The following is a 71,255-nucleotide window of genomic DNA, read 5'->3' as shown; positions in this document are numbered from 1 at the left end:
ACAAAGGGACTAGAACAATACCTAGCACACGGGAAGAGCCATAAACATGTTTGGTATTAATATTACTGCCTGACTAAGCATGTGAGTCACCACGAATCCAAAATTAAAACTTGGATCCCCTTGTGCAACGTGTCATTGTTCACTTGAAGATAAGCTGAGGCTAGAATCGTGGGAGTAGCCGAGTCACTCCAGCCCTTCCCACCCTGACCAGCTTTCCCATGTCAGCGCTCATGTGAAAGGAAGTGGCACCTGCACCAGTAAGAGAAGAGGCTTCCGCTGGCTTAGCAAAGGGGTCCATTTTAAGGGCTTCCCACAAGTATCAAGGCTCCAGTTGAACTCGGTCCGGGGGCTAGAACCGTATAGGAAGGTCACCATTTGAGTTTACCACCCTTGGTCTTGGATCTGGAACACAAAATCCACGTACCGGGGAAACTTAAAGTTCTTCTGTGATAACCTGAACCTACTCCCCTGGCTCTGCTCCTATCACTTGGAAACCCCCCACAACCTCTGGTCCCAGCTCCCATTTTCAGTAGTAGAAGGTCACTCAAAGCGCCCCCATCTCCCGAGGAAAAGACACTAGTTCTGAGGTCAGACTTTGAACTGCTGTTGAGTTCAGAGACTAAGAAGCTCCCAAGGATATGGGATCAGCCCGGAGTATTGAACTGAAAGGAAATAACTCTCTCTCTCTCTCTTCTTTTTTTTTTTTTTTTACAATGTCATCTAGCAAGCAGAAAAGGTCAATTTATTTATGAGATATTCTGGGAGAAAAAAAAACAATTTTTTAAGGAGTTCTGAGATTTTTATTTTTTATTTATTTATTTATTTATTTATTTATTTATTTATTTATTTTTTGGTTCTGAGATTTTTAAAGAGAGTTTATCTACAAATGTCCTCTTCCTTCCTTTCTGAGACATCACTTACAATCTGGATTTGGGGTAGAGCCGAAAAGCCTAGCTTTGGGAGGAAAGCACCGTCAAGTTAGGGTGTGTGAGACACGGTTCTCTGAGAAATTATGGTCCACTCTCACTTTCTCAGTCCTTGACAACAGGATCACAGAGTGGAAAAGTGAATTAATCCTTAAAAAAAAAAAAAGCATAGAAGAGGAGGTCAAAAAAGTTAGAAAAGTCGAGTCTCTCTCGGAAACTTTGTGTGGGAATTCCAGCACTTTATCCTTAGGACACGAGGTAATGGTGGTGATGGTGACGACTGTGGTATGATGGTGCACCGGGCCCACATAAAAGCTTTTCATCTGTAGGCTCAAAGTGCCACACAACCACTAATTAATCCTGAAGGCAAGGAAGGCAAATATCATCACCTCCCACTTGCAAACTAGGAAACCAGGCTGGAGGAAACTAAGCCCTTAACCAAGGCCATCTGAGAGGGAAGACTAGAAATGAAGAGTCCCTGCCTCCTTCCTCACCCCTCCCCATCCCCAGCCACCTCAGAGGTGGCTACTGAATGGCCTTCTTTTATTCCACAGACAGAGCTAGCCCCTTGCTGCATCCCACCCTCTTCTTTACAGAGTTCAGCGAGGGCAGCGAAGACAACCGGGGGGAGTGATGTCTCCCCCGCAGAATGATTTTGAGGGCTGCCACACCTCCAGCCATGAAAACAGAAGTGTGGACGGTGTGCACGAGACCTCACAATCAACTTGAAGATGAGAGCTGTGGCTCACGCTTTGCACCACCTCTAGCACCCAGCAGAGAGTCCAATCGCAGGTCTTCACGGTGTGGTTATTTCTTGATGAATAGTACTATTCTTTGGCAGGGAAAAGAGATAAATCCTTTTTTTCTCTAAAGTCTACTGACTTAGTTTAATTTTCTCGTTTCCACAGGGAAGTTAGGGAAAGTGTCAGAGATGGTAGCTGACCACTGAGGAGTTGTCTTCCCTCCTAGGTAGAGTTGTTTTAGGAAAGTAGTTGCCTGATGGGGAACAATCTTTCCCAGCACTTTGCGTCTGGGTGACTAGTTCTGGCCAATGTAACGTGAGAGGAAATGGTGTGTTGTCATTTCCAGGCTGAAGGAGTTAAGCGTCTGATGTGCTTCCCATCTTTCTACCTCTGGTAGCCGCCGTAGGGCCACATGGCGAAGACGGCAGAGCTAAAGAATTTAGTTCCCTGTGTTCCCCACTTGGAAGGGAACCACCAGGTAACATCCATATTAGACCTCAGGTAAGTGAGGAGTCACCCTCTTCTGCTGTATTGAGATCTAGGGTCATTTGTGACCGCAGCTGGCCTACTCTGATACAGGGATAAAGGACATCACTTAGAGATGAAGCAATTAGGGCAAAAGGGAAACAAGGGTAGGGAAATAGGATGAACACAAGAGCAGAGCATGTACAGAGAACGCGTGCCCCAAGGGTGCCGTACAAGGGGTTGGACGTGGGCAAAATATTTGGCTTTGAGTTTCCCAGCATCCAAAGCAAAGAAGGCAATTCTATGAGCTACAAGATTCATGGTGCCCAGAAGAGAAACACACACTAACACTCAGGAGAAACATACGTTTTTCTGGTTCTTTAAGCTGAGAGACAGTTCTCCCACGAGGCAGGAGAAAGGGGATCTGACTTGCTGACTCTAAGGTGAGGAAGTTCCCCTCCCTGACCTGCTCGTTAAGTGGATGGTCCTGGGGTGGCTGTTCTTTCAGTTTCCACATCTCAAGGGCGGATTTGGGAAGGAAGTCAAGGCCGCACCTACTGAGGTCACCCTTGGTTTCCTAAGGTCTACAGGTGTTGAGGAGGAACATCTGGCCAGGAAGCCAGGCTGCTGGGCTCCCCGGAGGGAGGGCTCTCAGCCAGGCCATCAGGAAAGAGGAAGCTCCTCAGTAGCGGTCTGGCCAACGCTCAGACTCTTCAAGTTTGCAGAGTGGTGAACTGCTTCATACATCCGCCCTGGCGAGAGCCTTCCCGAAGGGGGATCACATCCTTCATGAGACTCAGTGCCTGACCCACTGGCAGGGACAACGCATCCCCCTCCGAAAGAGGGGCACCTGGGGGGTCGGTGGTGGAGCGTCTGCCTTGGGCTCAGGCCGTGACCCTGGGGTCCCAGGATCCAGTCCTACATCAGGTTCCCCGCAGGGAGCCTGCTTCTCCCTCTGACTGTGTCTCTGCCTCTCTCTGTGTGTCTCTCACGAATAAATAAGTAAAATCTTAAAAAAAAAAAAAAAGACGCATATGGAAATCGTATATTAACTATAGCCACAGATCATGCGTTTACCAGTGATATTTATTATCAGAGGCTGATGGCAACAGGATACAATGTCTTTTTCCTCTTTTTGAAGCTCTTCATGGATTTTTTTTTTTTTTTAATTTCCTCAACAAACACTTAATGAGCCAGTCCAGGGAACTGGCATAGCAGAGTCAGTTAAAATCATGAGCTTGTGGCTCAGCACATCTAGGTTTGATCCCACTTGCTCTTATTACTTTGGCAAGCCCATCATCTCTCTAAGCTGTGGATTCCTCACGTGATTTTCTATGAGGTTTAGGGGAGATAATGATGCAAAATGGGCTGTCGGAGTAACTGAGGGTGCTGCTCATTAGCATCCTTTCTCTCCAGATTTTATGTGTATTATATAATTATATATAACATTTTATATTAAATATTTTATATGTTATCTTATATTAAATAATTTAAAATTAAAATAATTATTTAAATCATATTAAATTATAATTAAAAATAAAAATTAAATATATTATATTTAAGTACATAAAAATATATATTATACACATACACGCTATACATATATATGTATATATATGAAAAGGTAGTTCAGAAATAGCATATAGTGTGTGTGTATGAGAGAGAGAGAGAGACAGGGAGGGAGGGAAAGAGAGAGAAGAGAAGAGAGAGAGATTCCTGGTCTTTGGTGAATTCAATCCCTTTATAATTTGGAGGGTGGGTTAAGAAACACCCTTCTCTGTCTCCTTCTGAGAATAGTGTAAGACACACATTAATTTTCCTAAATGTGGTAAAATTAAGTTAGTTTTAACTTAAGAGTTTCTTTGAACTTCAGGCTCCCTTTGAGCATCTGGTCTGAAGAAACCACAGGCAGCTGAAAAACACAAAGCACGAATCGGAAGGCTGACCTGAAGCTCTGTGCCATGTCAGGTCTTCGCTATGCATGGCACACTCTGGAGCTCCTTCCTAGGTTTTAATTCCTCTGGAGAGAGGGTGTCTGGGGGTAACATTTTTCCCTCTTCCACTAATTTGAAGCCTCGAAACCCAGGGTCAGCAAACCTCCTTGAGTCTTACCTCCTGGAAGCTGCTGGGCGGGGGGCGGAGGGCGCACAGGTCATTCTGGGCAGGCCCTGGCTGTTGCTGAGGCTTAGGATGTGGGTCTTAACCTCCGGAGTCCCCCCTGGAGACCCCTCTGGCACTTCTGGGGCTGACCCTCTGCTTACGGGGCATGAAGCTAGGCCGGTAGGAAACTCCTGGAACACGCGTGGTCGCCCTCTCTGCCTTTCCTCCCTCGCACCCTCCTGACTTCCAGAACATGTGGGCTACGCCTCCGTTTTCAAGGTGGGCTATGGCTGAGTCGTCCAGTTAACAATAAGCTTTTCTGCAAGCTCCTGGTGTCCCGGTCCTCTTCTTCAGTCCTGGAGTGACGGCGTTGGTTTCTGGGACCCTGAAGCCCCTACCTAATGCACACCCGCTTGATCTGGATCGTAGACCAGAGTGTTTTATTATTATTTATTTTTTGAAAAGATTTTATTTATTTATTCGTGAGAGACACGGGGGGAGAGAGAGAGAGAGAGAGAGGCAGAGACAGAAGCAGGCTCCATGCAGAGAGCTGGACGTGGGACTTGATCCCAGGTCCCCAGGATCATGCCCTGGACTGAAGGTGGGCTAAACCATTGAGCCACCCGGGCTGCCCAACCAGAGTGTTTTCAATGATAGAAGTTCGTTGCTCACAGTTCTGGAGGCTGCAAGTCCAAGATCAGGGTGCAGTGTCTGGTGAGAGCATGCTTCCCAGCTAACAGATGGCCCTCTTCTCACTGTGCTCACACGGTGGAAGGGCAATGAGCTTCCTGGGGTCTCTTTTATAAGGGCCGTGAATCCCGTTCACGAGGGCTTCACCCTCACCACCATATAGGAAAAGTGACATCTCCCAAAGGCCCCACCTCCTCCTAACAGCAGCATCAAGGATTAAAATGTCAATATATGCATTGTGTGTGTGTTTGTATGTGTGTGTGTGTGTGTTGGGGAGGGGGGGCTGGTACATAAATACTCAGCCCGTTGCCCTGGATACCAGGGGCCTGGTGTTGCCATCTGGAAGCAGGAAGCCGGGGGTCTAGTCTGGAGTGAGCCAGGGCCTGGATAAGCCACTTGGCAGTGGGTGGGCGTCATAGTCTAGTCTCCTTGAGAACAGGGAGAAAGGGCACGGCCAGGCCCAGGATACCAGGCGGGGGGGTGGGGGGGGTGGGGGGGGGCGGGGGGGGGGCGGGGGTGCACTTGTGTCTTGTAGGTTCCAAACCAGAGGGAGGGTGTCTTCATGCATGGAGTCCGCTGCCCTCACGGCTCATTTCTCCTCTGCCTGTCCCTCTAGGGCTGCTGTTCACTACACGTGGCCAACCCGCGAGAGCTGCCAGCTGTCTTGTTGGCTTGGGGACACGTGGCCTGAATACGGGCACTGAATCAATCACTCTGCCCTTGGTGTGGTGACGATGGGTCTTTCTGGCAGGTTATTCGGCTCCTAACGCGGTGGGCCGTGTAGTCTCGCAGTCAGGGGGATCCTTAAGCGTCTGTGCTCACACACGTGTGTATAATATGAGCATGTGCACCGCACTGGCATATACAGACGTGTACACGTACATACACATGTACATCCACACCTGCAGACACACACGCACCTAAGTACTTTGGGACGCTCCCAATTTTAGAAAAAAAAAAAAAAATCAAGAGGCCTGGGGGGCGGTGGAAGCAGCCTGTGGCTTGTGTTACATATTTCGTTTGTAATTTTCAGTTCCTCGAAAGCACCAGGTGCCCTGTAACCGGCCCTGTGTTTGGGGGCGCAGTGGAGGCGAAGGGCAGCCGGGGGAAGGGCCGAGGGGTGGCCACGGTCTCCTCTCACACCTGCCCCGGGTCGGGGGTCAGCCAGGCTGCGGAGCCCACGCCCTCCCCTCCCTCCAGCTGCAATTCCTCCTCCCGGAGCACAACCTTTCATTCCAAGTCCAGTTCAGCAGATATTCCCGCGCCCTCCTGGGCGCAACCGGCACCCGCGTGTGACCCCTGGTCCGAGGGCAGCTTTCCCGCAGAGAGAGAAGCCGAGGCCTTTCAGCTGGGGCGGGAGGGGGGCCGCTGCGGGGAGGGGCTGGGGGGGAGAGGCCGGGCAGGGAGAGGCCGCCGCGGGGAGGGGCCGCCACGGGGAGAGGCCGCCAGGGGGAGAGGCCGCCACGGGAGAGGCCGCCAGGGGGAGAGGCCGCCAGGGGAGGGGCCGCCAGGGGAGGGGCCGCCAGGGGAGGGGCCGCCAGGGGAGAGGCCGCCAGGGGGAGAGGCCGCCACGGGAGAGGCCGCCAGGGGGAGAGGCCGCCAGGGGAGGGGCCGCCAGGGGAGGGGCCGCCAGGGGGAGAGGCCGCCAGGGGAGAGGCCGCCAGGGGGAGAGGCCGCCAGGGGAGAGGCCGCCAGGGGGAGAGGCCGCCAGGGGGAGAGGCCGCCAGGGGAAGAGGCCGCCTCGGGAGAGGCCGCCAGGGGGAGAGGCCGCCAGGGGAGAGGCCGCCAGGAGGAGAGGCCGCCAGGGGGAGAGGCCGCCAGGGGGCGAGGCCGCCAGGGGAGGGGCAGCCAGGGGAGAGGCCGCCAGGGGGAGAGGCCGCCACGGGAGAGGCCGCCAGGGGAGGGGCCGCCACGGGAGAGGCCGCCAGGGGGAGAGGCCGCCACGGGAGAGGCCGCCAGGGGGAGAGGCCGCCTCGGGAGAGGCCGCCACGGGAGAGGCTGCCAGGGGAAGAGGCTGCCTGGGGGAGGGGCCGCCACGGGGGAGGGTCAGCCGCGGGGAGGGGGGGGGCGGCGAGGCTGCCACGAGGGTGGGGCGCGGGGAGAGGCCAGCCATGGGGGAGAGGCATCTGCGGGGAGAGGCTGCGCTTGTCAGAAAGGGGACCGCACAGCCTCCGAGGCAGAGGCACAGGTCATCCTTCTTTGAACTCCGTCTCCGCGTCCTCTTTGAGAGAAGCTGTCACCTGCTGACACCTCTCGGCTCCACCCAAATCAAGGATTCTTTGTCTCTGTGTCCGCCCCCCCCCCCCCCCCCCCCCCCCCGCTGTAAATTCAAATTTTCGGCCATCTATTCAAGGCCTGGCAATAATTAACTGACAATAAGGAAATGACAGGACCTTTATTGGAGGAACACATCAGAAAATCGTTGCCTGGAGTCCCCGAGAGAACTTGTAAACAGCTGAAGTCCTATTTGGGTCAACGTGCGTCCTGGTCCAGAGTCCTTCCAAGTGGTAGGTGTGCCCGGCCCTCCCCGCACAGTGGGAGCCGGGGCTCAGGGCCCGGGGAGCACCCCACCAGCCTCCCCGCCCGCGGGGGTTGTCCTGTGGGTACAGCCCGGGCTTCCCTGGACCTGGGACTCGTCTCCCTGTTCTTGCTCCAAACCCTCTGTGAGCGCCCACCTGCGGCTGGGAACTGTGCGACTCCGCAAATACAGAAATTAGTAAAAAGCAAAAACAACAACAAAACAAAATAAAAAACTCCACAAAAAACAAAAACAAAAAACAAACAAACAAAAAAAGCAAAAATAACCCTGTGTGAGCCCCAGAACTCGGACCTGCCACAGAGGCCTTTCACAGTTCCGCGGAGGTCGCGCAGCTACCGAGGCTTGTCACTCTGATTAAGAAGGTCTGAAGGCCCCAGAGGGAGGTTCGCCTACAAAGAGCTGGGAGAAGAGAGCTCCCCCCTTCTTCTTCCAGCCTCACAACCGTTTAGCGATGCTGCCCTCTGCAGAGCACGCCTGGAACCTCAAGGCGCCGGGTGTGCAAAGCTCAGCTCCGTGACTTGGGAGAGGCTCTGAGGGCCCTCAGAGGGAATTCCCATAGAATTCCAACTCCAGGGTCAGAACCCCCAGAACCCCCCAAATACCCCGAACCATTATGTGTCCTCTTGCACATTTTAGAACATTGACATAGGAGTTGCACCCTGCTCTGAGCCGGAGGCGGGTTCCGTCGGGCACACGCTTGACTCGTCACAAGGAGCAGGAGCGGCTGGAGGTTGGTGTTGGCCTTGGCTGAGGAGCGGGGCACCAAGACCCGCCCTCAGGACCTCAAGGGAGACAGAGAAGGAAGCGTCCCCTTCCAGGAGGCCTGATCTTTAGGAAACATGCCAGGGCATGTCGCCGTCGGGTCGCAGGTGACCCTGGGGACAACCGCGCGGCTGTCATCCGGCAAAGGCCAGAGCAAGAGCAGGGGGGTGAGCAGAAGTCCCCGATCCGGCCGTGGTGGGAGTGGCCCCTTCGGGCTCCTGGGGGGCAGAGGTCAGCCCCCAGGCCCTGCAGAGCTGTGTCCCTGGGCCACTCTCCACATCTGCGACTTCTGTGTTCCTAAAACCAGCTGCCCCAGGAAATGGCCTGTGGCGTCTCTGTCCCTGGGCTGCCTCCCACAGCCCCTTCTCCAGCCACCAGCACACATGCACCCCGTACCAGATCCCACGTTTGACCCCCTGCCCCATCCTCGTGCCAGGACATGTCCCCACATCAGCGCTGCGAGGAAACAGAGGAAGAGTTGCAGGAGAGCAAAGCAGGGGGGCTGTGTTCTCTCCTCCCTGAAGGAAATCCTAACAGGCTTCGGGGGGAGGGTGTCTGCCTTGGGGCCCTGAATGGCTGGTAAGGAGTGGGTCCCCACGCACCCTGTGCCTGACTTGCTCTGACCCTTGTCTTGGTCTGTCGAAGTCTTTCAGGCTCACGTACTGTTTCCTGATTATTCCCTAGGACAAGCCTCTCTGCTTTCTCTTCATCCTATAACATCCTGTACTATTTTAGGGCATGTACCATGTTTGGCCTTGTGCTATAGTTATTGAACTTTGCACCTCACGGCTACTGGAAGAAAGAGAGAGAGGCAAATTCATCATTTCCCGGTCGTCTAGTTCAAGATCTGCTATAGGGCGGTTACTCAGAAAGTATTTCAGGTCCCAGCTCCATCCCAGGTTGTGCGAGTTTATAAAATGTACCTTCCAGGTAAATACAGATTCGTGTTCTCTGATCAGGGGATGTCCTTCTTCTCATCACACATCTAATGAATGACAGGTTGAGTTTCGACACTTCGTAGCTCCTGGAGTTCCCACAAATTTTTTTTTTTTTTTTTTTTTTTTGCATCTATGCAAGTGAGGAAATTATGAGTGTGATCAGGAATTTGGTCATGGTTGGTGACACACTTTGGGTGGCCTTTCTACAGCACTTCACAGTGCTTCTAGGTCAGTAGACCTGTACTCGGTGATGACCTGTGGTGCATGAAAGAAAAATGGGAAGCACAGCCTGGGCTTATGCATTTATCCCCCCTCTCTGGTAGGAGATCTTCTGCTCATGACCCAGATTCATTTGTGGATTGAGATAGGCTTTAAAACATGCAAGTTTGGGGATGCTTCCAAATGTTATCAGAGACACAGAAACACGACAAGATAAACAGACTTCACACTTCATGGTAACTCTCTAAGTGTATTGCCTCCCCCCCCCCTTCAATCTGTGGCTAAGTTTTAATTGATGGTCCTACCGTCACTTGATGGAGACAGGATAAATGAGAAATAAGACAAGGGATGAAAATCGCCACCTCAAGCATATCTAAATAGGCAAGGACCAACCTCATTCGGATATTCATAAGCTGCAAATAAACGGAGAGGCTGGCATGGTTCTGCAGTAGAGTAATTTCCCATAACAAATCAACTCAAAAAAAAAAAAAAAAAACAACAAATCAACTCAGATGAACCAAAGATTTGGAAAATGAGGGCCATGTAAATTGTCGTGCATACAATGCATGCAAAGATGTGGAAAAATACTGTGGTTTTATTTGACTGTAATAATGAGAGTCTCAGCTGTCAAGTGCAAGAGAGCAAATTCTGGAATGGAAATGTGTGCCAAGGCTTATGGTGCAGCACAACAGTTTCTTGCCCAGGAACTTCTCATTAGATCCGCTGGTAACCAGCTGAGTGACTTTGCCCAAAGATCTATTTTCATACTTAAAAAAATTGAACAGTGGCCCATGAGTGCAGATAGGACCTGTTAATTAGTCTTCTAGAACGGTTACCCATTCTTTAGGATGGCTAAAGTTTAGAGAATTCCATCTACTACATCTCTTACCCAACATGCTCTTCTTCATTGAGCACCTACTTTAGGCCCTGCACACCTCACACCTGAGTGTTTGGCAGATTGTTGGCATAGAAACCAGTTCTATTCCGGGAGAGTTTTCCAGCCTGGCTGTAAACCCGGGTGAGTGAGGGCAGCCTCCATCCTGCTAAGAAACAATGCCAGCCTTTCATAAGAATGAGAAGCTGGTGCGTTACCACATGTTTTTCCAACATCCTCTATAAAACCCCTTTGTGGTGCTCGCTGGATGACCTCTCACTGCCCTTTCTCTTAAGTCCTAAATGCCATCCTCGTGCCAAGTTTGATGAGAGTTTTTATTCTTTCTGCAATAGTGGGGTTGTCAGATTTCGCAAATAAAGATACAGGAAATCCGGTTAAATTTGAAGTTCAGATTAAAAAACAAAACAAAGGATTTTTTTAATAGGCAACACATGGGACATACTTATACTAAAAATTATTCTTTATCTATTTGAGATCGAATAGAATGGGATATCTCGTTGGCAACCCCATAAAGGGATACGGATGTCCAAATTTTCACATCCATCCATGGTTTCTATGGTTTATCCTTCATATCCGGAAATAATGCAGCACAACCAGGAAGTCCTTTAGTTACCCAAAAAGAACCTGCCCTCTCCTCCCGAAAAGACGAATGACACATAATACATGCACTTTTCATTAATGAGTGTCCTGAGGGCTGTCCATTCTCTTCTCTGATGTGATGACTATTTCCTTTCAGTCTTTGCCTCTCCATTTCCACCTCTGGCACCATTTGTCTCACCTTCTTCAATTAAAAAAAAAAAAAAAAAAAGGAAAAATCCTTTATTTCACCCTAGAATGTGAAGGACAGCAGGTCTCCAATCCTTTAGCGGTATGGTTTCGTGCTCCCTCGAGCTCTGAGTCCAATCATGGCATAGCCACCCTGTACCTACTCTTCCTGTTTCTGAGTAGCGCTTGCACCAAGTAAAGATGACCCTCACATTGCAGTTTAAACACTTGGAAAAAACACTTTGTTTTCTTTTCTTTCCTTTTTCTTCTTTTTGTCTTGATTTTTAAATGAGCACAGTAATCTGGGGGCGGGGGGTAGGGGATGGGGGAAGTGGACTAGGGATCAGCCACAACCAGAATCTTGAAATCTTCACCGCTCACTTCTGGGGGTCTCTGTCCTAACTACTGTGGGGACTTGACACTTCCGTTGGAGGGTTCTCACGTGTGCCTGGCGGCTCCTTGGGGCGGGTGGCCTGGCACTACCGGGGACATAGCCTGAAGGCAAGTCCCTTGACAAACTGTGTTTGGAGACATGGCGTTGAAGCTTCCATCATTGCATAAAGTTAGAGGGCCTGGGGATGAGGGGTCTAAAGCGGGGGAGAAAAAAACTCCTGCACTTTTGTTTACTCATCTCCCTTAACCTTCCTGGGGTGACCAGGGCAGATAAACACTACAATTTCCTCCATTTTTCACATGAAGAATCTGAGGCATTGGAAGCTGAGTCAAGGATTCAAATCTTTTGATTCTGGCTTCTCTGCTCTCATCATTTTTTTTTTTTTTCTTTTTCCCCTCCTGGAGGTTTCCCGTGGCTGTAATTTAATTTCCTTTATGCAGCAGCTGAATATAATAAGGTATTCTCTATAATCCTGTGTGTGTTCAAACAAATACATGCTCTTTGTTTGACAAATATTGCAAAACCCCAGAAGAAAACCAAGTGGAGGTGTCTCCGTCTCTGACTTCTTTTCTATCTCCCTGAGGTCACCACTCATGAACAGCGTGGGGCCCGGTCTCCGTACGTATTGTGGACATGAATTTCTTGGTGCTTTCTGGTCTCTCCTCGACTTCTGCCCCAGGCCTGCCTTTGCTTCACTGGGTGATTTCTTCTCAACTTTCCAGTATGTTGTTCTAGAAGCCCAAAGGGTGTGGGGGGTGGTGTCTCGCCAGCTTGGGTATCCATCCTTGCATGGTCTCTCATTTACTGTGGGAAAAGTCTCTCCTTTACTGAGGACATTTTTCTCTTTTAATCCAGGAGTGTTTCTTGGCTGGGTGGGGGGAGAGGGCGTGGGTATGACGGTGGATGGAAGGGCAGGAAGAGCGGAAGGGAGAATTTACCATGTTGGGATAAATGAGTGGGTCTTCCTACAGAGGAGAATTTCTTCAGGTCATGAGGTTTAGGAGGCCCGTTGGGAGAATTTTCCCGCAGCCCAAATAATTTATTTCTGACACAGTGCACCAGGGTTTAGCTTCCTGGCTTTCACGGACAGATTTGTCAGGGTAGCTTAGTGTTTTCATTAATTAACTTAGAGCTGGGAGTCTATATAAATACAAATTGTCCCCCGCCCCCCAACCTGAGTCCCTCTTAGGCATAGAAATAGATAAGGGCTGAGGAAAAGGAGGTGAGGTGGAATTACTGGCTGGCCAGCCGTCATCTGAGCTTGGTCTCTCAGAGGGTAACCGTCCACCCGGGGTGCAGGTTTGGCCTGTGGCCTCACGATACTGCTGGAATGGGAGCACAGGCCCCATGAGGCAGACCTGTCTCCACGGTTCTGGTCTTTGTAGATACAAGGACCCTGTACCCACCAAGCTCTACGGATGTTCAGACGCTGGCTTCACACTCACTGCCACTGGTGCTTCCTTTCCAGGCAAAGCAGAGTGAGATGCTGCAGGAGGGAGGCCTCAGAGGGAGGCCACAGGAGGGAGGTCTCAGAGGGAGGCTGTAGGGCACCCAGAGCAGGCCACGGGCAGGCAGAAAGAGCGGGCTTGATGGCCCCATGGCCCTGCCACGATGGCTGGGTGGACTCAGTACAACACCCGACCTTGGGGGCCGCTGCCAGGTCATGGAGCTGAGAGGCTTGCCTCCCAGGAAGTGTCCGCACCCCCACCCCCGGGGCCCCGCCACCCACCTGACAAAGACCGGCTAATAGGTGGCTGTACTCGGTCTGGTCTGGGTTTTATCATTGCTTTGCTTTTGGCACTTTTCTCTCAGGACCTGCAGAGAGTGGCACAGCCCTTCGGGGGGTCCCCCCCGCCGCCTTAGGCCTGCAGGCTCGGCTCCAGGCACAGGGCCAGGGGCCCCGGGGCCCGGGCGACACTTCAATTTCTCTTCAAAGCAGAAGAGGAAAAGCCCACGTGTTAATGAGTGTGGAACAGTGAATCCAGCGACGTGATATTCATCTTTATACCAGTGTGGTCATCAGATTAAATGCTTAATTTTTTTTTTGTGTGTGTGGAGGAAGGGACTTTGTTTTTGTTGTTGTTGTTGTTGTTTTTAAAGATTTTATTTATTTATTAGAGAGAGAGAGAGGCAGAGACACAGCCAGAGGGAGAAGCAGGCTCCACGCAGGAAGCCCGACGTGGGACTCAGTCCTGGGTCTCCAGGATCACACCCTGGGCTGCAGGTGGCGCTAAACCGCTGAGCCACCCGGGCTGCCCTGTGGAGGAAGAGACTTTGAAGGCAAAAGAGACTTGAGCCAGCAAATCATGCTGTAAACCTGAAGGTTCTGGAACTTGCTTCAGATTGTGAGTCGGCAGCCGGGAGCTGCCTTTGGCAAACACCAGAAGGGCCGAGCCACCAAAATCCGTTGTCCGTGGGGATTTCGGAGACACCTTTCATCAGCACCCGAAAAGCACAGGCACCTCATTCTGGGGGGAACCTTCACTGCCTGAATACGCAGAATGAATGGCCCCTGTTTCCCCGGGTGGCCCTCCAGGGAGGGGCCTGAAGGGAGGCCTGCGGGTATGACACATTGCACTGAACTCAGTGTTTGGGATGAAGGAGGGGTCACATGGGGACACTTCAAATAGCTAAGCTTGCATCTTCGATCCTGCAGAGGTGTTGCTGATGCCAGGATTTGCAAAGGGCATCTCTTCATGATGCACCACATCCCCTGGCCTTGCCTTTGCAGTGTTGACTTTCATCAGGGGGCTGTCCACGCACAGACACACAAACATTCACACACGCGCGCGCACACAGCCTAATGGTGCTAAAAGATTAAAACTAGTATCAACGGTGCCCTGCTTCACGTTTCTGTCTTCCCACCTCCTGACGTCTGCTCCTTGAAGGCAATCACCTTCGACCCTTCTCAACCCCTTCTATTTTTTCTGGTAGTTCAAACCCCGTATTTCTAAGGAATATAAACGCGCTGCTGTTTCCAGACTCGCCAGTGTCAGACGGTAGCCGTTGTTCTGTCCCGACAGGTGAAGGCGCAGCCGCTGTACATCCCCTGCCTTATTTCCCGTCTCTCCCCCAGCTACCACTATCATGAATTTTTTAAATTCAATTGGCACTGAGAAATTTCATTACTAGCATTATGGAAATATCCACCATGGAGCCAACAGTTAGATCCAGGCCGCGTCCACTCACTGCTCTGTGCTTTTATTAGCATTGTCACCTTGTTCACGCCACCGAACTTCTGCGCCACCAAATCCTTCTCTGTTAAATGACTATCGTATCTGCTGTACCTATGACAGGTGGTTATGATGAGCATCAGATCAAGAGGTACCACGTGTACGAGTGTTGGCATCTCCAGTCACGCAACAAATATTTATTGAGTGCTTGGGATACAGCAGTGAACAAGAAGGACAAGTGTGTCGGCCCTCCTGGAGTGTAGCTTCCAGGAAGAAATGGCTTCTTGAGTGACCATTCACTCCGTAAGGGGTTGGAGTGATGGTGATAAGGGCCAAGGCTGGGCCTCTAGGGACTCACGGTTCATAGGTATGGCTTCCCAATTAGCTTTTCCCATAGGACAGGACTGCTTGATTCGCGGATTCAAATAGCCGGTCCCTTTGGCACCCTAAAAACTCATTGCCTTGTGCTCTCGTGATTTAGGTTAGCTTGAGGTAGTCCTCAACAGTCGCCATCGAGTTGGGTTCCCTGATTCAAACCATTAATGCCTAGACCCTGGAAAGGGCCGGCCCCGTGAAGTTCATAGACACCCCAGGCCTAAACCTCCTTTTGTCACCTCCCTCTCACGTCTTCTTCTCTAACCTCAACGGAAATACTCGTGCGTCACCCGTAAGCATACTACCCGTCGCGGAGCACGTGTAGGGACAGAGGAGAGTGAGTTATTCACCCATCCAGGGCTCTGGTACTTCTGGAGGCCGATCACATAGCAGAGCCTGTTCACAGGCTCTGCTGGGGGGGGGGGGGCTCCCCTGTGGGCAGGGCCGAATTCCAGGCCTGGATCTGCCGGGAAGCTGTGTGAGGGACCTCCGTCCTGGGGCTTCCTCACCCGCCCTGTGGTCAAGAAGCTGGACCAGCTGAGCTCCCGGCTTTTGTGGTGCGGCGTTTCTGTCAGAAAGGTGGGAACTTCTGGAGAGTGTTCTGGAAACACTGGGTAGTTTGGCGGAGACGGGGAGGGGGGCAGGATGCTCTTGCTGCCTCCTCTGGGCCTGGCTGACCACGGGAGTCGGGGGGCAGGGCCGGCCCCCCTTCCGCAGCGGCACCCAGGAGGGAGGGCTGGGCGCCGGGCACCAGGGAGCGCGGGCCCCCACACGCGCCTCTGCCCGCCCCACCAGGCAGGACCGCTCCCGCGGCTGCCCCGAAAGAAGCTTCTCACAGGCAATGGCTGCACCTCAGCCGCGGTGCTCCTCAAGTTCTGTGTTCTCAAAGGAGGTGCAGGGAGGACGGTCTCTATCCTTGAGTCGTAGCCGCCCAACAGGGGCCCTCCTGTCTTCAGGCGCACACACGCACACCTGCACACCACGTACACACTACACACACCTATACCCCCTACCCACGTGCCCTGGACATGCACCCCCTACGCGTGCAGGTGCCCTGCACATATTCACACATGCCCCCCCCATCCTACATACACCCGCACATACCCCATACACTACACACACGTGCCCTGGACACACGTGTGCGCGCGCACACACACACACACACAGAGGCATACACACAGCATTCCTTTAACCACCATGAGAGCAAAACGGTACTTTTTTGCATTTGCTCGTTCAATAATGATTTATCAAGACCCCAGGAAGTACCAGGCCTGTTCTAGATTCTGGACGTTTGGTGGTGAACAAAGGACACCAAGGGGCTTACGTTCTGTGGGGAGAAAGACAACGAACGTACCAACAAATAAATACAGGATAACGTGATATCCAGTTGCGCGCCACGGAATGGGACAGAGCGAGGTTTGGAGACGGGGGACTAGGCCTTGTGGGGGAGGCCACCCAAGGGGGACAAGCAAGGTTAGGAAGACCGCTGACCGCCCCGGCTGATCTGTGCGCAGGGCTCCTTAGGGTTCAGCTCCCCCAATTTCCAAACCGTACCTCGTTTTCAGCGCCAAATAAGCTTTTTCCTAACTTAGCTGTGACTGAAATCACTTTAAATGCGCCGAACGCCTCTGCCTTCTAACGCAGGCACCCAGCATCTTTTCTTTTTACGAGAGGATTCGATTCCTGGGAATACCTGGAGGGCCCTGGGCTAGAACACAGGCCAGCGGTTCTCGGAGTGTGTCCCTGGACCCGCAGCGTCAGGACCTCCCCCCCAGCTTGTTAGAGACCCGCATCCTCAGGTCCCCCCCCCCCCCCGCCCCCTCCCAACCCACTGAGCCTGAAAGTCAACGCGGAGTCGGGCGTTCTGATGCCCAGCGGCCTCATCCTAGCAGGTGCCGGGACCCGGGACACCCCTCCCCACGGGGGGCCGCGCTCTGCAGGAGGGCTCCCTGCTCCCGCCTGTAGGCTCTGTCATCAGGGTTGTCCGTGTTCATTCCTCCCGGCTGGCATCAGGATGTCTCTGTTTAATTTGTATTCCCTCCCAGTTTGCTGCTTCTGATCAGCTCTGTGCTGAGAAACCAGATTACCAGCCTTAACTTCGTTACGCAGAAACTGGGAATAAATTTGAGGGCTGCCTGTTGTCAGTAATTTGATTTTTTGCAGTCATGGCATTGGCATGGTGCAGAGAACCCAGGCCTCTGGAGGCAGATACACCCGGATTTCAGTCCAGAACCTCACCCATGTGGGGCTTTGCCAGCTGCCGTGGGTGCCTATCCCAGTTATGCATTCTGGAAATGGGAAGGAGCCACGGGATGCGCCCGGACCCCACCGGCCCCACCGGGAGGTAAACCTGAACCAAACTGTCGTTGCTCATCTGACCTCTGAAAGCCACTGCCTCGACTGATGGATCTCAGTGACGTTTGGGGCCTACTAGGATCAGTGTCCGTTCAGAGTTAGTGTCCAGTGAGAATTGCCGAGCACCAAAGACATGCTCACTAAGTGCTGGGACATACGAGGGAGGGACTGATCGATGTGTGATTTGTGTGTGTGTGTGTGTCATTGTCTCTCAGAAAAATTTGCTCAATCTTTATCCTTTTTTGAGAAAAAGTCTTAAAAATATTTTTGTGATATAATCACATACCATACCATTCATCCAGTTAGAAGACACCATTTAGGGACACCTGGGGGACTCAGCAGTGGAGCATCTGCCTTCGGCTCAGGTCAGGATCCCGAGGTCCTGGGATCGAGTCCCGCCTTGGGCTCCCCGCAGGAAATCTGCATCTTCCTCTGCCTGTGTCTCTGCCTCTCACTCTGTCTCTCATGAATAAATAAATAAAATCTTGAAAAAACTAAAGTACACCATTTAATAACTTTTAGCGTATTCCCCAAATTGTACATTTTTTATTACCTTAACAAAGAAATGATACATCTTTTAGCCATCACCCTTCCCACTATCCCCTTATTGTCCCCAGCCCTAGGAAACCACTAATCTATTTTCTATTCCTATCGATTTTCCTATTCTGGACATTTCATATTAAATGGTATCTTACAGAATGTGGTCCTTTCTCACCAGCATGTTTTTGAAATCCATCTATGTAGAATAGCATATATTAGTACTTCATTTTTTTTAACTGCCAAATAACATTCCATTGTATGGATATACCACATTTTATTTATTTATAAATTGATGAATTTGGGTAATTTTTTTTTAACCTTTTGGCCATCATGAATGATGCTGCTATCAATATTTGTGTCCAAATTGTTATGTGGATGTACGTTGTTATGGGCTGAATGTTTGTGTTCCTCTACAGTCATATGTTGAGGCCTGAACTCCCAATGTGATGGTGTTAGGGGGTGAGGCCTTTGGGAGGTGATTAGGTTATGAGGGTAGAGCCCTAATGAATGGGAGTAGTGCCCTTATAAGAAGAAGAAACTCCAGTGCAGGCTCTGTCTGTCTGTCTCTCTTTCTCCACATAGTGGAGAGATAACAAGAAAGTGCCAATTGAACACAAGGAAGGAAGTTCTCACTAGAACCCAAACATGCTGGTATCCTGATCTCAGATTTCCAGCCTCTAGAACCATGAGAAATAAACATGTCTGTTGTTTAAGTCATCCAATCAATGGTATTTTTGTTACAGCAGCCCAAACTGACCGTAAGATGTATGTTTTCATGTATCTTGGATATATACCTAGGAATGGAATTGTTAGGTAATTGGTAACTCTCTATTTAAACATTTGAGGAATTGTCAGGCTATTTTCCAAAGCAGCCGCACCACTTTACACCCCATCAGCAGGGTACAAGGGCTCCAATTTCTCCGTATACTTACTAGCACTTATTATCTGACTTGTTGAATATAGCCATCCTAGTGGATGCGAAGTGCTGTCTTATTATGGCTTTGATTTGTATTTCTCTGATAGCTAATGATGTTGAAAATATGTCATGTGTTTACCGGCCATTTGATATCTTCTTTGGAGAAATGCCTATTCGGGTCTCTTTCCTATTTTAAAATTGGCTCATGTATTTTTTTATTTTTGAGTTGTATGGGTTCTTTTTGTATTATACATACAAGTCCCTTATCAGATACATGATCTGTAAATATTTTTTTCTCGTTCTGTAGGCTGTCTTTTTACTTTTACTTGATGTCCTTTGATGCACAAAAGTCTTAATTTTGACTATATCTTGTTTTTTAATCTATTTTTATTTTGTCATGTGTACTTTGGTGTCATATTTAACAAACCACTGCCTAATCCGAGATCACAAAGATTAATCCTATGTTTCCCTCTAAAGCTTTCATAGTTTTAAGGCTTACATTTAGGCCTTTAATCATTTGAGGTAGTTTTTGCTAGTGATGGTGTGAAATAAGGGTCTAACTCCATTTTTCTGCTTATGGGCATCCAGTTGCCCCAGCACAATTGGGTAGAAAGACTTTTCTTTCCCCCATTTAATTCCCTTGGCATCCTTGTAAAAAAAATCAGTTGGTCTACCCATTTTGGCTTGTTTTAAATTTTTGCCCAAAAAACTTTGCTGGTGCAGATTTTGGTACACACACACACACACACACACACACACACAAAAGCAACAAAAAACAAACAAACAGATGAACAAACAGATGCATTGAACAAAAGCAAGCAGTGCAGAGTATTCAGCTATTTCTGGATGGCAGTGGAGTAAAGCCTCAATCCTACATTAAGTCCTTCCACTGTCTGTTTGAGTGCACACTGGCCAGGTTGCCCATGAACTTGCTCCTTGACATTATGTGTTGAGAATATTTTATTCTATCTCAAAGCAAACAAAACAGAGACCTCTGAAGAGATGCTGGTTCTAGACAATTTAGTAGACCTTAACATTTGCAGCAATTCAACAAGCTTTATTTCTGCTGAGACTAAGATTTTGGCCAACCTGGGAGTCCCCTAAAATTTTAATTGTAGAATAAACCTGTGAGGACCTTGCTGCTCTTCTTGTGGAGTCATGGCATCTTTTTCAAGGCTGCCGTTGAAAGAAGTTGCTCAGGCTCAGGATTGCCTTCCCACCAAACCTCCCAATTCAGGGAGACCGCCCATTTATCATAATAGCATAGCAGTGTTAAATGTGTCAGAAATTGTAGGAGCTGAAACTCAAATACTGTGCATTGCAAACAGATTCCTGGTTGATAGAGAAGGGAAGAGGGAGTGTGTGTTCCCTACCACCTTGGGATCAGTTCAAACATGCCAGACTTGCCCAAGCTTTAAGCATTGTCTCCCAAGCCACAGGGGCAGGGAACGGAGGATTCAAGGAGGAAAGCCATCTTAGGTGAGTTTATCATTCAAAACCATCAAATGAGGGCTCCCATCATTCAACCTTGGGTGATCGTCATTGTGTGAATTGAATTCCATTCAGAAAAATTTATAGCAGAGCTCACCAACGGCCCATGAGTCAGCTCCGATTATAGGAGATTTTTCAATCTGGTCTCAGACTTCAATGTCATCCCCATTTGTTCTGCTGAACACCTAGTACATGCAAAGCTCCATATGAGTATTGTGGGGAGGTGGGAGTAAAGATGAATGTAGAAAGGCACAATCTGTACTGTGTTGGAGTTTATAATTCAACAGGAGTTTGCCAGAACTGAATGTCGAAGGACCCATGCACTGTTTAAAAAATTATGGAGTTTTATTAAGCAATGGTTCCTGTGTTTGGTGTGTATTGTAATGAAAGGATACAGATGAAAATCAACAACAGAAAAAAGGCGTTTGGGGTAAAGTCTAGGAGGGACCTAGCACAAGCTTCCGGTTGTCCTATCCCAGTGGGGTGTGCTTACTTCTTCAGGCAGCGATGTGTGGCAATACACACAAAGTATTACCAACAAGGAAAGCTCATTGAGCCTTGGAGTCCAGAGATTTTATTGGGGTTCGATTACATATGCATGGATGACTGAGCATGTTGTTGACCTAACCCAGGCCCTCCAGAGATCAAGGGAATACCATATGGCCCAAGGCCCTCAATAAGTCACATTGTTAGCATAACTGTCTGGTATAGCCCAAGAAACCTAGGTAAACAAAGATAATTTTATTAAGTAGGATATTCCAATGACCTAGAGGTTATCTCCTAGAACTTGAATAAGGGCCAAATATTTTGGGGAAATATACATGTTTAGACAACCCAGATGTGCTGAAATAATCCTTTGCTACACAGAACCCAAATGCATTCTTATTGTTAAAAAATTCAAACATTACAGACAGGTCTAAATCACCCTCTTCTTGGAGGAGCATCTTTACAAATGTAATGTTTGCCTACGTGCTGTTGCTAGAAGCTCTGTTGTAGTGCGCACTGGGACTCTGTCTCAGAACATCTCCAACATCTAGTAAGAAGACAGACGGTGCCAAAGATGCTTAGCATTGGACTAATCTTCCACATATTTCCCAAGAAACTCTCATAAAGATTCAGAGACTACATTCCATCTGACTCCAGATACATTGTGGGAAAGTTAAAATAAAACTTTTCTCTTAGGAAAAGAAGATGACTGAAGAGACACTTGTTCTCAAGCCAGTTACAAGTCTAGAGTGGCTTATGTGAATTCCTTTGGGATCACTAGGGATGGCAATATGGAATTGGAATGCTGCCATCAGAATTGAGCTTGAGTTCCGGCCTTTCCACTTCTCAGTGACTGTAGCAGGTTGACTGGTGTCATCCTCCAAAAGATAGGTCCACGTCCTAAACCCTGGTACCTGCCAATGTGACTTTATGTGGAAATAGGGTTTCTGCAGATGTAATTAAGTTAAAGATCTAGAGATGACATCAGCCCAGACTTAAGGTGGGACACAAACCCAATGACTGGCATCCTAATAAGAGAAAGGAGAGGGAGATTTAACACACAAAAAGCCATGCACAGGAGGAGGCTGTGTGGAGATGGAGGCAGAGATTGGAGCATTTCAGCTTCAAGCCAACAATGTCAGGATGGATGCTGCCACCAGGAGCTAGGAAGGAGCAAGGAAGGAATTTGTTTGCAAAGACCTTATATCCAAATAAGGTCACATTTACAGATACCGATGTTAGGACTTTAATTTCTCTTTTCTGGGGACACAGTTCAACTCCCAAAAGAATCAAGGGTGGAAGCAAGAAGTCCAGCTAAGGAGCAATGGCAGCAACACGGGTAAGAGATATTTTTAGCTTGGATCTAAGTTGTATTAGAAGACTAGTGAGAGGTGGTCTGTCTCGGGATGTATTTTGAAAGCAGAGTGAACATTATTTCTGATCTATTGGAAATCAAAAGGCGAGGCATCAAGGATGTCTCAAGCTTTTTCATATGAGCACTTGGAAGATTACAGATGTCATTAATTGAAGTGGCAAAGGCTGCGGGAAGAGCAGACTTCTGTATGAAGATCAGGTGTTTGATTTTGAGCACGTATAATTTAAGACGTCTTTCAGACATCCAGTAAAAATATTGAGTGGGAAATTGAATAATAAAATCCACGGTAGTTCAGGGAGAGGCCTATGCAGGAGATATAATTGGGAATCACGGGCATCTGGGTGGTGAACTCCTTATCTTGGCCATTCTGTCGACATTGTACTTGGAAAATATTTACATGAAAGCTTTAGCTGGAAACCTGGAGGTTATCCTGAGCTGAAAAAGTCTGTGAAAGAGTAAAGCATTTGCCAGGCTTCTTGGCAAAATCCTCAGTCACTTATCTTTTGTAGGAAAGGGATATGACAAAGAAACTTGGTCACTTACGAAAATAGGTAACACTGAGCTCCAACAACATGCCAGATTTATTTTATAAGTTCTTTCATTCATGACTTAAAATAACCCTTTGAGATTGCTTGGTACCGTTCACAGTTTCTATTACAATGGGGAAAACCTAATTTTAAGGTGGATAGATAGCTCCGAGGTATCCAGCTTCCAAGGGGCACGGTAGAGATTCATACCCACGTTTGCCCGAGAGTGGATTTGGAGATGTTGAGCACCGTGTTAGTTAACCTCACAAGCGTCTGTGCCTTTTGTAGAGCCGTCCAAGGAAAGCACTTCTCTGAAATACATTTCTCAAATTACCTCCAATTTCCTATTCTTAACTTTTGATTACCCCTAATCCCTCATTTCTACTTTTTTTTTTTAATAAGTAAGCTCTATGCCCAACATGAGGCTTGAACTCATGACCCTGATACCGAGAGTTGTATGCTCTACTGACTGAGCCCGTCAGGAGCCCTTCAACCCCTCATTTCTGACAGTGTGTCAGAATTTCCCATGGGTGAGGTGAAATAACTTTGTGCCCAGAAAGGAGTCCTGACAGTTACTAAGCTGTCACACCAAGGCTCATCCCCTTCCAGCTGGAGACGATGATGGCTGCCCAGACCCAGATAACCAGAAAGGGGTGGCAGTCTCCAGCCTGCCCACACTGCCTGCCTGTCCTCTAGGTGTTTCTACAACCTCCTAGCCAATGTGTGAACTGCAGGCCAAGCCAGAGTCTCTTGGCCTAGCGCATGTCTCCGTGTTCTCCGGAGCCAATAAAATGCAGCATGAGAGTTCATCAGGCACCTTCTGGTCTACCCACCCCTGACGCCCTGGTTGTGGGGCAGGCTGGACCTTGTCTTTGCCCTCCATCAACTCCAGGACCTCTGGTGGAGAGGCTAGATAGTGGCCAGTTCCTCCATTCCCTCCATTCCTTCCTACTCCCACTCTGTGCCCCTATACTTTTTAAGGTGATAATAATTATAATTATTATGATAACAACAGCCAAAATTTATTAAGTATTTATGATGTGCCAGACACTGTGCTCAGGGTTTCACACAAGACAATGCTTCGAAGCCTCACGACAATTCAGTGGGGGTATATACAACCTTTTTGTGATAAGGCCATTGAAACACAGAAAAAGTAATTTTCCCATGGTCGTAATGCTAATGGATGGGATTGCTGGCCTTCGAACCTAGGCCCTCTCCTTCCTTCCATCCTCTGTCCTATGTGGTGTCTTCCTTGGAAATAATAAGTATAATGGTAACTAGAATTGTAACCAGAAAATATATCAAGACTTGTGTCAACCACCCCACCAAATTTAGAAAAGGAGGCCCAAGGCAAATGAAATAATATTCTGACTATTGCTATATTTAACTTCTCTTTTCCTTCCTTCTTTTCTTCTTTCCCCCAAGAATAGACTTGGAATAATATGGTGGCTTCCTGAAAGTGGGGAAAGTGAAAGTGGGGTCACAGGGATCATGTCTCACAGTGGACAGAAGGTCAGCTTTGGCATCAGCTCACTGACCAAATGCTGAACAGTAAGAGACTTGACAGTAACAGACCCTGAGGAACACATCTTCAGGGGCCTCTTGATGTTGATTTTATGACTTCATTCCCTTGAAATTTCCTAGGAAAGTTGGTTGTCCTTCTGTTAACATAGTAACTGGAAGAGTCTGCTGGTTGGTTAACCGCAAGGACAGGGCTGATGAAAGGGAAGGGTGTGAGGTACATCTGCACAGATTATGACTCAAGACCAGTGTTTTATCTTTTTTTAGTTTCTATATATAGCCAGTTTATTTAAGAGTCTAAACTCATGTGATTAAAACAGAAAATGTTAAAAAATTTTTTTCTAATAATTTTGTCCAACCAGCCTTGTCAAACTTTACCAATGGGTAGCTTACTCTTTATTGATATCTTTGTAGAATTTTATAATTCTGTTTTTTTTAAGATTTTATTTATTCATGAGAGAAACAGAGAGAGAGAGTCAGAGACACAGGCAGAGGGAGAAGCAGGCTCCTTGCGGGAAGCCCAATGCGGGACTCGATCCCAGGATCCCGGGATCATGATCTGAGCCAAAGGCAGACACTCAACCACTGAGCCACCGATTTTTATAATTCATTAGGCATCTAGTTTTAGAACAGTCTCATTTTGATATTTAAGCTCATTCATATTCATTTCCAAACTTCTACCTCAAAAGTTGTTCTAAGCTTTTTTTCCTTCGTCTTCCTAGTACTAACTAGACCTGTCTTGGTTCTCAGGGCTTATGGGGTTAAATGTGGTTTGTATGAATGTGATTGAGCACAGGTTTGATGCCCCTCACAAGATCAGATTTGATTTAATAGGGAAAATTCCAGACTACGTGGTTTTGTAAATTGTCGTAGCTTCTCCTTCCCCCCATCTCACTGCCCCTGTCCATACCAAAGATGCTCCATCCCATACCTCTTGATCCTGGAGTTATTATCTCCTTCAGGTTAACTATCTTTGATCTGGTATCAGAAATGTGACTCAAATCTAGTTATTTTCACTGGAGTCTGTTTGACCTGTTGGAAACATACACATCTTTGTCTTGTCAAATGGTGTACAAGCTATTCCACTGGCGAGAGCCCTCTCCATCTTGCCATTATCCTGAAGTTTCTCTTCTTCTTGCTCAACTAAAAGAGGCAGAGTAGACCACAATTAGGTAAGTGGATGTTCAACCAGGGAGTAAAATACAATCCTGCCCCTCCTGTAGTCTTCCTTAACCTTTGTAGCTGCTTCTCTTGGAGTCTTATCTTTGGTTTTAGAGAACAGAAGTAAATGGCTTCTTTTCATCAACACGGTATTAGTCAAAAAGCCGAAGACCCCTTTACGTCTTAAACTTTTTCTTATAGTCACTGGGTGTGGGGCGGGGTGGGGCAGCAAAGTATGGTTGGCTCTGAACTGGTGCCTCTCATAGGCCCTGAGGTGGAAAGATAACCCCAACTGATGGCAACTCTCTGAATGAGGGGTGCTTAATGCCTCTGGTTGATTCTAGGACATGGGAAAATTTTTGCTTCCATATAATTGCATGTTTTAATAGTTTAGGGTAGAATTTCCCCAAGTTATTTTTCAGCAACAATAGCCCACCTCATTAAGCTCTGTGTGCTTATTGTGAGGTCCAACATCCATTTTCCCCATCTTCCCTGCTAGCAGAATCATGATTTTGTTCATGAAGTAAGCCTCCTCTTTTTTCTTTCTCTCTCATTATTTTTCTGGATCATTTAAGAATAAGACACATACAAGGTGTCTCTTAATTCTTAAATATTTCAGTGTATATTTTCTCAACTGAAGGAGTTCTCCCACAAAACCACAGGACAATTATCAAAACTAGGAAATTAACATGGATAAAATATTATTATTTAATCTACAAACCTTATAAATATTTTGTCAACTGGCCCAATAATATATACTTCAAAATATCAAAAGAAAATCCAAGGCGTTTTTCACATTTCTTTAGTCTCCCTTTAACCTACAACTGTTCCTGAGTCTGTCTTTGGATTTGGTGACATCGATTTTTTTTTTGGAAGTTGAAGCCAGTGAGTTTGTAGACTGTCCCCAGTTTGAATTTGGCTGATGTTTCCTGGCGATCAGATTCAGGGCTTCAGTTCAGGAGGCACCTGTTAGGCCCATTGGACCAAAAATTCAATTTCTTTCTTTTCTTTTTTTCAAAGATTTATTTATTTATTAGAGAGAGGGAGGAAGGGGGGGAGCAGTGAGAGAGGGAGAGAGAGAATGTCAAGCCGACTCCATGCCAAGCGTGGGGCTCCATGCAGGCTCAATCCCATAACCCTGAGATCATGACCTGAGCTGAAATCAAAAGTCAGTCACTTAACCAACTGAGCCGCCCACACATCCTGAGAATTCAATTTCTAATATAAACATTACTGACTCACTGGCCCCTTATGTCTGTTGCTTTGTTACCACACTCAGAATCTCCCATATTCATGCTTTTGAACTGACTACGCTGACTCCCACTGCCCTTCCTGCAGCAAGCTGTTCATCATCATCAGAGGACCGAGGGGAGGGACTGATGTAGTAAACTAGATCTATTTCTACTCATTTATTTTGGTGGGAAGCTTCCTCCAAATGTGGTGGGTCCTCCCATATACTATTCCTGGTACCCACAGTACTGCTCACGGGTCAGAAGATCACCCAAGATTAGTGTACTTGATAAACCTTGGGCTTCCACGGATTGCTCCAGAATAGTACTCAAAATGGGGTTTTAGTGCCTACTTTTCATTTTTAGGAAGTGAAGGGCTGCAGAGTTGACTGATTTTTATCTTTAAAGAACATAGTCTTCCGACCAGGTGCTGTTTGTTCTCAATCGGGCAAAAATAGACTTTATGAGCGTGTGCTCAGAAGTAGCCATAGGCTTGGCAGGCTAATCTTTGCTCTCCTTCGGGAGGGATTTTGCACTTGGTTTTCCCAGGGGTGGAAGGGGCTCCTATGTGCTGCTGTACTTTCTTCTGAAATTCTCAGTGAAAAGGAGCAGACACCCCAAGCATATGAGGCCTTCTGTGTGGGTGTGAGATGTGGTCTAGCACATTCTCTGCAGAGTAACCCTCTCCCCCTTCAGAGGATCTCCTCGACAGTAGGCAGGTAACTCTGGGGTGTGAGCTGCTGATGGCTTCTTTTGTGGGTTACCACAGCATCCAGGAGAGTGCCTCCCACTCAATGCCTCCTGAAGGACAGACGTGCTACCATGGAGAGGTATCAGCAGCAGGAAGAGAAACCAGAAGTAGCCCGAGCATGCGGCTGAGAGGGTGGCGACAAGAAGAGGATCTGGCTTTGGTGGTTGAGACTGAACTCCTGATGAATGACGGTCTACAGCGCTCCTCCAGGAAGTTGACACATGGGGAGCTTTATTCTATTTTTTATGGCAGCCAGAAGTGTATCATTTCATACTAGCCATCTTTGACCCTGCACATACTAAATGGTGGTTTCTGACATATGGTTTTGAAAGGGGCTACGCCTCCAGGTTCTTAAATAATGGCCAAGTGAGTTTTAAGAACGATAAATCACCTAGAAGCATATTTATATGCCAAAAAGAAAAAAATAAAGAACAGTATTAATATTACTATCCTTATGATTATAAATATAACCCTCACTTAGAGATGTTCTTGCTCACACAGTGCAGGTAATTCAAGGGAGTGGTTGGAATGCTGCATACGCTGCTCCCCTTGAGGCTGCACTCTGCACCACGGCTAGCCCATGAGAACTCACTTCTTGATTGCATTTTCTTTTTTTGCATTAAAAAAAAAGAAGGGGCACCTGGGTGGCTGAGCATCTGCCTTTGGCTCAGGGCGTGACCCCGGGATCCTGGGGATCGAGTTCCACATCGGGCTCTCCTCAGGGAGCCTGCTTCTCCCTCTACCTGTGTCTCTGCATTTCTCTCTGTCTCATGAATAAATTAGATCTTAAGATACATATATATAAATAATTAAAATGTATCATCTATACGCCATAAAGCTCACCACTTAGAAGTACATATAATTCAGTGGCCTTTATTATTTTTTAAAATTTAGATTCAATGAGTCAGCATAAATTCAGAAGCCTTTAGTACGTATGCAAGGTTGTGCAACCATCATCACTAATTCACGTGACCGTCGGTTCTGCTCTGTCCCCCACGCTCCACTTGCCACTTGGGCCAGATCCAGCCAGGAGCTGGGTGCCCCAAAGGCGGAGCCTGCCACCCCACTGCGGAGAACAGGGCTGGGGTGGGCCAGCCCAGGCCCCACTGCCCAGGGCGCCCGGGCCCCTCAGGGCTAAAGGGACCAGGCCAGCGCTCTGGCTCCAAGGTCTTCGGCCGGTGACAGCCTATTTCCAGCTACTCCTCCCCTCCTGACCTTGACCCTGACCGTCCCCTGCCCCCACCACGTCCCCAATATCCTGAAGGCTTGGTGCTCACCGGGGTCATCCTCCTGTCTCTGAATGTCTCTGAAGGGGAGGAGACACACAGGCCCCTGCGACACCAGGCCACTGCCCTGCTGCCACTGGGCCTGGGGTCCAAATGCCTGCACTGGCCAGGCACAGGGGACATCGCGGCGACACCCCCGCTTCTGCTGCTTGGCCCAGAACTGGGGGGAAATTGCTCAAAGGTTCTCTCAGGGAGGCCCCGGGGCGGGGGGGGGGGGCACAGAGCCTGGACCCGGGGTAGGGGGTCGGGAGAGTCCCACCCTCTCCCCCTACATGGGTTCTTAAGGCTCTGGCTTCAGACTCAGGCTGGACCCGGGGAAGGCAAGAACAGAACCTTCCTTAGGGTTTTCTGGTAGCACGTTTGCTATTTTTCTCAAGTCTTCCACCGTCCACCATGTTAAGCCTCGTGTTTACAAAGGCCCCCCCAGACCCCCCCCCCCCGCCTTGTCTGTTCTGCTGTGGCAACTAACCCAGAGTGTCCACCGTGGTCGATCACACTGAATTTGGGAGGAGCTTTACGCATCAGGGGAACAGGCGGAACCCTGAAAGCAGTTTATTCCTCCAACGGTCGTGCCTCCTGTTGACAGACTAGAGCAAAATCACTGAAATATTTATCCCCGGGATCCCCGGGTGGCTCAGCGGTTTGGTGCCTGCCTTGGGCCCAGGGCGTGATCCTGGAGACCCGGGATCGAGTCCCACATCGGGCTCCCTGCATGGAGCCTGCTTCTCCCTCTGCTTGTGTCTCTGCCTCTCTCTCTGTGTCTGTCACGAATAAATAAAATCTTTAAAAAAAAAAATTATCCCCAAGTGGGAACACGTGTTAAGGTGGTCGGGGAGGAGAGCAGGATGCAATTACATCAAAGGAAACAACACTCAGACAAGTGACAGGACAGAAAAATGCTTCGAAGGGAAAGCACTACAATGTTGTCTTTTAGGGGATGGCACTACGATGGATTTGGGGGCCAAGAACCTGAGTTCATGACAGAAATTCCTTGTATTAGTCGTCTGTGTGTCCTCCTTGCCTCCCCATCCACCTGGAGAGGGTCCAGTCGGTTTCTAAGACCTGCAACTACGCAGCCGAGATCGGACCGGAGCAGCCCGTGGCTCTCCCCAGGACTGTCACCTGGCCACCTGCCACTCAGGCCAAGGCGGCAATTAAGAAGGCGCTCACTGCCTGGGCCAAAGCCACGGAGGGCAGGGGGAGAGCGCTGAGATCCAGCTGAAAGTCTCTTCCGTGCATTTTGTTGAGCATCTAATTCTGTGTCCTCTGTTTCAGCGGCTGCACCGTTAGGCCCTGCTTTATCCTAAGTGCCTTGACTGTGTGTTTCCAGTGAAGAGCCCAGGATTCGCAGCAAGGGATTTTAATGGGTCTTGGTGAGGGGTGGCCCGAAAGGGAGAGGAAGGGGTCTGCTGGGGGGTGGAGAGCAGAAATGCAACTTTGGCCTTCTTCTCCACGTGTCTGACCCCTGCCCTTGCCCCGCCGTCCCCCCCCCCCCCCCCCCCAGTAAGCTCAGGCTGGACCCAACTGTAACAGTGGTACCACGGGGAAGGGACCGGCTCCTTCCCAAGGCTGCTGACTGGGCCTCTAAAGTCTAGACCTGGAGTCCCCAGGCTCTCGCTCTCATGCAAATCCCAAATCGTGCAAGGGAGAGGCAGCTCCTGTCGGAAGTCGGGACTCGGCAACAAGCGTCACCAACCATTCACTCACCTTACCAAAAGACCACTTTGCCAAGGGGAAGGGTGAGGGCTGGAGGACGCGGCCACGCGACCCGCTTACAGCCCGCTTCTCCCCATCTCCAGGCCCGCCTCGCCCCCCCAGTGAAACTGGCCTGGGGTGGCCCTTAATACTCCCCCAGCCCCGCTGCCTCTCTGGAGAGCCGTCGCAGCTCGGGAAGCCAAGTCGTTTCTTGGAAGGGAGGATTCAGTACGAGGTTAAAAATCAAAACATTAAAACGGAAGGATTGCTGTGTTAGGAAAAATGAAATAAAATTAATAATCCGCTAGGGATGAGTTAGACCCGTCGGTTGACCCATCACTTGCTCCCTGGGTCGCAGGTCTTCGGGGTCAGGGAAGGTTGGGTGTAGGAGTTCCCGGGGCTGCAGGGACGATTACCAGCTTGGTGGCCTGAAACAACAGAAATCCATCCTCTGGCAGGTGTGGAGACCAGAGGTCCGAAATCAAGGTGCTCCATCGGGGGCTCCGGGGAGGCCCTTCCTGGCCTTTTCCAGCGTTGGGTGGGCTTCAGGGACTCCGGGGCCCGGGCTGCTCCGCTGCCACCACTGGGCGAGGCCGCCTCCTCCGGGTGCCTGTGTCCAGAGTCCTGGGGCCCGCTCTCCCGAACGGGGCTGCGACCTGGTCGTGGCCCCACCTGGGTAACCCAGGAGACTCTCAACGCTCTCGGCCGAGTCACAGTCTGCCCTAGACGGCAAGGTTTGGTCACCCCTCCAGGCACGCAGAGGCCCCTGCCGAGGGGAAGCACTTCAACGGTCAAGTGCGCCTTGTAGGTGGTCTTCTAGGTTGTAAACCTTGAAACCTGGGTGCTGGGGAGCAGGCCGGTCATCATCAGGGGGCGCGAGGGGAAGCTAGTGAGGTTCTTCTTCGTCCCCCAACAAGCAATGCCTGCACAGTGGCGGCTCTGAAGGAAGAAGGCCCTAGAGGGGAGGCGAGGTGCAGGGGACTCGTCCCCCGCCAGCTGCCGGCCGGATCCCCCCACCTTCCTCCAGGCCCCAGGAAGCCAAGCCGGCTTTGCCTTCTGTGTACTTAGGCCTTGTTCATCCGTGTGCGCGTGGAGTAAGCGGCAGGACTGCTGAACTGTGTCAACATCTATCCAAGGATGATGATTTGTAAGCAGTTGAGCCACTGTGAACCCAATTTACTCTGATCCAGGATACTTGGGGATTAGGATACATATTGGGGCACGGGGTTGGGGGGCTCAGGGGTTGGGCACCTGCCTTTGGCTCAGGGTGTGACCCCGGGGTCCTGGGATCGATTCCTGCCTCTGGTCCCTGCAGGGAGCCTGCTTCTCCCTCTGCCTGTGTCTCTGCCTCTCTCTGTGTGTCTCTCACGAATAAATAAATAAAATCTTTTTTTTTTTAAAAAGGATGTGGACAATTTCTGGTGCCCCCAGTCAGCCCACTACACTGGGTAATTTTTTTTTTATCTGTCCTACCATAGAATGGGCCTTCCCATAAACTCTGTGGCTCTCTAAATCCCCCAAGGTTTCGAGCCCCCCCCCCCCCCCCCCCCCCCCCCCGTTAGTGACCTGAATGCAGGCCTGCTCCCTCGGGGTTTAATCTCACCTTAGGAAAATAAGCTACTTTCTCTGACATCCTCGCATCATAGCTGACTTTTTTTTTTAATTTAAATTATAATTATTTATTTCCAATGCTGTGAGTCTTTCAAGAAGAAATCCTATTTGCAATTTTTTTTATTTTTTATTTTTTATTGGAGCTCAATTTGCCAACATAAGCATAACACCCAGTGCTCATCCCATCAAGTAGCTGACTTTTGAGGAATCCCAGGTTTGTGTTTACAGAACGTACCTGTCAGATTCGAGCTTGGGGCCTGAAAAGCTCGAAGTAAAAGCTTCTGTGACCGACCCGTTGGTGTGACCGCAGGGAACCGACCCTGATTTTCCCTAATTCACTGTTCCCGGGACCAACGGAGCAGGGGTTCCGGAGAAACCCTCTGCGTGCTGAATAAAGCTTGGTGCACACCGCACAGGCTGACTTCTGCTGTCGTTGTTTCTCAGGGTTGTCAGGAACAAGACATTAGAAAAAAATGTGTTCATCTATTTCTCGGCTCTCTCAGGGTTTTATTTTTCTGCTTGAAGCCATAAATCTTTTCTGCCTCCACGCTAAACAAATGGCTTCGTTGGCCATCCTGGAAATCTCCTATTACAGGGAGGCTTCCTGTCTTTGTTATCATGCAGAGCGGTACAAAGATAGACTTTCTTTCTTTTTTATTTATTTTTATTTTTTATACACACACATAATATTTATTTATGAATTAATGAGATAATCCATATTAAGCATAGTGCCAGGCAAGTGCCCAATAGATATGAGCAAATTATTAGTATATATATTCATAGAGAAGCAAGCATGGACTATGCAGGAAGGCCCATTATAGGCAGAACAAGAGCAAATGTGCATGTTGGAGGAGTTAATTGGGAGCAGCTAGCTCTTTTTGGTGCCTGGAGCTTTACCCCAAGCCTTCTTTTTATTTTATTTTTTTAAAATCTAGTTAATCTGGGACTCCTGGATGGCTCAGAGGTTGAACATCTGCCTTCAGCCCAGGGCGTGTTCCTGGAGTCCCAGGATCAAGTCCCACATCAGGCTCCCTGCATGGAGCCTGCTTCTCCCTCTGCCTGTGTCTCTGCCTTTCATGAATAAGTAAATTTTTTTAAAAAATTAAAAAAAATAAAATCTAGTTAATTCATTAACATCTAGTGTATTATTGGTTCCCAAGGTAGAGGGCAGTGACTCTTCAGTCTTACCTAACACCCAGGGCTCCCTCCATCCATTACCTGCTCTCCTTCACGCCCGGCACCCGGTGACCCCGTCCCCCACCTCCTCCCCTCCAGCGACCCTCAGCTCCTTCCCTAGACTTCAGAGTCTCTCGTGGTTGGTCTTTCTCACCGTCCCTTTGCAGTGAAGTGACTGCCTGCCTTTGGAATTCTTAGAAATTCTTAGAAATAAAAGAAAGTCTTGATGAAATTTTTTGCCTGTACCAGAGGTTTATAGATTCAGAGGTAAAGGGGGAAAAAAGAGGTGTTTCCCTCCTCAATCTTTCTAACCATGGAGGAGCGTCTTATTCTGTTCCTTGCAAACCTGATATGGAAGCATTAGTTCTGGGCATGAGGGGTTAAATTTTTTTCACTGTTTTTATTTTAATGAGCTGGACATAAGTCTGTTTGTTAGATTTAGGGGGGGAGGCAAATGGAAAGCTGTATGATTGCTTGTAGACTTTGTTTCTCAAACTCTTTTTTTCCCCTGAAGAATAGTAATTTATTCTGAGCATAGTAATGTAATATTTGTATACTGTTAATATCCACACGGGTCAAATATTAGAAGCAGAGTCGCAGGCCTGGGAAAAAATCTTGTTCTCGGGGCAGAGCCACGGCTCCACAAAGAAGCAGCACGGATAAGGCCCCACACTCACTCCTGGTTCTGTGGTATGAAGGTCCCATCACTACGCCGTCCGGTCCACAGTGTTGCTGGAGAGCTGTGGGACATTCATACAGTGGTTCTAGAAGCCTCTTTCCTCTTCATCTTCACAGCGGCAGCAGACCAGAGCTTTTGAGGAAGACCTTTTTTTTCTTTCCCTCCAAGTTTCAAGATTTTGTCACCTATGGGACCTACGGTTGGGTTGAGGAAGGACTTGCCATTCCAGCTCCTATCACTAGGCCAGGGTCAATGCTGGGAGGGGTGGGGAAGGGTGCTAGAATCAGTGGTTTCCAGGGTTGGAGGAGACCCAGGGTGAGGGTACATCCAGAGCCAGCATGTCTCTCCTGTGGCCTTTGGGTTGGAGTAGGGTCAGATGGGCAGGCCCTGGGTGCTGTTAGCAGCTTTTCAGGCCTCTGCCCCGTTTCTGGGCCTGCTGTATGTAGCACTAGCTCTGTGCCAGGACTCAGTTCCTTAGCAAGTCCGAGCCTCTGCTTCTTCAGAATAATCATGATTTATAAGGTCAGTTACGGATCTAGCAAAAAACTATAAACATGTGAAATAAACTAAGCCTTCCTTGTTTATTTTCAAGGAACCATTTGCTGTTTTCTGTCCAACAAAACCAAATTCCTTATCATTTCTGTGCTACTCTCAGGTCCTAAAATAGTGCTTTTTATTTCGGGATTTAAACAAACAGTTCAGTTTGGCACACGGGAAGAGAGCAAGAGAGTCACGAACAGGAAATGTGACCTGAAAGGGAGGCTGGTGCGGGTCCGTGAAGGCAAAGCACTCATTCATGGGCACGAGGAGCCACTGCCCTGGTGCCAGGCTTTGGGGGACCCTCTCTGGTCCTCCTCCAGCCCTTCCTGTCCTGAGGGCACTGGGAGTCCATAGACCTAAACTCCTCTTACACTGCTGCCTAGACTGTGCTCAGGGGACTTGAGGATTCAGCAGCCGGATGTCCCCAGAGGCTGTGGGACCACTTCCCCAGAAGTGTCAGAGCATAGAGTTTGTGGTGCCGTCCTGTCCTAGTGGTGGCCAAGGGCAACGGGTGGCAGGGGCAGGAATATGGACCAGAAAGGTGGAGCGTCCACAACCCTAAGTGAGGAGCTCCTGGTAATGTGCAAGGGAGCCAAGGGTGGGCCCAGGACACGGGCAGCTGCAGACACCTGAGATGGCCAGAACCCCAGGAGCCAGAGAAGTCTACACAAACAGGGGGGTTCAACAATTTACAGAGATACGATATTAAAGAAGTAGTGATGGTGACGAGCACTACAAAATGAAGTAAAGCAGATGAAGACGGGGTAGAGCATGTGGGGGGAGCTCTTTCAGAAAGGGAGACCGGGGTGGTGGCATTGAAGCAGAGACCCAAATGACATGAGGACTTTGGGGCAGGGACATTGTGGTGCAGGTGCCTGGAACAGAAGCAGGAAAGTCCTCAGGGATAGAGAAGAAGTCATAGCGATATGCAGGACAGGCTGATAGGTCAGGCCCTTGTCAACTCTAAGGAATATTTTTCTTGTTGATTGCAAGGATTTTTATTGAGACTGTTGGGAAGTCATTTCAGAGTTCTGAGCAGGAGACTGACATGATTTGGTTTCCTCTTAAAAAAAACTTGACAGTAGAATGACAAGAGTAGAAATGGGAAGACAATCAAGTAGGATGTTATACAGCACACATTTTTTTAAAGACTTTTCCAATTTATTTAAAAAAATTAAATTTATTTTTAAAAAGTGTGGTAAAATATGCATAATGTAAAATTTACCATTTTTCAGGGTACGGTTCAGTGGCATCAAGTACATTCGGACTGTTGCACAATCACGATCCATCTCCAAAACTTTTTTCATCTTGTAAGACTGAAACTCCATATCCGTTAAAGAGCTCCTCGTTCTCCCTTCCTTTAGCCTCTGGCAACACTTCTACTTTCTGCCGCTATGAATTTGACTACTTTTTTTTTTAATTAAAATTTTTTAAGAATACAGTTTTTTTTTTTTTGTTTTCATTCAATGATGCAAAACACAGATGCTGATTTGACGTACATTCACATATAACTTTTTCTCTCACATTTACAACACAACAGATTGGTGAGTCCGAAGGAACTCTAATCATGCTAAGGAGCAAATAGCATTAGTATTTCAATAGCTTATTCCAACTCAGTTCATCTTTAATACTCTATAATATCTTCATTATGTCATTTGATGAGATAGATCTGCCAGAAGATGGAGGTGACCAAGGTCAATCCAGCTCTTAGCCACAGGTGGGTCATGTGGTGACTTCTGAATGCAGAACCTTGATCATGCTGAAGAGCCACTTGGGAGCCCAGTCAGAGCTGCCAGCCTGGAGGAGGTATGCAACAATGCAAATGGTGTCATCTTGCTGGGCCGGGCTCCTGAATTTGACTACTTTAGATACCTCAATATAAGTGCAATCATACAGTTTTTATCTTTTTGTGATGGTCTTATTTCACTTAGTATAATGTCTTCAAGGTTGATCCATGTTGTAGCATGGATCAGAATTCCCTTCCTTTATAAGGCTGAATAATATTCCATCGTACGTACATAGTATATTTTGTTTATCCATTTATCCATTCACCCATCAATGGACACTTGGGTTGCTTCCACCTTTTGGTTACTGTGAATAATGCTACTAAGAACATGACTGTACAAATAGCTCTTCAACTGTACCTGGGTATGCTATGGGTGCTTTCAGTTCTTTGGGGTATATACTCAGAAGTGGAATTGCCAGATCATATGGAGTATAATTCTATTTTTATTTATTTTTTGAGAAACTACACACATCCTACCAGCAATGCCCAAGAGTCCAATTATCTTCACATCTTTGTCAACACTTTTTTTTTTTTTTCTCTTTTGGCAGTGGTCGTCCTAATGCATAGGAAGTGGTATCTTATGTGGTTTGCATTTCTGTAACGATATATAACTTTGCATTTTTTCATGTGCTTCTTGGCCATTTATATATTCTCTTTGGAGAAATATCTTGTCAAGTCTTTGCCTATTTTTCAATTGAGTTGTTAGTTTTTGTTGTTGTTGAGTTGTAGGAGTTCTATTTTTATTCTGGATATTAACCCCTTATCAGATGTGTGATTTGCAAATATTTTCATCATTTGGTGGATTGCCTTTTTACTCTGTTTATGTGCCCTTTAATATACAAAAGTTTATAATTTTGATAAAGTCAGATGTGTCTGTTATTTTTTCTTTTAAAGGCTGTGTGATATACAGGAAATTATTGCAAAATCCATGAAGCTTTCCCTTATATTTTCTTCTAGAGTTTTATACTTTTAGCACTTATGTTTAGGTCTTTGATCCATTTTGAATTCATTTTTGCGTATGGTATTAAGTAAGGGTCCAGCTTCATTCTTTTGCATGTGAATATCCAGTTTTCCCAGAACTATTTGTTGAAAACATTGTCTTTTCTCATAAATGGTCTTGTCATCCTTATTAAAAGTTTTTAGACCATATATGTGAGAGTTTATTTCTGGGGTCTCTATTCTACTTCATTAGGCTAAATATCTCTTTGTGCCAAGACTACACTGTTTTGATTACTGTGGTGTTGTAGTAAGTTTTGAAATCAGGAAATATCAGTCCTCCAACTTTGTTCTTTTTCAAGATCATTTTGGCTATTTGGAAGTCCCTTTAGATTCCATATGAATTTTAGAATAGATTTTTCTATGTCTTAGAAAAATATCATTAGGATTTTGATAGGGATTGTATTTTAATATTTTAATTTTAATATTTAATAATATTAAATCTTCCCATCCATGAACATAGGATGTCTTTCCATTTATTTATGTCTTCTTTAATCTCTCAGCAGTATTTTGTAATTTTCAGTGTACAAGTCGTTCATCTCCTTAGCTAATTCCTAATTATTGTATTTATATATTCTTTTTGATGTTATAATTAGAATTTTTAAAATTTTCCTTTTGAATTGTCCATTGTTAGTGTATAGAAATGTATTTTGTGCTGGTGGTTTAAATGACAGGTTTCTTTGTTGTAGTACCTGGACTGAGTTCTAGTTACAGGACTTTCTGTGTGCCTGGGGGTGGGGAAGGACATTGGCTGCCAAGGGGCTTGATGGAAGTTTTGGGAGTGATGCAACTTATACGACTGGTGATGGTTCCAAGACTGTATGCACTTCTCAGACTCATCCAATTGTATTCTATTGTATGTAAATTATACTTTAATAAATCTGACATTTACAAAGCTAAAAAAAATGGAAAAAAATTTTGTGTTAATTTTGCATCCTGCAATTTTGATGAATTTATTAGTTCCAATAACTTTTTTGTGTGGAATCTTTAGGGTTTTCTACATATAAGATTACATCACCTGCAAACAGACATGGCTTTACTTCTTTCTTACCAATTTGGATGTCTTTTAGTTCTAGCCAAATGTTACTCCAGCATTCTATCCAAGAAATGATGAAGATTTTAATGGGAGTAGGGGAAGTGAAAAATGCTTGGGTTTAGGACAAATTTTGCAGGTAGAAGAAACAGAATTGGTTGCCTTGGATTTTGGTTGTGGGAGAAAGAGAGGAGTTAAGAATGACTTCTAAGCTTAGAGATAGAATAACTGGCTGAATCATTGTGGTGCCATTTGATTAGATGGGGTAGATGGGTGAGTACATGCTTGGGAGGGGCCATATTAAATATGGTAATGGATGTGGACAATTTATATAAAAGCAAGAGAATATGGTAGCAAGAAGTCAGAAGACCGACCTCTGGGGCAAACTCACATTTAGAAAAAGGAGTAGAAGAAAAGGCACCAGAAAAGAGGACGAGAAGCAACCCAAGGGGTAGAAAACGAACGAGGAGAGCCGGAGAAACAAAACGAAGACAGTTTAAAGAAAGTGGCATTGGTTAATAGTGCAATGAATTGGGGAAGGAAGATGAGGACTGAGCAAGGACCTTTTATGTGAGCAATGAGGTGGTCACAGGTGACCTCCAGCAGAGCACTTGCAGCAGAATGGGGAAGGACTCTGCCCATGCGCAAGTAAGTTGGAAAAGCAAGTGGGTGATGGGAAGTGCTCTAAACAGCTCTAAAATGCCATACCTATAAAGCGAAGGCAGCATGGCTGTTACTGTTGTCATGGAAACAAAACCCATTTAGGAGAACTAATAGTCACTTAATACCCCCCTGAGTCTAGCCCATCACATTTCCAGGATCTGTTGTGAAAGATGCTGATAAAAACAGTTGTTAGAGGGACAGGGTTAATCAGGCTTCTTCCTTTTAGATGTGGTCCCTAGCTGAAATAATTCTCCCTTGAGAAGGAAGCCAGACCAACACCCACACCAAGTTCTATAAAGCACAGACAGACCAGCTGACCAAAGTTCCTTATTCTCTTGCTGTTAGCTGAAACTCTTCATAAAACAAATTTGCTGTTTCACTTTTCTTTTAAATAAGCAAGCTGAATTACTTGGAAGAGGAAGGCAGGAGGAATAGAGGAGACAGAAACCAAGCAGCCGAAGCCCAGAAACATTCTCTGGTGAGCGTTTGTTTTTATCTTTGTTTTGTTAATTTGTTATTGAGGATCAGACCTTGCTGATTACTTCATGGTCGGAAGAACGCCTTCTGAAAAGCAAGTTAATTTTGTTCTACTATAAATTTTTTTCCTACCAGATACGTGGACATTTGAAAGATATTGAGAAAGTACAAAAAAAAGTAGAAGAAAGCAAAAACCACTACTGAGCTAGTGTCTATTGACATATTTGGGGGGTAGTTCTTTCCATTCTTTTTTGCATGTCTGCTTATAATTTAGTTTGATTTCCACACGTGTGTCCATACAGTACGATTACTTGATGTGCATTGTTTCCATTAGAGCATAAACTGTACATTGCTATAAATTCTTCATAATTATCATTGTAAATTGCTGGATACTGTGGCATTGAGGAGATTTACCAGACCTCACTCAAGCATTCCTCTGGTTTTGACCATATAGCATCTTTCCTATCTTTCACAGACCGGGTCATTTTATTATGTAAAATGTATTTTTTTTTTCCCATTCAGGGGAGAGAAGGTTTTGGTGGGGGGGAGAGGAGGTTAAATTTGAGAATGTAGGTGTCAGTGGTTTTACTCGGAGATGAAATGAGAGGGAGAGAGTGTGTGATATGTACACATCTGTTTATTACCCCTTTTGGGACCCAAATCGGTGGTTTAGCTGTATATTCAGCCAGGATTACCTGATTCTGAGGAAACCAAAAAGTATCCCTAGAATAACTGAAGCTTAGCTTTTGGAGATGAGCCAGTCAACTGTAGTAGTTTTTGTTTTGTTCAAAAAATTGTCCAGGTTGTTCCAACCGGTGGCCAGCATAATAATAGCTGACCTAAGTCACCTGAAATATTTTCCTGTCTCTGACACATACCTGAGATTAATACATATTAAGGGAAGGACAGGTACCATTTCAGGCAAGCCACCCAAATCTCCCTTTGAATACTGTAGAAGTAATTTGTGGGAAGTATAAAATGAACAAAACCTCTAGGAATTTCTGTCATCCACCGTAACCACAGAAACTCTTGTGTTGAGAACCTACCTACCAATTTCAATTTACGAATGCTTTGAAGAGATGGACTTGTTTCCAGTGCATTGGTTAGAAGTTTAGAGAGGTTGAGGCTCCAGAATGTTCCAAATGAATCAAAATTATGCCCAGCATCTGTTAATATTCTCCCTTCCTGTCGGCCTGAGGTCATAAGGGGTCCAACAGCACACAAACAACACCTGTTCTGGAAGAAAAATAGCATCTTTTTGCAATGTGTTCATGGCTATGTGTCAGGATCACATCGGGCATTTTTTTTTAAAAGATGTATGTATTTATTCATGAGAGACAGACTGAGAGAGAGGCAGAGACACAGGCAGAGGGAGAAGCAGGCTCCATGCTTCTGGAGCTGGATGCGAGACTCCATCCCAGGACTCCAGGATCACAACCTGAGCCAAAGGGAGGCGCTGAGCCAACCAGGTGTCCCAACATTGGGCATTCTTAGTACCCTATGTGTTTTCCAGACTGAGGAACTCCCATTTTTCAAGTGTGTCTTACACAGTAGACACCTGAGGCACACTAGTCCTCCAAGACTAAGCCTAGAAGATAAAAGCCTAACAAGGGCTTGTACCGTTACCAGTAGGCTCGGCTTAGTGCAGCAGCCAAGCTGGATAGTGCAGAGAAAGGCCAGCATTTGTCTGTGTTGCTCTGCTTTGCTTTGCTATAGCGCCTTGTCAAATTTATGTGAGAACCTCCAGCACTGCATCCGTGATTTTTCTCAGGGCACTGACCACTGCCTTCTTCGTACTGGAGTTACTCAGGTGCACATCTCCACCCTTCTACAGACCAAGATGCCTGAGGATGGAGTCCTTGCAGAAACCCTAGTCCAAGATGCCTGAGGATGGAGTCCTTGCAGAAACCCTAGTCCATGGGCTCCATTAAGAATAGATGGAAAAGTAGAAATAAATTAATTTATCAATGAATGTGGAATTTAGTTAATGGCTCATGTTTATCTCTGTTGAATCAACTAACGTTAAAAAAAAATTACTCATGAGAGACACAGAGAGAGGCAGAGACACAGGCAGAGGGAGAAGCGGGCTCCCTGCGGGGAGACGCTCAACCACTGAGCCGCCCAGGTGTCCCTGCACCTATTAACTTCTTTATATTAACTCATCCACGGAGCAAATGGTACAACGTCTGACAGTATTTAGAGGAAAACTCCATCGGATCCATCACCTGGCAGTAGAATGGGCTGATGCGTTTGATAAAGAAAATAACGGAAGCTGGAGCCGTTGAGTTGGACTCAAAGAAATCCCCAAATTGGAAGGGTCCTTAGGAAGATCCAGGGTCAGGAAAGAAAGCTTTTTGCATCTCTAATGTTTCAAAGAGAGGTTTCAAGGACAGGGAGAAGCAGATTTGAAGAACAAGAAGGAAGGAGAAAGGACCGGAGGGAGGACAGGCCAGGGAAGGGACAGAGAAAAGAAGCAAGTGGAGGGAGAGGGAGGGGAGCAGAGCCTATTTGCTTTAGAGGTTTATTAAAAAAAAAGAAAAAAAAGAAAAAAAAGAAAAAAAAGATTTTGTTCATTATTTGACAGAGAGAGAGAGAGAGAGAGCGAGAGCACAAGCAGGAGGAGCTGCAGGCAGAGGCAGAGGGAGAAGCAGGCTCCCCACCGAGCAGGGAGCCCGAGGCGGGCCTCGATCCCGGGACCCCGGGGTCCTGACCTGAGCTGAAGGCAGACACTTAACCGACTGAGCCCCCAGGCACCCCTTTCATTGTACATTATAGAAACAACAATTTCTTATCATAAAAAAAGACTGTGTCCCACGTCAGTGTCCCCCTCTGGGGCCGTAGAGACAGCCTTTGCCGGGTTCGCCTCGCACACAAGCCATGAGGTGCACAAAGCACTGGGGCGTCGCATGTTCCTTAAAGGAAGTAGATTTCCTTTCATTTTGCATTGACAACACTTTTTATTCTCTTACCAATTGTTGGAGACAATGGAAGGCACTGTCCTTGTTGCCTGCAGCAGACAAATCCCTACCGGGAACCTGCTTGGACTTGCAAGGACAACCGCTGCCACCCCTCCTCGTGCCCGGAGTGTCCCTGTCCACGAGTTCGGGGCAGAGCACCGGCGGGCCCTCTCCTGCTGCCCACCACCCCGGCCGCGGCCTCTGTGCTCCTGCCCCAGAACCTAGATTTGAATTTCAAAAACAGTCAGTTCGTGATGAAAAATAAACACTATTTTGTTGCAAAAGACCATTGGGAATTTTTGTCTTTTTCCCTGGAGGACATTTAGTGTGAGGCAGGAGTGGGGGACGCCAATGACCCTTGACCCGCTCGCGCTGTGCTAAGGCCCAGGGCACCGCAGCCTTCGGGGGGCCTCCCCGCCGTGGGCCGAACCACCCGGGGGTGGGTGGGGAGAGGAGCGATGGGTGCCCGGGGGTGCGGGCCTACAGGCCATGGGGGCGGGGGGCGGCCCAGGGCCCGATGGGGTCGGGGCAGGCTTTTTCGTAGAAGTGGCGTCTAGAAAGAAGCGTGAGGCTGTGTCAGCGGTGGCCAGATGATCCGGAGCCCCGGGTGGATGCGCAGGGGAGGGCCGGTCCATGGGGCTGGAGTGGATCTCAGGGGACTCGTGGGAGACATACGCCGGGTGACAAGATCCGCACTGTGACCGCCTGGAGTCACGCTTGATTCTGATGCGATAGTGGGTTTGAAGCCGAAGCGTAGGGTTGTCAGATACACAGTTTGGAAAGGTCCCTCTGGCCACTGGGTAGAGAAGGGACCGAGAACAGCAAGAGCGGTGGCAGGGAGCCACTAAGGGGATTGTGTCCCTTGTGCAGGTGAAAGGTGACAACCTGTCCCGGGGCCACCGTCCACTGGGCCCTGTGATGAAAGGAGGTGGGAGGCGGGGAGAGGGGGGTACTGAGGCCAGGTGGGCTTCGGGGTTGTGGGGGGACCCTGGGCAGCAGGGCAGGCCCGGCAGGGAGGTGAGCCCGGGCCTTCCTGCTGCTCCGTGCCCTCCCCTCTGTAGCTCACACATGCCCGTGGCCCCCGTGCCCCGCGCAGCTTCCTGGGGAACCTCCCGGACAATTCCCCCGGCTTCCCGTTTTCCCAGACACATCAAAGCACCCTCTTCTTATTGTTTCTCAGTGCCCTACACAGCTACCCTCCACCTGGCACACTAAAAAGTCCTCAGGCTCTTCTCCCCTTGGCATCAGGCAGGGTGGCATCAAGCACAATAATGTGCCTGAGTGCCAGGTCCGCACAGCTGGGTGGGAGGCTTTCCCCGGTGTCCCCTCCTTGGGCTTCTGGAAACCTCTAAGGGGGTGAGTACTTGTTAATGCTCAATCAGTGAGCAAGGAGGGGTAGAGCTGAGATTTGGCTCCTCTTGTGGTTTAAAGCTTTTCTGTGATACCACGGCGCCTCTGTGTCCTCCCGAGATGCGAAGGATGCTTCACAAGCCCCCTTCGTAAATGATTTCTTGGCTCTAAGACGTGAATTCAACAGCAGAATATGAAATGCCTTGGTGGGAGGGAAGAGAAGGAGACGGAGTCTTCATCTGAATGAGGGCACTTTGCTGAGCCCCTGAGTCACAAGCCTCTGGGTCATGTCATGTGCAGTCACTTTGTGGGCAAGGATAGTCTGAACGCTGACACCGCTTCTAAGAAATTATTGAGCTCTGTTGGGTGACGGCTCCTGAAATGACACTTGCTGGCCTTCTGGCTTTGCAGTGAGAAGGCTGGACAATCAGACACAGACGTAGAGTGGCCCCTTGGCCCTCCTGAGGTCGGAGACTGGGTTAGTCACAGACACCGCCAATCTTCCTGGATACACTGGTGAAGTGCGCTGGGGCCAAAAATTGCTGAGATAAGTTTATAAAATTCAATCCGTAATCAGTGACGTCGGTTCATATGTTCTCTGCAACCAGAGCTAAGGGACGCCTGCGTGGCTCAGTGGTTGAGCATCTATCTCCCTGCTTCTCCCTCTGCCTGTGTCTCTGCCTCTCTCTGTGTCTCTCATGAATAAATAACCGAAGTCTTAAAAAAAAAAAAAAAAAAAAAAAAGAACAAACCAAAAACAACCCAGAGCTAAGAAGTTAGAAGAGCCAGCACTGAGTTAAAATAATCCTTAAACAAATGAAGTCATATCTTCAAGGGGCTCAGAGAAGTCCTCACACACTCAGGTCTTTGTGTTCAATTTTGTCTTCGTCTCTTGTAGTGGTTGAGTGTCCCTAGTGAGAAAGAACATGGAAGAAAAGTTAGCTTTGGGACAACCTTGGAGGACAAGAGAAGGAGATTAAGCAGAGACAGAGGTGGGAAGAAGGAGGTCAGAGATAATGCCATGCATCTCACTTTTGGGGGCAGAGAGAGGCCCCCTCACATGCTCAGATGCCAACCTTCTCCTAGGGTTCAGTTCTTGCTATGCTCCTGGAGATACACTGTTCTCTGGAAGCATCTGTACCCTCAAAATTGTGAAAAAAATCCAGTTTTAAGGGGCAACTATCTCCAAATGTGTTCAAAATCCATAGGCATCTTTTTGCACAGGAAAACCATGCAGAGAGGAGCTTCACAGGAGAACGTACAAACAAGAGGAAAAAAGCAATCAAGCAAACCATGGAGAAAAGGCAAAGGGTAGAAAAAAGACAACTTTTGCTAATCTACGTGTCTTGGGCTGATGTCTGACATCTGACTCCTCTGAAATGGTCGCTTTTCATCCACGCAGACCTTTGCCCTGATTAATGTCGGCTCCGGCAACACACATTTTCTTGAGGTGCCTCTTCCGTCTGTCCGTGTGCCTTTGTGGTGGTGGATGTCGTTTTTCCCTGCGTCCTGAGGTCTGAGCGAAGTTCCCCTTTCCGTGGAAGAAGGCGGCGGTCGTGGGTGCTGCCGCCCAGCCCCATCCCCAAGCCGGGCCTGACAGTCCATGTTTCACGAAGGCCCAGCAGCTCTGGGCAGAGGCCTGGCCAGGACGGCTCTGGTGGCTTCCCTGAGCCCTCAGGAGTCGGGGAAAGTACTAGAAGGAGAGGAAGGCAGACGCAGACTGAAGGGCACATGAGGATCGGCAGCTGGGCCAAATTAGCGAAAAGCTGACAACCCAACTGCTATGATTTTAAGAAAATGTTCTAATTAGGAGACTTTAATATGATAAGGTGTCAGGTCTTTAGAGCTAAAAGAAGAAACCAAATGAACGAAATGCAGGATTTATTTTGGGGTTTTTTGAACTGCCTCAGAACATTCTGGAATATAGGGAGCAGGCAAGTCAGGGAGAGGGACCAGTCCGCCGTACCCTCCCTACTGGTCCTGCTGGGCTGCTGGAGTCCGAGGACAGACGGCGACGGGGGCTGCAGGTGTGGTTACAAAGGCAGCCAGTCAGGTCAGACAATGAGGGGGGCCCGGGGGCCCAGCGAGGCCAGAGACCCACTGCGCCCCGCGACACCTGCCCGCAGGAGCCGGCCCACCCCGGGGCTGGGAGCCGGGCTGGCCCAGGGGCTCTTGCTCGGGGTTTCAGGCCACCGCAGACACCCGCAGCCATCTGGTGAGCAACACATTGAATTTCCTGCCCGCTGAGGCTCAGGTGGGTGGGATCCGGGAGGGCAGGGTTCTGGAAGCTTCGCTACTTCCAAATCTGGGAGTCCTGACCCGAGGGCGAAACCTGAATAGCAAAGCTCCGGGAGTGGAGGCTCCGATCACCCGTGGGGTGCATCACCGGGCCTTACACAGGACTGGGCTCCAGAGCCCCCGGCCCCAGGCCGTTAGGCAGACTCCGCAGAGCAGACTAAGCGGCTTGGAGCCTCCTCTCGGGGAGTCTGCCCTCGGGGAGCTTCCAGAGCTGCAAACGCTAATCAGCCTTCCCGGGTTACAGCAGATCGGCCTAGGCGCTGACCTCTCAGCTCCCGGGCCAGGGGGAGCCAGGGGCCTTCGGGAGGCAAAGGCCCGTTGGCCTGGAGGTGCCTCTGGGGACTTGCACTTTGAGGCACCTTGGGGGGGCACAGGGCGGAGGAGGGATGGCAGCAAGAGAATGCTCCGAAGTGCTGGCTCCATGGAATCGGGGCCCTGTGGGTGCCACCCACCTGCCCCCCATCTATGGTGAAGCCTGGGGAGCAGCTCAGTTCCTCATTCAAAAGATGTGGTAATCTCAGTTCTGTCTGTATTTCTTTTCTTTTCTTTTCTTTTTTTTAAGATTTTATTTGTTGATTCATGAGAGACCTGGAGAGAGAGGCAGAGACACAGGCAGAGGGAGGAGCAGGCTCCCTGCAGGGAGCCCGACGTGGGACTCGATCTCGGGACCCCGGGACTCGATCTCGGGACCCCGGGGTCACGCCCTGGGCGGAAGGCAGGCGCTAAACCGCTGAGCCACCCGGGGACCCCCCCTCTGTCTGTATTTCTATTTGCGTCTCTAAAACTTAATTTACTTTAACCCTTTGGAAAAAATCTGAAAAGTACCAGACCATCGCGAGGAGGCCAGAACATATACGAGGCTTTAAGTGTCGGCCACGACTTTTGGGGCCAGTTTCAAGGAAGGACTGAGCAGTCCTGCAGGTCAAGAATCAGGGACTCGATGATACTTCCCTATTTCGAGGAATGGATCCGTTGGGTACTGTGGGGCCTCTGGGATTTCGAGGGACAAACATGTTGTAGAACCTTCTGATCCAAAGGGTTGGTTCTCTGCACACATTCAGGTCTTAGTCGGAGATCCTTTGCCCTAACAACGACTCCCACGTGGTGCTCTCTCTCGTGCCAGCCCTGGCCTATGCACCGTCCATGCATCCACACCTTCATCCTCACAGGCACCCTGGGAAGGAATGACTGGTATTATCACTGCCCCCCACTTGATGGAGGAGGAGTGGAGGCCCAGGGAGAGAAAGTTACTGGCCCAGGGTCACAACGCCAGTTGGTGAAAGAACAAGTGCTCACGTGTGGAGTCTCTGCCCTCACCTGCTGCCCTGCCATTGCCTCCCTGCCACACAGACGCCATAAATATATATATATATATATATGATTAAGTATCTCTCAGCCTTGTTTTGATATTTTTACCAATGCCCTGAGAGCCTTTTCACCTTTTAAATCATTTTTCAGGGCACTTGAGTGGCTCGGTCGGTTAAGGGTCTGCCTTTTACTCAGGTCATGGTCACAGGTCCTGGGATCGAGCCCTGCATTGGGCTCCCTGCTCAGCGGGGAGTCTGCTTCTCCTTCTCTCTCTGTTCCTCCTCCCTGCGCCTCCTCTCTCTCTCAAGTAAATAAATTAAAAATCTTTAAAAAATAAATCAATTTCTCAAGGCCCCAAACTTGAAGTTAAATCATAATAGTTACATCATTGAGTGTCCAAACCGGGTGAAATATTTCCCACTCATCATGCCATTAATAGACAAGGCAAGTGAGTTCCAGAGACGAGAAATCACTTGTATGGGATTCCCAAGCTTATAAGTAGCAGATTTGACTCCATGACCTTACCCCAACTCCCTCCTCTGAATAGTTCCATGAGCTATAAAAAGAAGGTTCTATTTGCCATTTCATAGTATTCCGTAGCTCTGAGGGCGAAAACCCAGGTTATACTCTAAAGTTGTCAGAGGAAACAAAGAGCATTATGTTGGGGGGAGTTGTGACCTGCAGGGTGGTTATTAAAGCAGATGCCTCATGCCATGAAGAACTTCAAACCCACAGTGACATGGTGGGAGGATGTAGACCTAAGTGAAGGCGAGAGGGAGGGGTCTGATGGGGCTGTGAATTCACCTGAACCATCAAATCCCATGGTTCTGTGATGTGTTAACTGGTTTAATCTCGCAATGGTACGCTAAGGTCGGGAGATGCTAAGTTTCTAGACAAAATCCAAGGTTACAGTGGTGATTTTGTACGTAGAGGGTAGGCGTGGAATTCAAGGCACGTCATATAAAAATAATGGAGATAACTCTGTCCATTGCTTGGATGGGAGATATTAAAGAGAGAGAAAAATTAAAGAAAACATCCCTCAAATGGTCACCAGCTATATTGGTCTGCTCCAGCTGCCATAACACAATACCACAGGCTGGGTGGTTTAACAACAGAAATTTATTTCTCACCCAGTTCTAGAGGCTGGAAGTCCAAGATCAAGATGCTGACAAGATGGATTTTATTCTGAGACCCTTCCTCTTGGCCTACAAGCGGCCACCATCTGGCTGTGTCCTCACATGGCAGAGTGTGTTTCTTCTCCTAGGATGCTAGTCCTATTGGATCAGAACTCTACCCTGACTTCACCTTATTTAACCTTATTTGTCTCTATAAAAGCCCTATCTCCAAATACAGTCATATTGGAGGTCAGGACTTCCCTATATACCTTGGGGGGGCACATAGACATCCAGTCCATCACACCAGCGGAGTGGGATTGATTTGAGAGGGAGGATGGACCCACGTACGATTTGAGGTGGAGACAGAAGCTCCAAATAAGGCTTCCCTGTAGACAACTAGAAATGTAAGAGTATAGCTTAGGTTGGAATTCAGAAAAAACAAACAAACAAAACAAACTTAAATTTTTTAGATCCCAGAGATTTTTTTTCCCTTTATTTGTAGAATTGAGATAAAAATGCCAATTCAGCCTATCTCAAAAGATAGCCAAGTGGAGCGAATGAGATACCTGAAAAAAAAATCCTTTGTAAGTTATAAGGCGAAAATGTGATATTTTCACATATAAAAGACATCTGGGAGGCGGAGGCCCAGAGGTGGGCTAGTCAAGTCTCCACGGTGGGGGAGTTCTTGCGGGAGTAGAGAGAGCACTGAGCTGAGGGCCACAGTGGGGCTCCAGTTGTGGTCCACACTCAGGTAAAGAGCTAACAGTGGATTCAGAAGGGCTGAACAACCAGGAAATGGAAAACCGCAAGCCCTCGGAACCACAGGAGACAGAGAAGTGGAGGTTTCCCTGATAAGATCTGAGGATCAAATTCTAGAGTAACTGAGAAGGAAGTCTGAGAAAGAACAGTAGAACTGCCTGTTGGACAGGAACAGATGACCTGATCCTAGTCCTGCCTGATTCAGAGGGGGCTTTCGAGAGATGGTGGGGACCGGGGACGTGGTGATGGCTGTCAATTAAAAAGAGGAAGATGAGACAGAAATGACAACAGTGAACCCAGTGGTTCGGGTGGGGGGTTAAGTGCAAGAGGACACACAAAACCAAAAATTCCAATGGGGTCACATTATTAGGTAGGAGAAGAGAAAACTGGCGTCTGGTTGACCCCCTGCTGTGTGGTGTGAGCACACTCTATCATTTACAACTCAAAACAGTCCCACAGGCCATCTTTTTTAGCCTCATTTTGAGAGTGAGGAAGGTGAGGGCCAGAGAGGAAGGGTCAAGCAGCTGGAAAGTGGTGGATTGGGAGTCAGACCAGGTCTGCTGGACTCCAGGTACAAGGTACAGGCTAGTCTTGAGGTCCAGGTGGATGAAGTTTGGAGGGGAAGGAGCAGCGAAGATCAGAAGGGACAAGAGTCACTGGAGGGGGTTTGGCTAAGAGTAACAGTCAAGGTGTCTCCAGAGGAAGGAGGACGTGCATCTTCCCTCCCTGACTCAAAATCTTCCTCCGGCACCACACCCTTCTCCACTGCTGCACCCTTATCGGTTTCCTGGCCTTGGGCTTCCCCCGACCCCTCTGGTCCCCTGAGACTCTTCCCCCTGCTGACCACCTGCTCCTTCAGCTGGTCTCTCTCCTGGCCTCCTTGACATTGCATCCTTGACTCGTGGTTTGACTCATGGTCTCTCATGGTTTGGCCAGCCTTGGTCAACCGTCCCTCCCAGGCTCCTGCTCTCTGCCCGTCTCTTCATTGTCCATGTGCCCCCCACCCCAGGCTCTTGTCTTTGACCCTCTTCTCTTCTCTGTCCTCACACCCCTGTGGGAAGTCATCCAACTTTTCTGGCTTCAGTCACCTTCAAGTGCTGATGACCCAGAAATTCATCAGGGTCCCCCCACGCCTCCCCCCAGCTCTGGACCACGAGGACACAGTTCTATTTACATGTGTCACGAAAGCCTCACATTCAAAGTGTCCCAAATTGAACTCATTCCCCCTCAACCCCCCTCCCCAACAGCATCTCTCTCTTATGTTCTTTTTTATTAGTGCAAAGCACGTTGTCCCAGAAAACACCTAGAAGACTCCCCGCCGCCACCTTGCCCTGACTGGGGCACCTTCCGTAACCGGTCCATCCGCAACTCGGGCCACCTCTCATGTTTCTCTATACCTCTCAGTCCCATCCAGCTGTGACCACTGTCTCCGCCTGAACGATCACAGGAGCGCCCCTTGCAGACTCTCGGAAGCCAGGCTCGCCCCCTTCCCGACTGTCCTCCACCTGCTGCCACCTGCTTCTAAAACACCATCTGCCTCCGCGATCCCAGGGCTCTCACCGCCCTCAGAATAGGCCTGGCGTCCCTTGTGGAGGGAGGTCGCTCTCAACCCACCGGGGGCACCTCATCCTCGTTTTCGTGCTTCACCTGGACTGTATCTCTCGCCTCCCCGAGCTTGCCCTGTGCTCTGCGTCCTGTTCTGTGCCCGAGCCCCCGGCCTCCCCACAGCCAGCCTCTCCCCCGGGTACCCCACAGCCTCCCGTGTCCCCAGGGCCGCGCCCTGTGGCATCTCGTGCCGAGGGCCCCCTCACCTTGCTCGTATCTCGAGTTGTCTGGTTCATCCCCACCCGGGGGCTCCTCTAGGTCTGAGGTTGTGTTCTCTTCCCGGGCAGGCCCGCGGGCCCTAGTTCTGTGGCTCGGGGAGGCCGGGGAGGCCGGGGAGACCGGGGAGGCCAGGGAGCCCTGAGCCAGGGAGCCGGGAGCTGGGTCCCCCGGGATCCCATAGCTTTGCATGTTTCCTCCTCTACAAAGTAGCCCCTTTGGCCTCCCTGGGGCTGCCTGGGGACTGAGTGACCCCGGGGGAGCAGGCCGGCAGGCCGGCAAAGGTGGGGAGCTGGAAGCCAGGTAAGCGGGGAGCCCCTGAGGCCAGGCAGCCAGCGGACTGAGGGGAGCTTGCTGGAAGGATTTTCCACGTGGGAGTGAGGAGCCCCAGAGACAGGGGCCCAGCGGAGGACCCGGGATGTCACCTGGTGGCAGTCTCCTGTCCCGGTGCTGGCCGCCTGGGTGCTGGGCAAAAGCCCACCATGAAATCCTTGTAAAGACGATCCAGAAGATTCCCTGATCCTGAGGGCTTTATGGCAACCCCACAGCACCTGGTGGTGTAAGGCGCATCGCTTGTCCCTCCCAGGGGCTGTCGTGTCGGGGTGTGCAGGTCCTGAGACAGGTCACGGCCCAGATCTCGGCACCCGAAGGGGAAGCACACCTGAGCGCTGATGGGATGGGGGCAGGGGCGGGGCTGGGGGGGTCCTCGGTGACGGGGGTCACTAGGCTCTGTCCAAAAATACATTGTTCTTTAAAAAAAAAAGAAAACGGGGGGGGGGGGGGGGGGGGTATCCCTGGGTGGCTCAGCAGTTTAGCGCCTGCCTTAGGCCCAGGGTGTGATCCTGGAGTCCTGGGGTCGAGTCCCACGTCAGGCTTCCTGCAGGGAGCCTGCTTCTCCCTCTGCCTGTGTCTCTGCCTCTCTCTGTGTGTCTCTCATGAATAAATAAATAAAACCTTTTAATAAAAAAAAGAAAAGAAAAGGTATTTATCTAAGTTCAGATGAAAATAATCTCTGCGATGTTCTAGACGCTTACGGCTTTGCTCTGATCATGAGAACACTCTTTTTTTTTTAAGTTGCCCTATGTTTTGTTTTTTTTGTTTTTGTTTTTTTTAAGATTTTATTTATTTATTCATGTGAGACACAGAGAAAGAGAGAGGCAGAGACACAGGCAGAGGGAGGGGCAGGGACCCAGGATCCTGACCTGAGTCGAAGGCAGCCGCTCAACTGCTGAGCCATCCAGGCGCCCCTGACCTTGAAAACATGCTACGCATCAGGGGAAGCTCTTCATCCTCATCAGGTTTTAACCGGCCTCGCAACATATTTGGTTTTCTTCATAACTGAAACGTGGAATCCACAGGAGACAAAGCCTTGATTCTTGCTTTGTGCCTGGCCCCTTTTCAGTACAGGAAGCTGTGTACGTGCTCTTTCCCCTCTTCCGCCAAGACGGTGGAAATTAGGCTGTCAATTTATTTCCTGGTTTTCCCTGAATTTACTTCTTCGTGTATTTCTCAGCTTCCTGTCACGTACTTAATTGGTCTGGCTGATTTTTAAAACCACGTATAGCAGGCGATTTCTTTTTCTTTTTCTTTCTTTCTTTTTTTAAACAGTCTGAAATGTTGAAGTGCGATGTGGTCGGACGTATTTTGTATTTTATATGGGCCGGAAAGAGCAATCAAAACGTTTTAAAGGATTTTCAAGAGAAAGTGTTGAGCTAAATGGAATTTTGAAACTGAGCTGGGCCTGCGGTTAGCCTGTGGCTGTCAGCTACATGAGGCTTCTAGGAAGGGTAGCGTGTGTTTTCTTTCTAAAGCTTTCCAGGGATTAAGGTGCTCTTGGAATCAAAGCTCCAGCTTCCTTAGGGTATTCTATCCCTGCAACTGAGGCCATTTGTCAGCCACCGACCACCCTCACACCCCTCCAGGCCCCCGCAGGGCCCAGAACCAATCCCAATCTCAGGCAGAGGAATGGAAGCAGCTCTGGAACTCAGGTCACCCTGGGGGTTGATCTGATCCTGACTTTGTGCCTTGACTCTAAATTTGGACAACTCTCTTTTTCCTAAGATTTGGTCTTCATCTCATTAAGGAAAGTGGACCCCTGTCTTAGCATCCTTGGCCTAAGTCTCTGTGCCCAAAGGCTCTCCAAGACCCAGGGCCTCCAGACTCAGGGCCTCTAGGACTCAACACCTCCAAGACCCAGGGCCTCTAAGGACTCAAAGCCTCCAGGACTCAATACTTCCAAAACCCAGGGCCTCTAGGATTCAAGGTCTCTAAAACCCAGGGCCTCCAGACTCCAGGATTCAGGTCCTTCAGGACTAAGGGCCTCCAAACTCCAGGGCCTCTAGGACTCAGGGCCTCCAACACCCAGGCCTCCAGGATTCAGGGATCTCAGGATTCAGGGGTTCCAAGATTCAGAGCCTTTATTATTCAGGGTCTCCAGGAATCACAGCCTCCCAAACCCAAAGCCTCTAGGACCCAGGGCCTCCAGACTCAGGGACTCTAAGACCCAGGACTCCCTAGGACTCAGGGACTCCAGGATTCAGGGCCTGTCTGTACTGACCCTGTCTTTCCACGGTGGCCTCACCATAAATGGTTTTGCAGCTTTCAGATGGACTTCCCCATGAGTCCTGCCTTGCTCCCCAGTTGCTCAAGGAATCCCTGCTGTAAGGTCCATTTTTTGTCCCCACTACACCCCTCTCTAGTGGAACACCTATTACCAACTTTTCTGGTGACTTCTTGTCTGTGGTTGTACCTGCTGGACTCCATGCCTACCTATGATAAGAGATTTTCCTCAGCATCTATAGCTGTTGGTGTCCCTGAAGGCTTGCCACACCCTAGGGCAGAGCACAGGCTGCTTCCCAACTTTCCCCGGCTGCCCTTCTCATCACAATGCACAAGCCCTGTTGGTCTTGAGATGGGAAAAGTGGTCTTCATGGCCAAAAAGTCTAAGGACTTGATTGCTTTTAGATCCATTTCTACTTTTTCCAGATTCTTTCCTGGCCTTAGATATGAGCTTTCCCTAAGATTCTATCAGAATCCTGGCTCTAAAGTCAGGGACCTTAAGACTACAGTAGGTTCTATATGGCCATACGGATAGGACTCCATCCAAAAAAAAAAAAGGCCATTTGTAATGAAACCCACGAGAATTCCTCTGGCTGGTCACATACCTGTCCTATTTCTCATGCCTCATCTCTTTGTCCTTCTACCCTAGCCCTGCCAACCAGTAGAAATTTTAATTCTCTATAAGATCGAGTTAACACGCTATCTCCAATTTCCTTGTTTTTCTGTATTCCCTTTCCCAAGTTAGGCCTACAGACTTTTAGCCTCTGTGTGATGATCTTTCTGAACTGTATCTGTAGCCTTGACCTGTCTCCTGAGCTCTAGAGTGTGTGCTCCTGATCCCAGCTAACGGCCTCACCATTCTCCCTATAATCCAAGCAAGAAACCCGAGACTTGCTGTGGAGACAGATCAAAAGCCACTATTCATGCAATCAGAACGAAGGCCCTATAGTCCTCTCAAAAAGGAGTGGCCCTCAGCTCTGCATTGGAGAACTCTCATCTTGTCAGTCTACTCCTAGGCCTAAAGAAATCAGTTTACACAAGTCAAACTCATAGGGAAATAATTTTTAACCCAGAATTCTGGTTATTCTGGTTTGAACACGTATAATGGGAGATCCTACTTTCCCTTTATTGTAATCTTCCAGTTCACAATTCAAAGTCCACCTTCCCAGAGAGGCCTGATGAAGCAGATGAGTTATTAGAAGCTTGCCTGGTAGGAATAGACCAAAAGAAAGTAGTGGAAATGGTCTTGAGAGATTTTCATCATAAGCATGTCAAAATAATCCAAGAGTTATCAGTATTTCTGTACAGTATGCTTTTCTAGCAAATACGAAGAGGAGTCTACTTGTTACACTTCGTATGAACATGAGAACTGAGGTCATCAACTCATCCTCATGGTCAGTGGGATGACAGATGTTGGAGCTAAGTCATTCCTGCATTCATTCATGAGGGTGGAACAGCTGGGGAGCATTTACCCACTGCCAAGGACTGTGTGAAGCATGCTTTCTCGCTCTCTTTCTCATTTAATGCTTACAACAACCCCGTGAAATCAATGTTATATAATATCCTTGTTGTGGGTTGAATTATGTCCCCCAAAATGATATGTCCAAATCCTAATCCCAGATATTTGTAAATAAGACCTTATTTGGAAACGGGATCTTTGTAGATATAATTAGTTAAGATGAGGTCATACTGGATGAAGATGGGCCCTAACCCGAATAACTTGTGTTCTTGTAAGAAGAGGAGAAGACACAGCAACACAGGATATGTAGTAGGAAGATGATGTGAAGACGCAAAAGAAAATACCTTGGCACAGTTAAGAAGTTGGAATAAGACATCCACAAGCCAAGGAATGCCAAATATCATGGGTAACCACTAGAAGCTAGAAAAGGAAGGAAGAATTCATACCTGGAGGCTTCTAAGAGAGCCTGGCCCTACTGATACCCAGATTTCAGACTTCTAACCTCCAGAACCATGAGAGAATAAATGTTTGTTGTTTAAGGCTCTAGTTCTTAACTTTGTTAAGGCAGCCCGAGGAAATGAATACAATCTCCATTTTACAAATGAAGTAATGGATGCTCAGAAATGCTAATTTATCCAAAAGTGAGTGTTTAGAACTCTCTGACTCAAACACTAGAACACTTGCTAGTCGAACTGGCCCATTAGGTGGGAGTTCTCTTTCTCTTCTATCCAAACCTTGTTCCAGAAAAATTATATAATAACATCAACATTTCCCAAGTAAGACTCTGTGGTGGAGAGTCCCTTGAAGTGGATAGATTTCTTTGGTGGAGTCAAATAGGTCCTGCAAAGCAGGCTGGAAGGTTGTGGAAGAAAATAAGGTAATGATTTCTATCCAGGTTGAATGGAAATCTCTGTTCTCACTCCCAAAGTGTTAGGTTTTGCTGATAGGGTTCTGATAGTTCTCAGAATGTGTTAATGTGCACAAAAGTTTTCAGGATCAAAAAAAAAAAAAAGGAAGGATGCTGTGTATAAATCAGCCTTTTTTTTCTTTTCTTTTCTTTTTTTTTTTTTTTTTTTTGGTTCTATCTTCTTGCAGGACCCTCAGAGAGCCTTTAACGTGCATTACGAATCTCCAAGAGAGGAACACTAGAGCTTGCAGTATTTCTCAAGCTGATTTAAACATGGAAGCCTTGTCTTTTACAGAGCATCTTATGGAATTCATATTTCATGGAAGATACTTTGGGAAGTGCTGAATTAAAGAAAAAAAGCTTTTCTTTCTTTGACATTATTTACATGTCAACCGTGTTTTCTGAGTTACAGCTTCACATAAGTGCCTGAAGGAGAATTGAAAAACATCCTTGCTGCATCAGAAATATATTTACAAACCATCTCTTTGGGTAGGTTCATTTAACTGTTTTACCATATAGATTTATTCTTTAGATCGTTATGCAGATTCTCGGGAGTCACTGTCTTCTAGCCGAAGGCCATTGAGAATATACCAGTAGTTGAACAAAGTTGGGTCTGTTGACTTGTCATGTCAAGGGGGAATGCGCACGAAGGGAAAATGGGACATCTCAGAAAGAGGATGCTTGCATTAGATGATTTGGGGGTAAGAATCAAGGAAGCAGGACTTCACAGGAACAAAAATGGTTATTAGTTCTTATAGCAGACCCTGAAAAACAAGGACCCACTTTATCATACTCAGATAATGGAAACATGTCCCCCAAATCCTCCTGTCCTTTCTAAACATCCAGGAAGCTTCCCTTCACCCATACCTCCAGTCAGAGGCTGTTATGTAATATTTATTCAGGTGCAGTAATAAGTGTTTACTTTAGTATAAAATTTTCTAAACCTGGGCTCTGTCAAAGATAAACACAGCCAGGCACTAGTTAAAGGAAGGACAGATTTTAATGAGTAATATACTGTTGCAGTAAAGAGTCCGGCATGAACTGAACTCAACTTCAATTTTTACAGAGGTGAGTGCATATTTTTAAGGAAGAAGGAAGGAATGGGTGGGGTGGGTGGGTAAACAGGAGCTCAGCAGTGTCAGGGAAGTGAAAAATGATAAAAAATGAAAAGGGAGGTTGGCCCATGTGAATTGTGCAGTTTGCTGACACTTTTAAAGCTTAGGATCTTACCCTTCCAGAGAGGCTGGGAGACAGGAGCCCTACCCTTAGGTGTTGGCTAGAACAAACAGTAAATTCTTCCAGTAGCCTCGAGTTGTTTCAGGCTCTATAAGAAGAGGAGGTTATGGCATCCTACAGATGTGGCCCTGAGCTGTTAAATAACTGTTAGTCCTTTATTCAAGTCTTTATAGGCCAACGTGGAAGCCTAGTCAAGAAGAGGACTCAGAGGAGCCTGCCTAGAGTTTGATCAAGGAGAGAGTCTTGTCAGCTTCCAGAACAGAAGCTGTACACCTTAAATAAGTGAGACTCTTATGAGGGCCGGAGACAAGTTATGAGTGATATTTTCCAGTTGCATTATTCCCACTCTGGTAGTTGTTGCTTGCACAGTGTGCGTGCCAGAGGGTCGGTTATCTCTCCTGAGAGTTCTTTCAATCAGCCTGTGCCTGACTCTTTCAGATGTCTCTGTCTGTATTCTTTTTTAGGGAAACATGATTCCTGTGGGAGTGATAATTTTAAACATCTGACATCCTCTAATGATGGTCTTGTTGAATACACAGGATACGTTAGTGTGTGGCAGGTGGATGTAGGCCCGATGTCCACAAAAGAAGTAGACTAGTGGTACTTGGAATTCAAGAATCATTTATCACAACAGGAATGAGCTTTTTTCTTTATTTGAGCATCTGTGGTGGAGAGTCCCTTGAAGTGGATAGATTTCTTTGGTGGAGTCAAATAGGTCCTGCAAAGCAGGCTGGAAGGTTGTGGAAGAAAATAAGGTAATGATTTCTATCCAGGTTGAATGGAAATCTCTGTTCTCACTCCCAAAGTGTTAGGTTTTGCTGATAGGGTTGTAAGGACTTCAACAGAAGCATTCTGTTGACAGGGGGCAATGTACAATTTTTATAAGACTGAAATTGGAGTTAATTATGTGAGGGAAACTTAAATATCAGAAGGGATATATAGGAGAACATTTACATCTTGAAGTGATTTTTTATTTATTTGTTTTTTGGTGTGCTTGTTTTTAGCTACTGAATTTTGTCAGTGAGCAGTTAAATTCAGGAAAGTAGCTATGATCTAAGGAAAAAACAACCCAGAGGGGAGCCTGGGTGGCTCAGTCAGTTAAGTATCTGACTTGATCTCAGCTCAGATCTTGGTCTCAGTGTTGTGAGTTCCAGACCCACACTGGGCTCCATGCTGGGTGTGGAGCCTACTTAAAAAAAAAAAAAAGAAAAGAAAAAAGAAAAGAAAAGAAAAGAAAAGAAAAGAAAAGAAAAGAAAAGAAAAGAAAAGAAAAAAACAACCCAGAGAATTTTGTTTTCTTTTAAGTGGCAGAGACAGTAATGGGTCACAGGATGAAGATAAGAGAGATCATATCAGCTAATAGGGTAAAATTACGGTAATGAACAAAATGAGTAGTAAAGGGAAAGAAGAGAGTGCTAAAGAATCAGAAAACTAATTTTGTTCTGTCTTGTGTGAAAGCTGTCTGCTTCGGGAGTCAATAATCTGGCCTTCTGGGGATCCTGGGTGGCACAGCGGTTTAGCGCCTGCCTTTGGACCAGGGCGCGATCCTGGAGACCCAGGATCGAATCCCACGTCAGGCTCCCGGCATGGAGCCTGCTTCTCCCTCTGCCTATGTCTCTGCCCCTCTCTCTCTGTGTGTGTGTGTGACTATCATAAATAAATAAAAAATTAAAAAAAAAATAATCTGGCCTTCTGTAAATCCACAGCTTCTGGAGAATTTCTAAAAATCTTCAGTTTGAAGTCTTTCAAGAAATGGGCTTCCAGTAGCTGGGAGGGAGTTCATGTGTTTTTTTTGTTGGGAGACATGAGTCCAAAAATTAAAGTATTGGAGTGTTCATGCACTGTCAGTTGTTAAAGACAGCAATAAGGTCCTCTCCGCCTAGGGTCAAGAGATGTTTTTTCCTGACGTCTTTTCCAGAAGACCACACAAAGTCTGCTTTGGAGAATATTTTGGAAATACGACTTTCCTGTAGTCATCACATTAGATCACAATAAGATAGGATCAGGGATTGGAGGTAATTCCCAAAGGCACAAGGCAGCTTGTTACGTACTCAGGAGGAGATGATTTGTGGGTTCTAGGGGGGGGATTGATCTCATTGCCTGAAATCAAGGCCAATGGAAATACTTCAATCCTTAGAAGTTTGAGGGTTTTAGGGTTCCATTAGTTCTTGTTACTTTCCCTGTTGTTTGTGGATAAGGACAGTGATGTTTCTAAATAAAAGGTAAAGCTTTACAGTTCTTTGATGACCGAATCAGTGAAATGTGTGTCTCTTACGGAAGAGAAAAGTGGGGATTTCCAAATTAAGCAATTTTTCCCCCTGCCGTACGGCCAGGGCTCTGTAGCAAAGAAAAGCCTTAAAACACTCCGAGTAGAAACAATGACCAGAACACATTCATAGACCTGGAGATCTTCAAAGGAGCCTTGGGGTTGTGGTTGTCCATGTTCTGCCCTTACAGATTGCTAGAATCGTGCTGATGGCAGGTAGGGCAAGCGTGGGAACAGCCTTAGCAATAGCCTTCAAATGACCATTCCAGTGTTGTTTTAATACCATTGCCAGTTTATCTCTGCTACTGTAGGTAGTATCATGAAGGAGCCTGGCTAAACTCTACTTTTATTACGGCCGTTTCTTTGGGTAACAGCAAAATGTCTCAGGGTTCTTTGATTCATTATTTACTTTATAGAGAGTCTTACAGTGTCAGGCAATCTCTATTTCTAAGGTATTTTGAATTCAGGGATGAATCCAAAATCATATTCCACGTACAAATATTTGTTCTTTCATCCTTTTGTCAGCAAGTCCGGGGAAAGGCAATTAACTTTGTCGTCTGAATTAATTTTATTTATTTATATAGAGTAAAGGTTATATTTCAAGGGTAAATTCAAGTCAGCGATAGCATAGTCTGCTTGGCGATTTTAGGTTTTTCTAAGTATGAACCAACCAACCAAGAGAATTAAATCAGGGATATCCAAAGGAGAATCTAGAAGGCCCGTGCAAGGTATGGACACCTCTGTCACTAAGATAACCAATCATGGCCTTCTTTTTCTTTTTCTTTCTTTCTTTCTTTCTTTCTTTCTTTCTTTCTTTCTTTCTTTCTTTCTTTCTTTCTTCTTTCTTTCTTTCCTTTCTTTCTTTCTTTCTTTCTTTCTTTCTTTCTTTCTTTCTTTCTTCTTTCTTTCTTTCTTTCTTTCTTTCTTTCTTTCTTTCTTTCTTTCTTTCTTCTTTCTTTTTTATTTTTTGACAGATGAGGAAAGGAGGTAGCTTGGTTTAATGTTACAGCAAAGGATGTTTTAAGGGAAACCAACAAAATTGTATAGGAGCTTATGTGATTGGCTGAAAAGTCCCAAGTCATTTCTATCAATAGGAAAGTCTGTACAATAGGAAAACTATTTATTTTAAGTAGTCCCTCCACCCAACGTGGGGCTTGAACTCAGGAGTTCAGGGGTCCCATGCCCCGCCTACTGAGCCAGCCAGGTGCCTCCAACAGGGAGACTATTTAGTGGAGAACATAGAACTACGTTGACTAAGTTGACTTAAGGCTTCTGTCAGCCTTGCTCAGAGCTGTTATCGCTCTAAACAAGACCGTTATACTGTGGCTACCAGGTCTACTGAAAGAGTGAAATCAGAAGTTGGTCTCTGATGATTCCCATGTAACTGAGTCAGAAAGTCTAGTGCTTGTTCAGTTGTCATGACCACACCAGAGAAAGGGTTTGTAAACCTAGAACCCTGCGGGAAAGAAATCTTTTTATTCCTATCAGTTACAGGAATCTTTGCATTTAAACATGAACATGCTTCTTTTAAACCTAAAAAGTATCAAATCCTTTCAAATCCTTGAAAGATATTTATATTAGTACATTTTACCTAAGTATAATCAACTTTGGGGGACTAATTTATCAGCTTTTTTACTACTTGTTCGGTAAACAAAAACACCCTCATACTGGTTTTAGATTCATTAAAATTCAAAGGATTTTTAGAAATCTAATTATTCCCATTTTTCCTTCCTTTCGTAGGATGAAGGAACAAAGCTTGTGTTACCCCTTGTCCATTGTAGTAAAACCCCAAGATGGTTTAGGCACAAAAGATGTATTGATAACCTTATATTTAATTTGGGGACCTGAATTTGGGGAGGAAAGAATCAGGAATAGTTGTTTAAGGAGACAAGATATAACTCATAAGTATCTAGAATCAAGAAATAATTATAGGCAACATTGTAAAAGCACTCAGCAATTAACAAAGATTATTAGAAACTTTATTTTGAATGCAAGGAAGCTTTTAAAAAAGGATTTGAAAGTATGTCAAAAGCACTGAAATTAAACAGAATATGCTTTTTTTAAATTTATTTTTTATTGGTGTTCAATTTGAACAGAATATTCTATTGACAAAAAGATATCTTTACTCCTGAGTAAAAAAATAACCTAATTATTTTATGTTAAAAGGACTCTAATTCTAATTTTACTCTTTTTGTACGTTATTCATGTTTAATAATCTATAGTAAAATATTTAGTAATATGCCCTCAGATATATGCATTTAGACATTCACTAATATATAAATAAACTAAAAAGTAATGAATTTAAAGTACTGAACTATAGTTTTAAAATTAAATCTAGTAAATAAAATAATGTGTGTATTAAATTATTCTCTGAATAAATGAGAAAATCATGTTCATTATCTTGTATGCATATTTGTATTTCTCTGTATTAACTGTCTATATTAATTATCATCTTTGACCAAAATAATCACCCTTCCTTTTCATCAAGCATAAGAGCAGTTAGAGGTAAGAAAATAAAGAAGAATTTAGATATTTATCTGTCTACTAGTATTTGTCATACACTGTAAATAATTTTAAAGTATAATATAATTAAAAAATATAATTCAAAAGCATATTGTATTCATCTATTACCCTTGTAAAAAATAAAGTAAAAAATTGTATTCATTCAATTCCTTATATTGAATAACCACTGTTCTGTATCTCTTCCTTATTCAGAAATCATTTAAGCATCCAAAGATTATTAACTATTTGTCTAAGGTCTTTAAGTTAGTTAAGAATTAGGAAATTTAAATTTTAGTTAAAACATTAAATTCTTATGATTTGTCCCAAGTAAGAATGTCATAAAATTAAACTTTTAAAAAGGCATTCATTGTTATCACTTATTTTAGTTAAATGCAATTTTATATGTATATTTTAAAACTTCAAACAAGTAATGGAGTAGTGGAATATTGTTTAAATTGTAAACCCCCCCAAAAAATATTTGTAAAACCCATGCAGGAAATTCAGTTTAATCAAATGAAATTTAACCCCTGCCTTGTTCATCAAAATATTATGCTGACATTAAATTTATTAAATTATTAATTTATTAAATTAATTTTTGGAGACTCTGAATCATGCCAAAAATGGTATCTTCTTTTAACTTGAAAACAATGCCCTTTCTTTTTTCTTACAACAGTAATAATAAAAGCTATTACGTAAATCCACAAAATGAAATACATCTTAATAACTCTGTCTTCCTTTATTTCAGACATTTGCCTGTTTATCTGGACTGTACATTCCTAGAATGCGCACATAAAAAGTGAAGGACTCTTTTGAGCAGGTAATCATTCATTTTCCAAGAGAGGGAAAAAGAAAGAGGGATTGAGAGAAGAAAAAAAAGAAGGAGGAAACTGCTTTAGATGAATATAACTTCAACACTAAGAAAGGACAATTATATTCCCTCCGAAAAGAAAAGGAAGAAAAATATTTATATCTAGAAAAACATTTTGAACATGTACCTGAAAAACATTTATATCTAGAAAAACAGATTTTGAATATATACCTGAAAAGGATTGACCTTAAAATTGGTTTAAGGCCTTGTCAATTTTGTCAATACCTGATAAAAGAGCTAGCACTTTTTAATCCCCAAAGAATGGAAGGAAAGGAGGGGGTATCACCAACATTCAACAAAAAGAATATTTTAGACAATGTCCTCTTGACGGTTTCCTCACTGTTTCTCCTAGAGCGCCTCTCAAGCAAACAACCTTGTTCATGTCACAAGTTCCCCAAAGTGGCCACTGCAATTCCACATGGTCCCTGGTGAAATTGTGCCAGTGGCATAGGCGCTCTACAGTGAGGAAAGCTGAAAGACACCTCGTGGCCCTGGGAGAGGTACAGTTCGAAGCTGGATGGACCCCACGAGTGCTGGGGTGCTGTAAGGACGGAGCTTATTTGCTCTTCCATCTGTGAAATTTGGGCAAAGGTCACCTGCCTCAAATTAGGTTTGAAAAAACTAAACAAAGCAGACCTCGGAATCACAAAAATATGACAGAGGAAGTCATTCCAATATTTGAAATGATGACTTTACACAAAGTTTATCCAGAGTTTGTCTAAAGAATGCCAGTCCTTCTGAACACTCAGTCCCTGGGGCGGTTGGAGGACAGACTTACCGGCCTCCCCTTGTCTTTTCCTTACGGACTTTTCCTCCTAAAGAAAAACAACACTCAAGACAATAGGTGATAGAATGGGTGTTAGAAAGTTAGGAAGCAATGGTTACTATTTACCAGATTTACAAGTCTGACCGGTAACTAGAATGTCTTGATGTTGTCATTATTTTTTATTTTAGCCATTCTAGTAGGCGTGTAAATATATCCCACTGTAGTTATAGTTTGCATTTCCTTGGTGGCTGGTGCTATTGAACAATTTTGTATGTGCTTGTATTTTACCCACACGCCTGAAATATCTCTTCGTGTCTTTTGCCTATTTCCTAATTGGATTGTTTGGTTTTGTTTGGTTGGGTTTTATTTATTTATTTTTACTGCTGAGTTTCGAGAGTTCTTTATGTATTCTAGACACTAGTCTTTTGTCAAATCTGTGGTTTGCAAATATTTTCTCCCAGCCCATATTTTGTCTTTTCATCCTCTCAACAGAACCTCTTGCAGAGGAAAAGTTGTTTTACCTTGATGAAGTCCAATTTATCAATTTTTCATTTCATGGATCATGTTTTTGATGTCAAGTCCAAGAACTCTCTGCCTAGTCTTAAATCCCAGAGACTTTCTCCTGGGTTTTTATTTTCCTAAAAACGTTATAGTTTTACATTTAGTCTATGATCCATTTTAGTTAATTTTTGTGAAAGGTAAGTCAGTTGGTCCCATTGGTTGATGTTGTACTTGAGTTTATCCAATTCTTGCGGAGTTTTTGTCTATTTGTTCTATCAGTTATTGAGACAGGATTTTGAAATTACTGACTGTAACCATGGACTTGTATATTTCTCCTCTTGATTCTATCAGTTTTTCCTTCATATAGTTTGCAACTCGGTTGTTTGGGGCATACGCATTTAGAACTGGTGTGTCTTTTTGATAGATAGACTCTTTTATCATTATATAATGTCCCTCTCTCATATTGTTTTTTGTTCTGAAGTTTACTTTATCTGATATTGAGAGCTACTCCTGATTTTCTTTGATTTACATTTCCATGACATAAATATTTTTCATCCTCTTGCTTTCAACCTGCCAGTACTGTTATTTGAAGTGAATTTCTTATATACAGCATATTATATATATATATGTATATATATATATATATATATATATATATATATATATATATATATAATTCCAGTCTGCCAATCTGTATTTTAATTGGTATATTTAGACTATTTATATTTAATGTAATTATTGGTTTGTTAGGGATAAGCCTGCTATTTGATTGTATTTTTCTGCTTGTATTGTCTATTTTCTTTCTCTTATCTTTCTGTTGGTTATTCAACCACTTTTCAGAATTCCATTTTGATTTGGCTCTAGTGTTTTTGAGCATATCTCTTTGTATAGCTTTTTAATGGCTGCTCTAGGTGTTACATTACACATACATCATTTACCACAGTCTATTGGCATCATCATTTTACCAACTCAAGTGAAGTTGTGGAAACCTTACCTCCTTTGTGTCCCTTTACCCTCCCCCATTTACAATAAAATTATCTTTAAAAATTCCCCTGCATCATATTGAATCACATCAGACAAGGTTAGAGTTTTTGTTTCAATAATCAGATGTAACTTAGACTCAAAAAGAGAAGACAATCCTATTGTACTTAACCCATATTTTTGCTTTTCATTTTCTGCCTCTTTTCTAATGTTCCTAGGGTCCTTCTTTTATTGATTCCTTTCTGTTTAGAGGCCTTCTTTTAGCCATTCATTTAGGGTAGGTCTGCAGACAATAAATTCTCTTAGTTCTCCATCATCTGAGAACGTCTTGACTTCTCCTTCATATTTGAAAAGTATTTTTGCTGGATATAGAAATTTGGGTTGGTAGACTTTTGTTTTAGCACTTAAAAATGTTGTGCTTTTGTCTTCTTCCAAATATTCTGATGAGACATCTGTTGTCTGGTAGGTGTAGACTGTAGTATTAACACAAGCACTGGACCAAATGTCTCCCAAGTTTGAGGCTTCGGTTTCAATGAAATAAATCAATGTTTATTTTGCATTCTAGAAATTTATCATGAAATATAATGGAGGATATAGTAAAAACTTTGCTAATATTTTTGGACTCAAGTTGCAAAGATAAGCCAGTATTTCTCCCTGTTTCATTAAAACCTGGAAAGATGTAAGTAGTGAGTGAGGAGTAACTTTTTGTGTCTGTTTCTTTTTAATCCAGCATAGAGAAGAAACTTCTGTCCTTGCCTCGGTTCACCTCCATGCCAGAAATGGAACCCAATGGCACCTTTGATAGTAGCAACAGCAATGGGAGCTGCACAATTGAAAACTTCAAAAAGGATTTTTACCCCATTGTGTACCTGGTAATATTTGTCTGGGGAATCTTGGGAAATGGCTTTTCCATATATGTTTTCCTGCAATCTTATAAGAAGTCCACTTCTGTGAATGTTTTCATGCTAAACCTGGCCATTTCAGATTTCTTGTTCACAAGTACACTACCCTTCAGAGCTGACTATTACATCAGAAGCTCCAATTGGATATTTGGGGACTTGGCCTGCAGGATTATGTCTTATTCTATGTATGTCAACATGTACAGCAGCATTTATTTCCTGACTGTGCTGAGCATTGTGCGTTTCCTGGCAACTGTTCACCCCTTCCGGCTTCTCCATGTCACCAGCATCAAGAGTGCCTGGATTCTGTGTGGGATCATATGGATCCTTATCATGGCTTCCTCAGTAATGCTTCTGAAAAATGGCTCTGAGCAGAAGGGCAGTGCCGTATTATGCTTAGAGCTGAATATCAATAAAATTGTTAAACTGAAGACCATGAACTACATTGCCTTGGTGATGGGCTTCCTGCTGCCATTCTGCATGCTCAGCATTTGTTACCTGCTGATCATTCGAGCCCTGTTAAAAGTAGAGGTCCCAGAATCAGGGCTGCGTGTTTCTCACAAGAAGGCACTTATCACCGTCATCATTGCCTTGATCATCTTCCTCTTGTGTTTCCTGCCCTATCACATACTGAGAACTCTCCACTTGATGGAGTGGAAAGTGAATACATGCAAAGAGGACCTGCATAAAGCTGTAGTCGTCACACTGGCCTTGGCAGCAGCCAATACCTGCCTCAATCCTTTGCTCTATTACTTTGCTGGGGAAAATTTTAAGGACAGACTGAGGTTGATACTCAGAAAAGGGAAGGCACAGAAGACAAAGTACAGCCTTCCTGTCTGCATGTGGTTGAAGAGGGAAACACAAATTTAAGGGGTTGCCAGGTAGAACCTGTTCTTGCATCCTTGTGCCCACCTTCATTCATCACATAGTCTCCAAATGACCATGGATTTAACTGTTTCCAACAAAGGTCCACTCCTAACATTTAACTGACCATGACTTTTGTTGATAAGTCCTACTTCAAACATTGCATTAGATGTGTTTTCAGTGATTGACTCAAAAAGAGAAATATAGCAGACAAAATCTCTACTAGTCTTGCAACCTCACATGTCAGACTGGGAAAAGATGCTCAGCACATTGTGTGCTCCTTTTCATCAGTTTCTGTACCAGATCTTGGTCCCATCAGGTATTCTAAAGTAACTTTAAGATAAACTCAACTTCCCCAGCTTCTCCAGCTCCTCTTCTAACTGGCTAAGCTGCATAGCCAGTTAACAAAGCTAATGGAGGTTCCAGAGCAGACCAGAAAAAAACATCCTAAGAATTCACTGAAAAGACTTTGTGAGGAAGGCTGCCCTTTGTCAAAGCAGAGTCAAGGTCCCAAACAAGAACAGTGAGAGAAAAGGGGAGAGAAGGACTGGGGCAAGACAGAGCTGGTAAAAAGTAGGGAGAAAGAGAAATTTCATGTTGCACTGGGAGAGAGGCTCTAGCACACTGCAGGCAAGAAGATTCCCTTCGCCTCTCTCTTGCTGGGGGCTAGAAGGAATAGGAAGAGTGGGAGGAAGAACCAGGGCCTTGTCTAGGGAGTGGAGGGATTACGTGTCAAGTGGTAGAAAGGAGAGGGTCAATTTTACTCTTGTGATTTGTGTTGGGACTGACTTCACTGAAGGTCTCAATCGTGCATGCTAATCTATTGGGATGGGAGCCAGAACAGAGGAGGTTGCTCTAAGTGTTTGGTTGGGCACTGAGAGAGAGGGTGGGGTAGAGGACAAGTTGCAAAGGTGGTTGTACCCCTGCAATTCTACTAATATTTTGGTGGCACGTGAATAGGGTGGCTTTCCTTTTGAGGGAGTATAGAAAAGAACTGGATAGTGGGAAGGGGTCCTTTCCATCCACTGAAGCAGAGCTAGTGAGACTACCAACTACTACCTCCCTGGCCACTGTACCACCAACAATTGCATGGCCTCTCCATGCTGGGCAGACTGTGCCAGACACTTCATATTCAGTAACTCCATTTAACCCTTACACTGAAGCCTTGTGTTTCTACTTTACCGATGAAGAAACCGAAGCTTGGAGAAATTAAGAAACTTGTTCAAGTTCACACAGGTGGTAGGAGTTTAAAAGATATCTGTGGAGAAAGGTTAGCTGGGTGCTGACTCCACTGCTCCCCCTACGAACCTTCTGGGAGATTGGCTGAAACTTTGAATAAAAGTTCCCTTTCCCCATCAGGCACCTTCCCCTCCTCATTTTCTCTCTGGAGTCATTGACCTCAGGCAGAGTGGGGTGTGGGAGGGAGGTGGTGTTCTCAAGCTAGGGAGAAAGGGAACATCCTTATAGTAAACAAGAGCCCCAGGACGCTTCCCTTACTCAGATGTCAGAATGCTGTCAGACTCATATCTTGTCAAAACAGGAGCCTGCAGGATCCTCCTGTGGGGAAACAACCCAATCCAAGGGAAAGACTAACAGATACAGACTGTTGAGGATTTCCCAACACAAAAGCTGGCACCTGCCCTATTATCTACCTGGCAGAGAAGTCCATACCGCAACCAATCCCTTCTATTCAGAGAGCATCTAGTCAGCCTGTTAGAGCCTCACTCTTAATTATGCACAATGACCACTCCACTTTGGGGGCAGTGGAGGGTGGGGTGGGGTGGACAAAGGCCACAACATACCTACAAAATACCTACAAATAAATGACAGGGTTGATAGAGACGTTTTCAGGAAGAAAGGTGTAAACGCTTTTATTACCCTTGCACTTTTTATTGGAAACCAACTGGAGGATGTGCTCCTCCAAAATAAGTGATTAAGCCAAGATAGAGAAAAACATGACATCTAGGAAACAAGGAATCCAACACAGGAGAAAAGTGAACAACATAGGATGTTGGTGGTAGCAGAAAAACAAGAAACTAATTGATTTGCCACATTAGAGGGATTTATATGTTTTTTTGAAGCACTTGGGATTAACTAGTGAAAATACATAGAAAAATAAACAAAGGAAAAGACACAGCGTTCATTGAATGCTCATAAAAAGAAACTATTGTTTAAGAACAAAAATGTAATCGTAGTACACTACATGGCTCACCTGTGAATAATGTGGAATAACGTAAAAACAAAATACTGTGATATAATTTCTATTAGGAAATGAGAGGATATGTATGTGGGGGAGGGGTGTAAGTCATCTAGGTCTCCATCTTCCATCACAGAAAATGCATAACAACTAAAGCTAGAGAATGATAAAAGCTATATCAAAATGTTGTTTAGCAACAGGAGCTACCATCCAGAAGACACGGTGAAAAGGATGGACAGGGATGGCCTCTGGAAAGTTTGGGGTGGGACAATAAGGTGGAGATTTCTCTTCTCCTTTTAAGGACTTTTCAGCCATCTAACTGGTAAATATGTATTGCTGAAATAAAAATTAAGTTTAAATTAAATTTTAAAAATGGCATCAATTCTGTGGGTTTTGTTTGTTTGTTTGTTTGTTTTAAGAAACGAGACAGAAAAGAAAGGCCACCATTAATGGGCACTGAACATTGGCAGGAGGAATGAAAGCAGGAAATGGCTAGACTTTGGGCCACTGAGGGAGGCCCACCCAGTCCTTCTGTGAGAGGGGAGGTCCTCTTGGGATGTTGGGAGTCACTTCCTGGGATCAGAGATGATTTAGTATATCAGGATATATTTTAGTCACGAGCAGCAGAAAACCCAACTCGGCTTAAACGATCATTATCTCACATAACTGTAACATCCAGAGAGAAGTAAGGCTTCAGACCCCATTCAGCTGGGGCTCCTGTGAGTCTTCTCTAGGTATTGGCTGGTCTGATGGCTGAATCCCCGCATGGGAACAAGCCGATTGCAAGCAGCCTGAGGCTACATGCTTCCTTCCTTACACCCAGGAGAAGAAACAGGGTATCTCCTCAAAGCATTTAACGAAGATCATTGGGCTGCCTTTTGGCTAGACCTACTCAGATTACACACACCGGCTCCTAAACTAGACCAAGTAAGGGATTACTTCGATGGAGCAAGGATGGTCAGAGTCTACACCTGCAGTAGGGTTAAACCTACTGTCATCTCAGCTGCGAGAAGGGTGAAATGGGACTTGCAGAGGCCCCATATCTTGCACTCAAGTGAGATGGAGAAGAACTGCCAGCCAGCCAGGCATCCAAACCGATCATGGCTGGTATCTATGCAGCAGCCTTAGCGGCTCAGGAGTGTGAGAGAATGATGTGTTAGAAGGAGGGTGAAAGCTAAAGTATGAGTTTGTATTGTAAAGTCATAGGGATTTTCCAAGGGTGATTAGAAATCTCAACAACTCTCCAAGGGCAAGATAGCCCAGATAAAGGTGCGAGCAACCAAGATCCACGGGCTGAACAGTAATGCAGCGATTGTGGGTTATGGTGTCTTTAAACCTATGGTGCGTGTGTGTGTGTGAGTGAGAGAGACAGCATGCTTAATGACTTACTTTTTCTTTTTCCAAGACTTTCCCTTTCTCTAGTCAGAGTGAAACATCTCATCTGGTAAAGAATGTTGTCCTTGAGGAAGAAAACAAAATGGAGCCCCCTATTTACCGAAGTGAAAGCCAAGAGTGTCCCGAAGTTTTAGTTACAGTTCTTTTTGTTTGAGAGACTAGTAGCCCCTCGAACACGTACATAAATTGTTCAACTGGGACAAAGGGTTTTTGTTGTGTCAGCTTTAGTGGAATTATGGTACGACAACCATGCCTCTTCAGTGGGGACCTAAGAAGCAATGCTGGTAAATTTTGTAACTATTTTGAAAGACCAATTCTCTGTTTTGAATTTAATTAAGATGACCCACAATTTATTCTGAGGCAAAGATGATGTCAAACAGGCCCAAAACAGGTGTAGGAGGGGAGACTGACAAGGGAGATGGCTTTCTTCCTGGAAAAGGGCTTGAAAATAGAGACCTTGTTAGGGAAGGATGGGGTTTAGGTGGGAGATATGGTGATAAGAGATCCTTCCTCTGAGACATTTTGTCCCCAAGTAGATAGAGGCAGCTACTCAAAGCTAATAAAGGCCACAAGGAGAATTTTAACAATAGAGAACTTGTTAAAAAGCTAGTGCGTATTTGAAAGCTCTAATAAGCACAGAATAGGGCACTGACATAAGAACCCACAGAAAGTTCAAAGATACACAGCTGGGAATGGAGGCTAATTTACATGGCGAGTTGGAAAGGTCTCAGAAGGGTTGTTAGCTGCATGAATATGCCCAGGAAGCTAAATTCTAAGCTCAGGGACTCCTGGCCCCTCTCCTGCTTCCTGGTCCCCAAAGATCTTTGTGTTCCAAGTGTGGTGTGGTTATCAGTAGGGTATTGGTTAAGTTTTGAGGCAGTTAAAAGAGTTAAAAATCATACACGGATTTTCAGCTGTGCAAGAGGTCAGCACCCCCAATACACTGTTCAAGGGTCAACTGAATTTAGT

At 46.3% G+C, this 71,255-nt stretch overlaps 1 protein-coding gene across 6 annotated transcripts; it reads left to right on the top strand.

Annotated features, from left to right (window-relative positions):
* The first annotated feature begins 21,656 nt into the window (after window positions 1-21,656).
* CYSLTR2 (cysteinyl leukotriene receptor 2) lies at window positions 21,657-69,273 on the top strand. 6 transcript variants are annotated; one of them, XM_038569493.1, is made up of 6 exons: window positions 21,657-22,111; window positions 35,991-36,129; window positions 39,198-39,279; window positions 56,000-56,300; window positions 62,561-62,632; window positions 65,662-69,273. In XM_038569493.1, the coding sequence occupies exon 6, from the start codon at window positions 65,702-65,704 to the stop codon at window positions 66,698-66,700; it is 999 nt and encodes a 332-aa protein (XP_038425421.1). In that variant the 5' UTR covers window positions 21,657-22,111; window positions 35,991-36,129; window positions 39,198-39,279; window positions 56,000-56,300; window positions 62,561-62,632; window positions 65,662-65,701; the 3' UTR covers window positions 66,701-69,273. The 6 variants fall into 6 exon arrangements, with proteins under 6 accessions (XP_038425421.1, XP_038425420.1, XP_038425419.1 ...); XM_038569492.1 differs by lacking the exons at window positions 21,657-22,111; window positions 35,991-36,129 and adding an exon at window positions 38,491-38,786; XM_038569491.1 differs by lacking the exons at window positions 21,657-22,111; window positions 35,991-36,129 and having other exon boundaries at window positions 39,023-39,279; window positions 56,224-56,300.
* Window positions 69,274-71,255: the final 1,982 nt, after the last annotated feature.

Source organism: Canis lupus, chromosome 22 (genome assembly GCF_011100685.1).
Source record: "Canis lupus familiaris isolate Mischka breed German Shepherd chromosome 22, alternate assembly UU_Cfam_GSD_1.0, whole genome shotgun sequence".
NCBI lineage: Eukaryota > Metazoa > Chordata > Mammalia > Carnivora > Canidae > Canis > Canis lupus.
This window is presented reverse-complemented; position numbering and strand designations above follow the sequence as displayed.

Excerpts from the sequence above, each read along its gene's own strand:
- CYSLTR2 (XM_038569493.1), top strand. The coding sequence starts at position 65,702 with ATGCCAGAAATGGAACCCAATGGCACCTTTGATAGTAGCAACAGCAAT.